The 71,549-nt window shown below is 47.9% G+C and overlaps 2 protein-coding genes across 2 annotated transcripts in view; one reads left to right on the top strand and one right to left on the bottom strand.

Moving 5' to 3' along the window:
* Window positions 1-4,229, top strand: part of POLN (DNA polymerase nu) — a 114,232-nt gene extending 110,003 nt beyond the window's left edge. Inside the window, exons 22-23 of the mRNA XM_087736488.1 lie at window positions 929-990; window positions 3,891-4,229. Of these exons, the coding sequence (XP_087592614.1) occupies window positions 929-990; window positions 3,891-3,959 (131 nt within the window). The 3' untranslated portion in view covers window positions 3,960-4,229. The remainder of the gene's footprint in view (window positions 1-928; window positions 991-3,890) is intronic.
* An 18,695-nt stretch (window positions 4,230-22,924) lies between these two features.
* On the bottom strand, window positions 22,925-59,678 carry ASPNAT (aspartate N-acetyltransferase). Its single transcript, XM_087737505.1, has 3 exons — window positions 59,170-59,678; window positions 57,648-57,812; window positions 22,925-31,365 (listed from the first exon to the last, which is right to left on the bottom strand). Exons 1-3 carry the CDS (start codon window positions 59,501-59,503, stop codon window positions 30,998-31,000), a joined length of 867 nt encoding a protein of 288 aa, XP_087593631.1. The 5' UTR covers window positions 59,504-59,678; the 3' UTR covers window positions 22,925-30,997.
* Between the last annotated feature and the right edge of the window lie 11,871 nt (window positions 59,679-71,549).

Raw genomic sequence — 71,549 nt, 5'->3', positions numbered from 1 at the left:
GCGTATTGCATACCCTGGTATTTCTCAATTCTGTAAGGCACATGACGACATACATTATTTAGTCAGCCATCCCATCAGAGCAATGGAGGTTGCTCAATAACTTTTGTTCTGGGGCTGCCTGGTATTCCTATTTCACTTTCACTAGCCAAAAGTTACTTCTTTTTTAAAAGCTGGTTATCCATTGACTCTCTCTTTGATTTTTATTAGAACCATATTGTGTTGCAGAAGCAATCTTTGTCCAGCAAAACACTAATTGGCATGACCAAGGATGACAAATCTGGTCTTGATTTGGAATAATTATAGATGCATTTTCACAGTAATAGTGAGCATAGTGTTATGACATGATGAGTTGTTAAGTTTTTAAGTTACATAAATCATACTGAACTTTAATTGTTTAGATTCTTCATAGCTCCACTATTCCACAGGGAAGATTTTTTTTAAAATTTGTCTCTGATCTTTTTACTTTGAAGAATAAGATATTTTAGACAGTTCAGACTTCTAGTATTTTTTTTCTGAGCTTTTATTTTAGAATGAGTTCTATGGCTGCACAAGAAAATTAAAATGTATAAAATGTCACCAAGCATATAGTTAAGAGTATTGAACTTGGAAGTTCAGAAATACAGCAGTCGGACATGCTGTACTTCATATAAAATATATTACTGCTGTACTTCTGTATTTATGGGAAATATAAGTTAAATAATTCTCCAAATTTCACCCTAAAATTCAATGTAAAATAAGGAATTGAACCTTCCACAAGAGTTAAAATTTAACTTTAAAAAAAAGCTGGAAAAATTGTAGATGATTAATTTTTTTTATGTAGAAATGCAGGTATTATATAACAGAATACAAAGCACATGATTTTTTTTTTTTCTGTATAACAATTCTGACATGGAAAATAAAGCTGTAGGTTTTCAAATTTACCTTACAGCACTGGTAAAAAGAACAATGGAGTCCCTGCAGCAAACCACAGCCTTGGAAGTGCCACTAAAGGTAGGGACAATTCTGAATTTCCATTACCCTCTCAGGCATACTTAGCTTTGTATGTTAGCGTCATCGTATTAAGAATCTAGAGACAACTATTTTGCCTTTCACTTCAGAAGTTTCATTTTCATATTTGCAGGTAATTGCTTTTTTAAATAATTATAAAAATTCTAAAGGAAAATAACTGAAAGAAACTCAACCTCCATTTTGAAAAGTGTGATTGTCATCTACTCTTTGTCTTAGCAATGCAGTATGGTAATTTCAAAACCTATTTCATTCATTGCCATGAAATTTCTGTTGGGTGTGGTAGAGTGAGAAATATGTGCCTTTAATAGGCTTTCTAAATGTGCCAGGCAGTCATTACTGCTGAAAAATTATTGCAAAAGATCTTTCTTCAGTAATTTTCACCTATAAAATTGGTCTTTTTAAAATTTCTGTGCGGATGGCTAACATCAAGCAGACAAAATCATTGGTCATTGTTTAAAGTATTTTAAATTATCTACCAGAACAACATCTGTAAAAACTGAGTGGATAGCTACACAGCTATTGTATCTATCTATGTATTGGACCTAATTGTAATTATTTTATAAAATAATTATATTTGTCTCTCTACAAGACTGGTACCCTTCACCCTAGCCTACTGCTCAGCTTTTGTTGCTTAACAAAGGGACTATAGTTCCTGGGAATCCCTAAACTGATTAAGTGAGCAACAGCCCAAGGGTTTCCAGTTTCCTGAGGAATGGGGTTCCATGTTGCCAGATCACTCATTCAGCAGTATTACTGAATAAGATTTGGGGACAGAAGATCATTTATTCTATTTATTTCAAAATGGTTACAACATAGAGACTTGCACTAATGGAAACCATTGAAAAAGAAAACTACTAGATCAGTTCTAGCTTGTATTTCTTCCTCCGGATCCTCTATATCTATTTCAGCATCTCAGACACTTTGCGAGGCTTTCTCTGGAGGTCTTGCAGTTACGTATTTCTGGATCCTCATGGAGCCTATCTTTCCTACAAGAGCTGAGAGGAGAGAATGAGGGGCAGCTGAGGTCTAAATTACTCTTTCTCCTTCCCATGCTGGACCCACCCCCCTTGCTGTTCACTTAACCCTTGTAAGAACTTGTACTCCTCTTTACCAGATTTGGTCAAGTGAGACGTTTTGACCATACTGGGATTATACATTTTTTGCGTTGACACTCCCAGGCTTTGTAAACTGCATTTCTATAGGTTGCTTACATTGTACATCTGTGCTTGCCTAGCTTCTTTTGTTACAAATTCCTTGAAAATAGAAGCAAGACTGCTTTTCAAGGAGTACTACATATAAATATTTTTAGTGATGGTATTAGGCACCTCGCACTCATGCTGCTGTAAGGTTCATTAAAATAATGGTATTATTGATGGTGTATAAGGTGAATAGCAATACTATAGTCCTTCCTTTATAGTTTTAGGAGACTCTTTTTGGCGACTTTGCCCGAAACAACATCATTCATACTTTGCCTGAGGAAGTCATTGCCATGAAATAAAATATGAACAATTTAATAGGTTTCTAAGACAGACAAATGTTTACATGGTTAATGAGAGTGTTCACAGTTACATGGGCAGAATATCATTTTAACGTTAGGCATTTCAGACTAACCACTAACCGGCAGAAGGTTTTAATGTCCTTTGGACAAAATGGGACACACTGTCTTAGAACACAGTTTCTTTCATCTCTGTCTAAGATGTCTACTATCACACACCGAGAAATTAATCTCGATGCATTAGCAAATGGATTCAATATGTCGTTCCTATGAGAACAGCAGTTCTCTGTTAAAAAACAACTACATTTTAATAGGTGAAAAGAAACACATTCTTGGACAATAGGTAGTTGTCTGGGGTTCTCAAAGATTAGGACTTTTTAATAGGCAGTAAAAGTATTTGGAGATACATGTTTTATTACCCTTATTTTGGTCTCCTTTTCCTGAGCAGATTACTGCAGGAGTCATGACATTCTTTTAATCCTACTGCACATTAGATTACATGCATCATGAAGACACTTCATCTTCCTCTGAAGCATCACGAATGGATCAATGGCAGAGGCCAGATAGAAAACATAAAGTGACCAACAGCTTGATCTCAGAGGAGAAATTGAGAGTGATTTTTAAAAAAAGATCTGTAGTTTTGTTCATGTTGTTTACCCTTCTATACAGTAAGAATACATATTTTAGGATTAGAGATGTTGAAGATGAAAAGATTTTTGTGAAATGCTCCTGCTCTCCTTCAGCACGCTTGCTTCAACTAAATATGTATTCTGTGCTCTGTTAATATGAATATTATTTTTCAATACAGAGGAAAAATGTCACTAAAGTAGAGCACACATACAGTCTTAATGGGGAGAGATTTCTCTTTCTTCTTTGAGGAAAAGGATGCTTTATCTTTGAAGTAGCTTCTTTTCCAAAATATAGTCCTTGCTAATGAGGCAGCTTTCATGTTAGAAAATCTACTGTGTAACAGAGCACCAGAAACTGCAAAGTAAAGCAACAACAAAAATACCCCAGAACTGGAAAAGTGGATGGTAAAAAAAACCTAGTATCTTTATGCATTACTGACAAAAAGTTGCTGATTATAAACACTCTGATTTTGTAGCTCTTTTCAAAAGCGTAATAAGATGAAATTTGTTTTAGCATGTTCCTTGCAATTCAGTAACATGTATTTGCAACTTCAAAACTGAAGGTTAGTCTTAATTGTTAAGGTATTTTAATCAAAATTGTAGTGACAATTAAGTATTAATAGATACGAGGAACATTTCATATTGGATAGGCATGTAATCTAGAGCAGTATCAACATCCAAAGGGAAAAGCAAAAATAGTAATCTTGCTATATGTGATGTGTTTGTTTGTTTAAATTTTCATTTTTTTTTTCTGACAGGTTCCCTTGAAAGTGATTCTTACCATTGGGAAATCATGGGGGTGTATGACAGAATTGCAGGAGATGTAAAGCAGTCATCGGGGATGTTATTCAGTACCCGTACACCTCATTGGCCTATGCTGATTCCTCGCTGAATCGCTAGGCAACAGCGCTGCTGGATCTTTCATAAGCACCTAATACTCTGCATGTGAATTTTTTTACTTCATTTTGTCTGTAGCCCTAGGCAACAGCAGTGAGATAAAACTGGTTTTTACCAGTTCATTGTGTTTCCTTTAGCCAAGGTAACCAGCAGGGAGCCGCTTTTGTTCAGAGCTAAATTACTACATGTAAGAAATGAAGCAAGACAGTATTAACCCTTTGGGAACATGACAAATATATTTGACTTGGATGGATGTTTAGACTGTAGTGTTAAGTATTTTGTGAAGTGCTTGTGTAAAATGCTTCTGATCTGGCATTAGAAAGACAGTATTTGAACTGTATCAGCCAGTGCTTAACTGTTGTGTTCAGCTTATTTTATAATTTGTGAATAGAAGGCAGCTGCTTGGTTTGCATCACGTATTAAATGTCATGTTCCACAGACTTAGAAAAAGAGTTCTTTGGAAATGAAGAGTCTCCACCTTAATTTGTATTTAGAATTTTGGAGCAAAACAGGTAAACAAAACTGGATGCCTTAATGCATTAAAAATAACCAGATTGTTGTCAGCTCAATTAATTTCAAGCTCAGTTTGTACACTGTAGCCTTAGCATACTTTAGAGGAAGTATTATAGTTTTGCCTAATCTATTATTTTTATTATTGATGTAATGCTAAATATTGTTTAGATAAATTTTAGGATTCAGCCTTATACTTTTTAGGATTCAGGCTTCTACTTTCATGTTTGGATTTGTTATTGATATTTTGGTTTTCTGTAGAGTTTATTCTTTAAATGAGTTTGTTTCATAACATTACTGGTTGCCAAAGTCTGCCTCCGTGCTTGTGGAATGTGCAACTGTCCTCAAAGTCTACCAATTATTTAGAAGTTGAAGTCAAGCACAAAACTTTTAAGAGGTGTTCAGTATCTTTCAGCATTAGAACTCAAATGATCAAAAAGTAATATAATTTAAATTTGGAAAGTGTATAGTTACAGAGATTTTGCAGCAGTTTTAATTTGTGTCATTAAACAATTTTGCATTGTGCTTAAAGGCATTGAACTATTAAATATTGTTTCATTATGTTGCGTATTAAGCATATGTAACCTGTCAGCTGAAGTGAGTCAGTCGTTTCTAAAAATTGGTTATTATAGTTATAAAATTGTCAGTGGTCATGTAAGCAAAGTCAGAACCTTCTACATATTAACTGGGGGTCAGCTCCGTGGCTGGGGGAAAGCCCAGCCTGCATGGCTGTGACACCGCACCGGGTCCTGCGAGCAGAGGGTCTGATTCCACCTTTCCCACAGAGAAGAGGTTGCACGAATTTTCTTCTGCTTTTTGCCATTTTTCAAGCTTTCTGTGTTTGCAATGGCATTGAATAACTGTGAAATGTTCTACTCTCTCATCTGTTTCACTCCTCTTGAAGACCTACTGTTTTCAGGAGGGCTGTGCTAATTAAGCCTTGCTTCTCTAAGGCTACGTTTCTAAGCTTACTGCTATATGAAAGAAGTCAACATTTTTTGTACGTTTCCCAGCTGATTTCCACCTTGTGTATGTTTCTTAGGATGCATACTTTTAAACTGGATAGTGTATTATTTCAAGTCCTGTACAATATTAGGCATACCCTTCAGCCTAGCAAAAAACAAATAAGCACTTAAGAACATAAAGAACCTTGATCCTGTCCTGTGAATTGACATCTGTTCAAATATGAAGCTACAGAAATGCAGAGGTCACCATACAGAACAGATTTGCCGACACAGCCCTTCACAAAAGACTGTCAGTCACAGTTCCCCAGATGCATGCACTTTGTCTAGGTTGTCATGCAGTGGGCAAAGTTAATATTTTGTTCTCCTTGTGTCCCAGACAGGGACTGTGAGCTCCTCTGGGCACCACGTTTGCCCCTTCTGCTTTTACAACTTTTCTTCCTAGTTTTAAATTTCCAAAGAGTAAGCTACCAAAAGGAAGAGAACCAAGCACTGCTTTATCGCACGTGTCTGAGGGCTCATTTTGCATACACTGGTGTGGGGAAAAAGGCAAACTGGCATAAGTTTGGAGGACTGTTGATGACCAAGATCTCAAGACTTGGTGCAGTTTGTGTCCCCACAGCTTGCAGGATGCATACCATGAACTTTATCTTTTCAGTGCTCCAGATTCTCCAGTAAAGACACTGTGTTTTCTTCTAACTGTAGCCTGTGAGCCAACTAGCATGTATAGATTTATGGCATAACTAGGTGGAGACCGGAGCTCTTTAATGTCCATGCAACCAGCGTCTGCTGTACTATTCATTAAAAATACTGGGATGTGTTCTCCAATCTTTTGGTTCTGTTCTCCTTGGATAGCCAGGTGAGTATCTAGTCTTCACTGTCTGCCATGTGCTACTCTGTTAAGGTATAGATTTTGTGGATTATTAGATTTCTCAGACCTCACTGAAGTGCTTTGGCTTCAAAGTTCCTCAGATTTTAACTCATAAGATCCCAGATATTGAGAAGAGTGCTGAGTCTTTGGGACAATTGCTTTTGCTTTGCAATCCATTCGCACTGCCTTCCATCCTGTATAGCAATATAGGTTTTGGAAACAGTTCTATTTTTCAAATTGTGGAATTGCAGAAGTAAATATCTCTTTAGCATGGCAGTCATTTCCTTGAACAAGCTGCCTGAGATAGGGTAATGTTTGCAATCCATTTCCCGACAAGGTCCTCTGGACAAGGCATCAATTTTACCACACTTGTGTGCTGATCTATGTATAACTATAAAATCAGGGGAGTGCAGTTTTTCCAAACTCTAGGCAAGCTACCCTGCAGCATGCCTGAATCTAAAGAGCCATTATAGGGAAGCAAGGCCAGTCCTGACCACAGATTTCCTCCCAAATAAATACAGGTGAAAATATTCTGTATTTCACGACTGCCAGGAATTCCTTTTGGGTGGCACAATAATTTCACACCAGAGAACTCAAGACCCTTATTATAATAAATCACAACCTTTTCAGGTTATTTTGGTTATGCATGAAAGGGACTAAAACATGCTTAGGCTGGAGCAGGAGCAGTCATAAGAGCCCTTTTCAATCCTTAAAACTCTCAGTCTGATCTCTAAAATGATTCCATTTTCCCCACAACCTATGAAGAGATACTGGGAGAGCAAGAAACAAAACTTCTGTTTGAAGTGCAGAACCCTACAAAAGTAGTGATCAATGAGAGTGGGAGATCACAGAATAGATGGGGAGAGGGGAATAGCTGGCTCTGCTTAGCTTCAGTTATCTTTTGTGGGCAGAAACTTCATTAATTGATTCTCTGAACACAGCAATAATGCTTTTGAACTGATTTGTGTCTTTGGGTTTAATTTCAGTTGTGTCTTTGGCAGCCTGAACCTTTGCTTAGATCATCTGTAAATCTTTTCGTTTGCCATGTGGAGCAGTGGGGAAGGAACACTATTCGAAAACACTTTAACCCAGTGTCTGTGAGAAATGGAACAGCACAGCTATGTGCTGGCATTTGCATGGGCATGGCATGACCGATACATATCTGCTCAGGACTTGAATGTTTTAATGTCCACATACCACTGTGGAACAGCGGGACTCTCGTCTTGAATGTTGGTCCAACTTGATAATAACCGTAGTTCAAACACTGGTCTCAGATTTTATGTGAGCAAGACATTTTAAATTGGGGGGGGGAAACAACTTTCTGTTTTTGAAAACTGAGAGTAGATTATGAGAATGAATCTGCTAGAGCATCCAGGGCATCATTTGTTCTTGGTAATGATTAAGAAAAAGCCCTTAAAAGTAAACTCATTTCATTCTGGGGAGTCCACAGAACCTGATATCTCACTTTCTTGTTTAATCTGAAATGAAAACTCCCAAAGAGTGGGTTGAAGGTTGTATTATGCCTTCCTGACATATTTCCTCAATGGCCTAAAGTGTCTCTTCTCGCTTCACCATTAGAAGACCAGACTGGATAAATCCCTGAGTAACCTGGTCTTAACCTCATCGCTCACCCTACTTTGAGCAAGAGGTTGGACTAGAGACCTCCTGAGGTCCCATCTAACCTGAATTTTCCTATGATCTTATGTCATTCTCCAGTTGGACAACAGCAGTCAGCTGGTTGAAAGACAAACCAGAAATTCCCTTCTAATATTCTGCTGTACCACATTAAAGTATGCAGTGCCATACCAGAAGAAGCCCCAGAAATGTTTTGGGATTTCATTCCTCCTTCCCACCTGTGTTGCCTCGTTCTGCGCCAGCATTTACTATATTCCCTGGCTCACGGACTCGCTTTTGGCTGGCATACTTCCTTTTGGTATTAGCAGGTTGTCAGAAACATTCAGGGAGTGGAAAGGAATCAATTCTTATTTCTGCCATTCTGCAATAGTTTTAGTAGGCAGGGTGTCTCTGGGATTTAAAATAAGTTTCAATCATGGCCTGTCTTTGCCTTCCTGGGAAACTTCCCCAGCCTGATCGGCTCATCTCTGCTGAAAACAGCAGCCTACAATCAGCTGGTTCTCTTGAGACATCCTGGAAGTGCACTTCTACCACCCATTTTTGTAAGACCCTCTCATGTTATCAAGTATGTCTATTATCCACTGTAAGTCCAGGCAATTTGTTATCCTCTCTGCTTGTGTTTTGAATTCTGGAGGTCCAACTTCCAGCCAACGTTTACACATTTTTGGTGCATTTTTCCATGTCACCTTCTCCCTTCAAGGCTAATTAGTTGGATAATTTTTAGATTCTTTCTTCCTCATTTTTTGCGATCTACACCGATAATTTAATCCATTGCCAAGCTTTCCACTGCACTTCATAGATACTGTTATTATTGGTAGTAAAACGCTCACTGTTAATTGTCCACAAGTTAAAAAAAAAAGTTGCTTATCTTTGTACCTCTAAGTTTTGTGCTGTCAGCTTGCTTCCCTCTACCATTTGGCATGGAATTGATACATTTATGGCATTTTGGAGACTATTTTCTGGCCAACAATGTTTTTACTGTAGTTGTTCATTTCATGATCCATTTTTCCATGGTATCAAAAATTGACTGTAGAAATTCTCTCTTTTTTTTCCCCCTTCATTTTTTGGCAGATTCATCTGCTGTGCACACTGAATTTCTCACTTCTAATTATTCAAACGTGTCATGCATCAGATTACAATCCCATTTTCCAATTTGTGTGTTAAATAGAGAGCTGTACTTACAGGCTCCTGAGAATCAACCTCCATCCTCCCCACAAGTGGGTGCTGCCTGTTACACTGCATTTCTGTACAGAATTGGCTGAGGCAAAACTAAATATCTCCCTGGCTTACCCTGGCCTCTCTGCACTAAACCATTAGCCCACATCCAGCTGAGTCCAGAAATTAGTTCATCGCTGATTTATCCTAAATGTCTTGTTGGTATCTGGTTAGGTGAAGAAGACAAGTCTCCTCAGGACTTCTGCCAGAAATTTTTTCCTTCTCTTTTTAACTAACTCTAAGCTGTGCCCCAAAGCCAGCTCAGATTGATGACTGACTCCAAACTGCATGTGAAGGACACCTATAAGAACTTCATTTCTTTACAGTGAATAAATTCTGCGGCAGTTTGAAAGCTGGGCCACCCTACTTGCCTGCCAGCAATCCCCATCTCTGTTTATCTTCCTGTCCATTCACTTGAACTGTGATGTTAAATTAAATAAGCTTCTCAGGGAGGTTTTCCTTTAAATATAATGAGCTTTTGTAACACTTGAGCTGGGAGAAGTCAACATCTTCCCTCGGGGCCTCTGTGGGTCACAGATGAGGTTAAAAAAGTGTTGTAAATGTTGTGCTTTAGTCAAATTCTCTGGCCGTGTTGTGCTGCTTCTGATACTATGGCTTGTGATACATTTGATTTTTCTTTTGGAGCTGAATTTTTTTTTTTAGTTTTTTCACTTCTTCTCATATGTGGCCTAAACCTTAACCTTCTCCTAGCATTCTCCATACCCCTTAACACTTCCCATTCCCTGGTAATCAGGTTGGTAGTCACTGCTTTAATTCATCTCACCTCTCCAGTTTGGGACATTCATTGTTCAGACATTTATAATTGCACAACAAAACGAATATTTTCTGATAATGAGTCATCTCTTTCTTTTCTGGGAAGCTTCTGAGTCTTGCTTATATTGCGTTTGTAGAGTTTAAATCTTGCTTTAAATCCTTACAGCCCATAGGTTTATAATTCAAAAGGATTTTAACACAGTGGAATAATAGTATAAAATCAATAAAAAGAAGTGATTCAGTGAGGATGAGTGCAAAGCTTTACACATAAGCAAAACCAGTTAGCTACCCAAATGTAGGCAACATATTTCCCAAAATGTAGGGAACAGCTAGTTAGGTAGAAAAGACCTGGGAATTTGTGGGTGTTTGCATAGCGATCAAGACCGGTATAATCAATCCCTCCACTTGCTTCAGCCCCAACAAGGGCTCAATTGAATGCTCTGCCCAATTTTCAGAACTACATTTCAGAAAAGATGTGGAGCAACAGGAATCCACAGGAGAGCAACAAGAATGCTCAGAGCTATAGACAGTATCATCTGTGAGGAAAGACTGAAAGAATTTAAGTCATTTAACCTTGAGAAGACTGAGGAGAGAGCTGAAAGCAGTCATCCAGTATGAAATGGGCTGTCATAAAGACGGTAATAAACTGCTCTATAGGTCCCCTGGAGATAGAATGAGAAGTCAGGGGCTTAAATTTCAGCAAGGTATAACTAGGGAAGGTGTTAAGCAAGCCTTTCTCAAGAATGCTAGTGATAATTAAGCATTTGAATGGCCTGGAATAGAGCTTTTGGAATCTTTATTAGAATACATTTCTAGAACAAGATAGACAGATATCTGTAAGAATATACTTATGCTTAGTTGATCCTGCTTTGGGACAGGGACAATGATTGAGTAGCCCATTGGGATCCTTTCCAATTCTAGTTCTGGCTTCTGAGGTTCAGGCCTTGAGAACAGTACACATAGCATCAGAAAAAGTGATCCCACTGGCACTTCAATGACACCAGCAAATCAGACCCTCAGTTTACATCTCTAATGCAACATGATGGTGCTTCCAGTACAATGTACGTTACTAGTTCTGGACAGGCTCTGTGCTAAGTAAATGAAATAAAGCTCCCTGCCATACCCATCGTTGAAGTTGGCCTTGCTTTGAGCTGGGGATTGGAGCAGATGACCATCAGAGATCCTCACCAACCTCAATTATTCTGTGAGTCTAAGTAGCCACCAGTAGCAGACCTGAAGCACCCTGCTCTCCTGCTGAGTTATTCCCAGCTAGAAACCCACCCAGTTCAGCTCTGCCCCCTACCTGGATGACAGTGTTGGGGTCTAATTTCCATCAGGGAAAGAGTCCATAGTGATATCTTGTAATCACTGGAGTTTTACTGGAATGCAGAAACTGGAGTTTTCTGATGGAGTCTGTCTCAACTAGTGCAGATGGATTTTTTTCTTCATAGTGAAAAAAATGGTTAAGGGTTTTCTTCTGACCCATCATTGATCTTTAAAGGATCTTGTTCTTTTGATCAAGCAAAAAACAGTGTTCAAGCTCTCCGGGATTCTCTTTGTTGTTAGCCTTTCTCCCTGCACATCTCCCTCCTTGCCACTGACTGTTCATTGCCAGTTCCTTATGGATAATGTCTTACAGGAATGACTGCAGCAATGCCTTGCTAAGCAAGCTTTATCGGGACCCTGGAATGGGGTCGTCGGGCACATCTTGATCAAAAAGCTCTTGGACAGGACGGGTGGTCACTGTCTCAGGGCTGGTGACAGGCGTCCCCTCCACAAGTCTCAAGGAGGCATCTTCAGCTGGGTAAGGTGAAACTCCCACAGACACCTGTACTGGTAATTTTTATCTGTAGCTTTGTATGTGATGCTGTTCAGCTGGTTGAGGTTTTGACACATTCCCTTACCCAGTGTCACTCCTTTTACCTGTAACATCATAAACTATATGATTGTTTAAACACGGCAATTTAGGGTCTTTTCCCCAGAAAGAAGTTACAAGGTCAATAAGTCATAAAGACATAAAACACTGTTCCCAGGTGGATTTGCAGACAGCTTCTTAAGACTGGGCAGGGAGCAAAGTTTGTGTTCATCAGTTTTCCATTAGAAATTGCTGGGTGTCTTTCAATGTTGGGCAACACCTGAATTTCTTGAAATATTATTTCCATGTATCCTAATATGTTTGAAGTACACGATTATGACTTTAGAGATTATTTTTTTTCCCTGCTTCAATTTTGAGAAAAACATGCCTCTGCAACCTGCAAGCTCAAATCACAAAATGGGCATGAAGGCTCACAGTTCCAAATACTACGCGTGGTGCATCTAGTAGAACTCATAACATCACAGTTGATTTTTTTCTCTTTTCAGCCAGAAAAACTGAACTTTTTCTGTCTGAAGACTATATTCAGAACTGTTGCCGTCACTTCATTTGGGAGCATGGAAATAGCAAAACTACACACCCGTGACTTATTCAAAGGTGAGCATGAGGATGGATCCTTTGAAAGCCATCAGGACCTGACAGGCACAATCTGAAATGCATTAGCTTTTGCTTCCTCTGTGTGCAATACAGTGCACCTCACCCTTCCAGTTGGCCATAGACTGCATTTGGGTATCCCCCCATGCCAGACCCGGACCCAGCACTCCAGTCCTGCTCATGCATTTGGTGTGGTCGTCCTTGCCACGCAGGGAGCTATTCCAGTTTGTAAATGACCTACTGAGCTGGGCAATTTATCTTTGCTTATCTAGAAGTCCAGCTTGGGTCAAATGAACTACTGACCTCTCTTTTCATCAGCTGTTAATACAGGATTACTCAGCATTACTCAGCTTGGCAGGAGTAGCAGGAGCTGGCAGACTTAGTGTCACGTAGCATTTTTAGGATCAGATATACACTTAGAACTCCATAAAATGCTTAAGATCTATCCTGTGTTTGCCAGCCCTCTGAATGCCTAAGTAGCCCGCACAAAAACACTGTGCACAGGGCAGTGTGATTGATTCTGCCCCTCTGGGATTTAAGTGCCTTCTTCTGGGATTCACCTCCTTACGACTGATATGCTTTTTGTTCCAACACTGAGAAGGCAGTTCCTTCGTTCAAAAGGCAGCCAGAGCAATGGATGTTGCTGCTGCTCCTGTCCTTTTATCTACAAAGTGTAGGAAATCTCTCTCCCTGAAAGGCTTTCGACATCCATCATCCATGGGAATGCATGAACCACCAGATTACAGGACGTTCTGCTGGCGAGCTTTCTGTGCTCCCTCTTGGGGCTGGCCACTGTACATGAACTAATCAATATTCACTCTGCCAGAGAGCTTTAAAACAAAAAAAAAAGGAAAAAAGAAAAGCGCACGACTGTCCAGCCTGAGTTACCACATCCCACAGAACAGCCTAGAGTCTGGTTCCAACCTCCAGTCTGGGGAATGCTTCACCATTTTAGACATGTTATTGTATGTGAATCAGAACAAAGCAGAATTCACTCTGTGGTGTAACGGCCCATAGGTGCAACCCAGTGAAATGCACATCTTTTGCCCTTGAGATGGAAGACTTTTTTCCCTTTAACCTCACGCCTGCATTATACATCCTCCATGTCCGTCTTCTTCATGCTCCACATTAATGGTACACTGGTGTGCACTTTCTTCTCCCCACTTCCCCTTCATCACCTTTTGACGCAAAAGTGAGCATTTTGGCTATTTTATGTGTGATCTCTTGGCCTTAAAACTCATTTCTAGTTTCCTTATATTTCAGTTCTTTCACAAAATTATCTTGGCAGTAGGTGTTACTCACTCCCTGCCCACTCCACCTCCTGCTCTGTTTTGCTCATTGATACTTCTGTACCTAACAGTTGCCAATGACATTTTTTATTTCTTAGCCCAAGGACATTCTTTCCCCAGCAACAGCAAAGTCTCTTTTCATACTTGTTTTTTTCCAAATCAGCCAGCTTAAAGTATTGTCCTGTTTGTGATGCAGCTAAACACATTAGTAATAGTGGGGAAACTGTGGAATTGAAATCCTTTTACTGCCTACATGAACCTCACATTGTGTTTAATCTCCAGGTATTTCCTTTCCCTGCCTTGAAGAAATGGGGAAGCAAACCATCCTGTTGCCTGGTTCATAAAGCTATTGGACTAAAAGTCAGTTTTGAAAACCCTTCTTGATATACAGCTGAAAAATGTGGGTTCCCTTCCCCAAAGACTAGGGATATGGAAGAATCCAGCAGGTAAAACAGAGGCTAAAGGAAACCTGCGTGGAAAAGACTCAACTCAGAAAGCATGAAGATGCTATAAAGAAGCCTGTGTCTTTCTGCTTCCCACAATTAAGCAACTCAGAGGAACGTTTTGAACCGTTTGGTGCTGACAATTTTGAACTTGGACATCAGTGCAGGGATCTGAAGTCTCAAGCCTCAGCAAGAGGTTTAGAGAAGAACCACAATTTGCAGTAGCCCTTCCAGTGTGTATCTCTGACTGCATCATGATTTCTTTCCTGAGGTTGTTTGAAATTGCATCTGAGCCATCAGGTCTGTATACCACTACTCCTCCAGACACCTTATTGCTTAAAGGCAACTCCTTGTGGAATGAGCAAGTGGTCCTCTTGTTCCATCAGGGTATGGCCCCGGACTGTGAAAGTGCAGCCTCTGGCAATGATGGTAGTTAGGACGCAGGCATGAAGCTATTACCAAGGCAGGCTGTATCAAATAGATTTTATGGGAAATGGTCTTACATTTCTTGTTTTCCTTAGACTCTGACATGCCTTGTCTCTAGAGATGTCACCTGCACGGTACGTGACCTTTGACAGTCCACCCCAAAGGACTCCAGTGCCAGAGCCAAACAAATTCATCGTTTGTTTGCAAACTAAGTGAGGGCTGGAAATCGAACCGACCCATTTGAAGCCTTGGGCGTGTAATAATTGGGATGGATTGTAGGCAGAAGTCATAAATAGGTGTTATTAGACTGAGCAGGATTGACACGGTTTAGTGGTGGACTTAGCAGTGTTAGATTTACGGTTGGACTCAGTGATCTTAAAGGTCTTTTCCAACTTAAATGATTCTATGATTCTATGATTTAGAAGTTAAATGTCTAACCCTGGTAGCACTCCCAGAAATAATAATTCAGTAGGAACTAAATGGCTTGCTTTTTAATTAAAACATTTTACCAGAAAAAAGTAACACCACGATAGGTATCTCACTTCCAAGAACTTCATGTCCCACTAAACCAACCACAAAGTTACTATACTGTATTTCAGCAAGTGCCTCCACGCTCATAACAAGAATTCATTCTTAGTACAGTTTCGGGAGCTCCATGGTGTTGCAACAGCAGGCGGCACAGCATAGGCTGCAAAAGCCGTTTGTGAAGGTAAGTACTCCAGTGAAGATCCTGTAGGAAGCTCTGCGCCATATATACTTCCCGGCCGTAACACCTCCATCGGATTCATAAGACCCAGAGGAATCCCTTTAAAGCCTCATTCCGTGGGTATTCCTGAAGGAAAGGAGGGAAGAGGGGCAAAGATACTCTGGCCCATCTCTTAAAATGCATGCAGCTGGCAGAGTTAACCTCACCACGTGTCAGGGGACTGCACTCTGCAGACCGCATTGCAGCTACAACCACTCTGATTTAGAGCATCTTGTTCAGAGCTAGACGCACTAGAGTGGAAGTGGCTTGAACTGGTCTTCTTCAGCTCTACAACACGTAAATCATGCAACCTTTATTAAACTCATTAGCAGTAAAGTGAATGTAAACAGGTGTGTGTAACATTCTCTAATTTAGTGGAAGGGGAACAAAGAAACAATCTTGAATGTTGTCCCTTACCTTGACCTCGTTCTTCACCTAACACAGATTTTATACAATAATATACAACGCTGCAAGCAATAGCTCTGCAGCCTCTGGCCAGTCACCTGAACACTTACAGAATGAGCTTTATAGCCTGCAATTAAACGTGTAGCTGTTTGCATACAAGGAGTATTAGGCTATTGCACGTCAATGCAAAAATATTTCTTCAGTTTAATATCACACAACTTTTAAAAATAGGTTTCTAGGAATGAGTTTTAGAGTACAGGAAGGAAAATAAGACAAACTTAGATATATTATTCTATATTAGCATGCTTGAAGTATGTTAAATTCGCAGTTCTTACACATCTGACACGGCCTTCGTGGGGCCTGAGCTTCTGTGCTGTTTTCCCTTAAGACTTCTTTACATATGCAAAAAATACTGAAAATCTGTGCAGAAGCGCTGGTGACAAATCCTTTGACACTATGACATGATGAAGGAACAAACCATATCAGTGAATAATTTTGCAGTTTATTAGCATATTGAAGTGTTTTGATTAATTTTGTTTAAGTGAATGACAAAGGAACAGTTTTATCATGTACCCTGCTCATTTCACTATTATTTGTCCTATTGAAGTCTATCTTTATTTTTAATTATGCATAGGCAGGGCAAATTCCTAGGACCAGAGGTGTCATGACACTGATATTAATTAAAAGGCTACTGCAAAAATAGTGGATAATCATGGGATTGAGTTGGGCTTCTCAGACGTTCAGAGTCTAGGAAGACAAACAATCCTTGAGGGGGAAAGGCTATTTATTTTTTTGCCTACATAACTTGCAAGTGCTCAAGCTATCTGTGTGACTTGTTCACATTTGCTATGCAAACATAACATATTATAGACCTAAATGACTCAGCATGAGAGTAAGGGAGAAGACAACACTATTGCTTGCCTCTCCAGCTTATCAGCTCTCCCAAAGCAACGCACGCAGTCTGGTTGGGCTCACTTCAGGTCGCCTAAACACAGGATGTCTCAAATGATGCTAGATCCTTACGTTTAGCCAGCTGAATCATGTCCATTGTATTTCTAGAGAGCATTACTACTCATATCAAAATCTATTGTATTTGCGTTAGAATGAGGGTGAAAAACCAGCATCTGCCTTCACTGAATGCAGTATTTCTGCAAGTCACAGTGAGGGAACTTTGCCAGGATGCCCAAAATCTCGCATGCTGGTTTTGAATACTGCATAGACCTGAAGCACGAAGTGAAATTGAAGTCCTCTTCCCAATGGCCAGACTGAAGGCGTTTGTGTGTGATAATCATAGGTATGATCTCACATTTAGGAGATTAATATTGCAACGATAAAAAGTTCAGATCTAGCATCAGTGAGAAACACCTCAGCCTTGTGAAAATTTAATAGCAGATCAAGGACATTTTTGCTGCAGTTTAATGTGCCCAAGTGCCAGCCATGCAAGTTTTCGCTGCCTGGGAACCAAAATAGCACAACAGCTACTGGAAAGTTTTCACAGTATTGCATTTGTAGAAATTAGTTTTCAGTGTGGTGGTTTTTTTTTTTTCTTCCTTTTTTTTTTTTTTTTTGGTAAGGCTTTTCGTTTGCTCCCCCTTTTTTCAGCTGCCCACCCTTCCCAGGACACTGACATCCTGCTTAACATTATTTGAAATAGAATCTGATGGACAGAGGTAATTTTTTTCTTCTGTGTTTAACACCTACAAAACTTAATGGGAATGGAGGTAGTGGTAGGTCAGTATAATTTTCCCTGTCATTTGAACCCCGTTCACCACACTTTGCAATGCAAAAGGAGAATCTTCAGTTGGGTTCTTTCTTGCAGTGGACTCAATGGGAGAGGTGGATGTATAATATACATCTATACATTTGTGAGGAAAAAATGGTAGCTTTTTTTAATAGACATACACATGTTTTTATGGGTTGCTAGATGAATTGATGTACATACACAGTCTAATAATCATGAAAAGCCTGTTTTAGGCCTCATTCTTACATTAGAGAATATTTTGAACAGAAAGCTAATCTTTGCAATGTGAAGCAGAATTGCAGAATTGCATAAAATGTAATGCTTTATTTTTTTTTCCCCTGTGGTTAACCTCAAAGTTATTTTAGGTGATGTTTTGTTGGATATACTGCACTAAAATGAAAGGAAGAACTGCTTCTCTGTCATGCATTTGCCTGTATGTATATTCATGATGGGATTTACCTACAGTGTCAGCTGGAGAACATTTGACCTAGGGCATTCACAGCAGCAGACATAACCCTGCTCCTCCAGCATATGCCACGCATGCAGCTTTAAGAGGCTTGGCACAAAGTTGCCTGGTTTTGGCTCCGCTCACCCACCTTCTGAGCTGGAGCAAAAATTAAGCTATTTATGCAGTTTTTACATGCAGCATGAGGTCATTTTTCAAGGCAGGGGGCTTTTGTCTGACCAAAGCAGTCCAAACAGGACTAGCTACCCTGCAAGCACCTCTTGGATTGCTCAGCTCCTCTATACCCATGAAAAAAAAAAAAGAAAATCCATATCTGGGGAGAACATCCAATCCTCAGTTCATTTTCTGGTGCGATCCTCTTGGGTTTGAAGGCTTGACCTTCCCCTTCTAATTGGACTGCAGTAGCTCTGAGACCTCCCAGCCTTTAACGCAGGAGGAGGATCTCGTCACTGATGGGACACCCAAATGGAATGCTTCCCCACCTGACACACCAGGCCAAGGCCAAGAACAAGCATTCGTAACCATTTGCTCATCCCTCGCTCAAACACTCTTTGATGCTGCTAGGGAGAACAGCCTTCCCCGGGACCCACTTGGCAGGTCCTGGTTCCGTACTGAACCTTCTTCCTTCTCCTCTTGATGCTCTGCCAAAACATCTTCCTAGTGCACAGTTACTTGAACATTTTCTAATGGTCCACTGGCTCCTAGCTTCTTCTTCCATTCCTTAAAATGTTCCTAAAGAAGTCACAACCTGTAAGACAAAGTATTTACTTTTTTCTTTGTTTTCTTTACCTTTCCACAAAGAAGAGAGCACAAAAGATTAACCTTGGAAGCTCGTCTCATCATACAGACCATTCTCTCCTGTACTTGAGAAACAAGTTCTGTTCAGCTTAGATGGCTGTAGAAGCTTTTGTTCTTACAAATAAGCCCATCGGATGTAAACCAAAGTTGTCTCTAAATAACTGAGTTGAAAGAATGAGCCTCATTTTTAAATGGCTGTTATTCAGGGTTGCTGCAAGATAAAGTATGAGTGATAACATATAACAAATAAAGAAGAGTCAACGGTAATTCAGTTTGCTGTAGTCTTCCTCTTGTCCATCCCACCTACCTCTCTGCAGAGAAACACAAAGCAGCTGATTATTCTTCTTTTCCTACTCTATCAGTTCTTTCCTGTTTAGGGAAAAAAAAAGTCTAAGTAACTAGCTTGTAATATAAATGTTACTGGTGAGCAGCTGATTTTCACACCTCTCTCCAATAGGTGAAACCACAATGCATGTAACCAACGCAGCAGGAGTTGCACCAGACTGTAGACCAATTGAGTTTTTGCAAGTAATTTCTCTTTACTACAGCACCAAACCTTCGATTCTTTAGCAACCATTTCAGATTATTTCTAGGAGCATAGTTCACTGTTAAGGTTTTAAGTTTTGGTGGCTGAATACAATGTTACCTTTAAATCCCCAATGAATACTGGCTGAAAAAAACTATACTGTTTGTCCTTCAGCTTCCCTGAGTTCTCAGGCACAATTAAGCTTTTCTGCAGAGACATCATGTTAGGATTTATCTCACCTTAGGTGTTTATAGGATAGACATCTACTGCTGGGCTGGTCTAGACTCACCTTGGACTGGTCATTAACGGAGAGAAATGAGCACTTCTAGAGCATGATTCATCTGGCCCTGCCTTTGACATCCATGTGAGAAGATTCATCTCTCCCCAATGCTTGTTCCTCTTCTGTTGTAACTGACCTCAGGTGTGAATTTACTTTATTGACTTTGCAAATGCAGTCAAGCACAGAAAAGAACAAAAACATACCTCAAAGAAATTAATAGTTAATTTCTTGGCAAATTTTATAAGAAATGGTATGACCATAAACATGAAACTTTCAAGCTCCGTCTTCCTCCCATACCAATAGTTGACATTCCAGCATTTTACACATGATTGCTGTTAAGTGACAGAGCTGATAGCTCTACAGATTTCACCTCGTAGGAAGAGCAACCTGGAAAACTTTGATGGCAAGAGCTGCCAGGGCCTGAATGTGTCCTGGCAATAACACGTAAGTGCTATGCCAAACTGTGGGCTGTGAGGACTTCAGGGAGCCAAGCAGACAGCCTGCGGTGCCTTAGCCTGCTTGATGAGGAGTCCATTTCAAAAGGAAGATTTCTCCGAGGTCTTTGCTTCCCAGAGGAGCATGGCCATATCTTGAGATGACAGGGCAGTAAAAAGAAGCTGTTTTGCTTTGCTGCTTTGGCCAGTGGTGTTGCAAATAACTGCAATAAAAATAATCTTTGGGATGGGACACATTCACCCTCACTGGAATACATGAGTTTTTCCTATTTATTAAAACAGAAGAGATGGCAATTGTGGCACTTTTACATTTGTGTAACAGAGGCGGGAGGTGGGGTGTTGTGAATCAGGGCAATGCTTAAGGGAGTAGAGAGAGAAATGTAGCAGCAAGCTCGGTGAAAGACTCCAACCAGGAGAAGGAACCGTCAGGCTGAATCCTGCACGCCCTCAGGAGCACTGCAAGCAGATGCTGGCTCTTGCTAGATTTAGCAGTGGCTCCTTTGGCTGAAGCCGAGCAGATGTGTGAGGGCTTTCTGTGAGGTTGGCAGGTGGTGGTGGGATGGCTTGTGAAGGGGAGCTGCTGGCTGGGAGTAGAAACACAGCCTGGAGCAGTGAGGCTGGATGTCCTGCCACGTGACCAGACCACAGGTCCCACCGCGGTGAGCTAGCTCACCATATTCATGGCTACCAGTGCGTCGTGTCCCAAGTATACCTGACTTGACATACGGTGAATACACCTCAGCTTGTACTAAAACACAACCATAATGCATAGGGTCACATAATCCTTGCTGCTCATCAGCCCTTGCTGCTGCGATAAGCATAAGGAGGTCCAGTTTATGGCTCCTGGTGAAGCCTAGATAGGAAATGACCCCAACCCCTGCAGCTGTAGGGACATGGGGAGAACGGGAGGAACCCCAGAGCTTGCACCCTTTACTTGGCCTACGTGATAGAGAGAACATGGCCAGCAGTAGGGAGCTGCCCGGGTGGGCAGTGGGCTTGTGGTGGAGCGTGGCTGGGAACGTAGGGGTGGGGACTTAACAGCTCTGTCTCTTGGCAAAAGGTGGGCCAGCATGGATGGATGGAAGGTAGATAGGTAGGTAGGTAGATGGAACATTTTCATGGCTTTTGGGCCAAGTTAAAAGCAGTTTTGTGGGCTTTATGTGCTCAACTGTGCTAGGCCCAAGGGCTTCAGCCCAGCTCCAGCCTCAGCCTCCCTACTTTTCTTGTGAGAGCACCAAGCCACTGAGGGGAGGCCACAGTTACGGCAGTGGGAACAGCTTGCGGTGGGTTTGCTTTGGCTTTTTAGGAGGCATTAAGGTGTACATAGCTAGCAGGTGTGCTGGAGAGCCTGCAATGGGGGCAGCGATCATGAGGTCCTATCTCATCCAGAGCACGAGGTACACACCTGGGGACATAGGGCATGGGGGCAAAGTCCTTCTCCCCATGAATTTTAGGTTTTTTATCCAAAGCAAGCCACCGTGAAGGGGAAGGAAAGGAGGCCAGGACAGGAATGTGCGGCAAGTGGAGAGTCAGAGCCCAATTACCAGTTAATTGAGGTACTTTAAGGCACACAGCACACCCACAATACAGCTGCTAAAACTAACACAGCTTTCGTTGCCACTTTCCTGTTATTTCATTAAGCAGTTTTGAGGTGGGGTTCTTTTGGTAGCTTTGGTATAAAACAAAGCTTCTGCACGCGAGTGAACTTACAGCTGTTTCCCCCCAGAACCCCCCCAAATCCCACAACACACTGCTATCAGTCCCAGAGGTGTATTACATACCCCTCCGCTGAGTGAGATACTGCTATCGGCTGTCTGCACATCTGGATAAAGCAGGCAAGTGACAGGGGCTGGATCCACACTGCGAAGGCATTAACCTTACGCTCCACGGGGCTGCCTGGCTGCTCAGCCAGATAACCCTGCACGTCCCAAAGCCTCAACCCACGCCACGGGGAAGGGGATGGCACCCAGCGCCCTTGCTGGGGGTGCTGCCTGGGGCATCTCCGGAGCCAGTTCGCCAGGCTGCCCCTTGGCTGCTGGCTGGCAGGGCTCTCCTGGCAGCATTTATAACTGCCACCAGAAACCACTTTTCAGGAATAAACAGCCCCCGAGGCTATTTCAGCAGCAATCCGTTTATTCCAGCTGTACCTAATTGAACTGAAGGCTGGAGCCCCGTCTCCTCTCCCCACACCGGAGGTTAGTCCCTGCCTCACCGAGCTGCTCAAGGGGCGGTCAGAAACAGCCTGGGGCAGGTCTAACACACGAACAGCGGCGAACGGCCCATCTGTGCTGATTTTTACCTAAGGAAATGCAGAGGCGTAGGGAAGAGAAAGGGGCTTGTGTGGCTCGGGGAACCCCCACAGGTGTATCTCCACCATGAAAAGGTCCTCCCTGACACCACACGCTCTATCGCTCCGTGTCCTCGGTGGCAGAAAAAAGACACCGCATGGTTTTATTTGGTTCTCTGCTCCAGTGGGACATTTCTCAGGGTTATCTCCGATCTCAAGGTGGGATTTCGGGTGCAAGGGCTCAACTGGCAAACGGAGGCACGTGGCTTCAGGCAGACCTGTGCCTGGTGGCCAGGGCCGGGCAGGGCCTCATCGCAGGGCAGAGCCAGCAACACAATGCCCAGAGGTGGCTCCCATTTACTATATGCAGCTCCAAGAACACTGATGCTTCCGAGCGTGTTAGCATTAGTCAGTGAGCTGGAACAGCATGGAAATATAATCCAAGGACATGGATGACACACACATAAAGATATTCCTATTTATCAATGAAAACAGGAACGAGCCGTGTTTGCCCGTGCTGGACCGGGAGCTGGACAAGATGGAGGCACCGTCTGCACTGCGGTGTCAGTAACTCGACAGCAATACAGTTTAGGAAAAAACTGACATAAGTTTTAGATTTTATTCATTCGTACATTATTTACAGCAGTTGCTTTCATATTACAATTCTTTCATCTTTTCAGTTTTCACTTATAAAAAATTAACCAAATAAACCTTATATAACCAAATTTATCACAGCAGGTCTGGTTAATTTTCACAGTTACAGCGGCCATCAGGAACAGAACTTAAGTACCTACAAGTCATTCACCCAGAGCACCTTGCCCGGCCCTGCCCGAGGACACCCCGCTGTCCCTCGAGAGCTGGCAGCTCCCGGGGCTCTGCCGACGGAAGACGGAGAGACCGTGCCGCATCGGGATAACGCTGCGTAGGCTGGAGCTCAAACGCCTAAAGCACACCGCGGGCTAACTCGCGCACATCTTAACACGGCCTGCCACGCTAGAAGAACTGGTTGGTATCGATACGCCTTGACAGTATGCAAACGGCTTGCCAACAGAGCCGACTGCTGCTTCCCTCCATCGGAAAATTGTATTAGTTTATTCTGTTTTCTGCTATTGTTGAGCCCCAGTAGTGCAGTAGCAGAGTACACTGGGGTGCGAGAGTGCGGCAATGAGCGTTTACCTCCCTCTGACTCTGACAGCTCGTCCTCGTGCCTGTCTCTCCCACCAGGAATGGTATTTGCAATAATTCACCCTTAAAACTACAGTGAAAAACCTGCACTGCGTAAGGACTTACAACGCCGACGAACGATTCAGGCAGAGGGATCCTACACGGGCAAGTTCTCTGCCGAGGTGAAGTCCAGTCCCAGAGACCGATGGCCTTTCCTCGTACTTAATCCTGCTCCCCAGGTGCAACAGCAGCACTGACGCCAGTGTGTTCCTAACGGTATCATCTTCGTTAACTATCTCCCTGTGCTCTCCCCCACGTGCTCGTTTGCTTTACAGTGGTAATTATTGCTGTTTTAAAATATGCTCGTGTTTCTTTGAGGACTTGTAGCCACTTCCCGTTACAAAGTACAGTACATACTATGCTGAACATAGAAAACACAAGACTAATTTCACATAGGTCTTGTACAACGGTGAAGAGATGCAGAGTAAGAGGCTGTTCAGGGGAATCCGAGTTTCTATTTAGGCATGAGTTTAGCCTGTAACCCATGAACTAAAAAGCCACTGCCTTAGACATGAGCGGTTCTGGTAAGCAATTTAGCCCCAGTTTTGTTTGGTTTTGGTTTTTTTTTTTTTTTTTTTTCAACTGACGTTGGACGTTTTCCAAATGCATACCACACATCTGCTTAACACTACCAAAAAGATATTCTTGTTTTTCTTCCTTTACCTTTACCGCAGTTGTCTCAAGAAGACTTTTGCTTTAATAAAATAACACAAGCACACGAACTGCTTAAAGCTAACAGCCCAGCACAATCATAAGAACAACTCACAAAGCAATGGATGCTTTGTTAAACCTAATTATATTTTTAAAAAAGCAAATATACATATTACAAGTCAAAAGGACTAAGCTTTGGAGGAAAAGAAATTGAAAACAACGTTAGCTATATGTTCATTACGCTTACATAGCAGTAGCTGCTTCTGCATTCAAACGTGTTACTCGTAAATAAATTTACAGTTGCATTATGTATTTGTTATGCTCTTGGTCTCAATAAGTCCTTCTTCTACTATTTAGACGTTCAAAGAATATTCTCTCCCACAGCTGACCATCGTGTAATACAAAGACAGCACTGAACAGCGATTTTAAACAGTGGTCAAACTCCAAATGCTGACTTAGAGCTTGTTGTTTTAAATGATACTGTGTTTTAACTAAACCCTCTGTTGTTCAAATTACTCTCTTTCTTACTTTATTTTCAATGAAAGGTACTGAAAATGACCATTCAGGTAACAGTTTTTCAGTGGGAGATGAGCATAACCTCTGTGCATAGTCTCTATTACTGAGGGATGCAAGAGCACACCATTTTTTTACTCAAGATTCTGTGTGGATCTATTTTGAGGGAGAAAGAAAAGAGAAAATTATCCTTTTGCCTGTTAAAGCTTATTTAACAGTTTGCATCCCTTTGTTTTCTTTACATGATACAGTATATTCCACTGCAAGACTCCAGCTAGCATGGAATTAAAATGCCTTTATTAAGCTTTAAATAGAGTGCATACCAACAGCATCGTACTAGCGCTAATGAAACACAGGCTCCCAGCACATCGAAAATGAGATTGTTAATTCGAGGTAACCGGAGCTGGTTCCTGCCCTTGTGTGTTTGGCAATTCGGAAATCCCTGCAGTCAGTCTCTATCCATTTGCACCTCGGCCAGCAAATCTGGCAAATTAAAAGGCAGCAGACCTGCACCACGGACGGGTACGGTTCAGTGAGCAACGGGCAGCAGCAAGGATCGTGACGAGGTTTTGTAAAACCACAGTTCCCTTGGGAATTCTGACCACGGGACTTTCTGTTCTCACCCTCCAGGGCCTTATCCTGCTCCCCCCGGCGCCGAGGGGCAGTTTGCCACAGCAAGGACAGGGCCTGACCCCCCCCCGCCGGCACCGAGCACTTTCTGCTCCTGCTGCAGGTGTGCGGCTCTGGGACCCCAACAGGCACGTCCGAACCCCAACAGCCACCGGCCGACCCGTAGTCCTGCTTCTCCTACACAGGGACTATTAAATTCAGATGTCATGACATAAAGTATCACCCATATTTCACACGGGGATGAACGCAGAGGGGAAATGACTGTCCAAGTCCCAGCCCCGGGGACAGATGTCCCCAGGGTCGTTTACCCCCTGCATTTGCTGAAGGGCGATGCTGAAACAAGTCAAGATGCAGAGCTGGCCCTTGGGGTTTTAAGGATTTAGGTGCATCCATCCTGCATGTAGCGGAAGAGGAACGACTTGTGCCCTGCGGGCCGTGATGCTGACTTTGGGCATGCAACTACCTCTGCGGCATCGCAAATGCTGGTCCTGCTTCTGCGCCCCACGCCACCCCCATTGCACGCTGCCTGCAACGACCAACCAGCTCAACCCCGCAGCACTACCACACCTCCGACCCGAAGGGCACAGAGCATCCTTACAGTCGCCTCATGATACCGTTAAACTCATCTTGCTTCCAACAAACATCTTTTAAACCAAGCCTGCTTCTCCCTGACAGGGTTGACTATGCTGCCAGCTATCTCCTTCCATGATGGCCAGCCCAAAAAGCCCTGCAGCCAGGGTACCCCACGGCCGTGCATCTCTCCTCCCTGAGAAGGCAGTGCCCTGCAGCAGCCCCGACCTCCCCGGCTGCTCCCTGAGCCGTACGTGCCGCAGAGACAGGAGTGCATGGACCGTGCAGGCAAGAGCCCAGCTCCTGCCCCTCAGTCTCGTGTGTGGGGGCAGCCTGCAGTGCGCTGGGGAGAGGCAAAGGCTGGCTCAGCAACACCGTCCCACATACCGCACGGGAACAGCAAGGTAGGGGAAAAGAACAGCTTTCAGCTGATGGCAGTGCCCCAAACATTTCTGCGGCAAGAAGCGCTGCAAAGGGCATCTCCCAGCAGAGATGAATTATGGCTGCTATCTCTAAGCATCTTGCAGGTGCAGTCTGCTTCACAGAGGGAAAACACGGCGGGATTTTACAGCAAATACCAGTTCAAGGGTTTCGAGTAAGATTAGAAACCACTTTCCTTGTTGCTTTGATTGCTCAGCATTATTGGCCTGGGACCATTCAGGGGCCAAGCTTCCCACAGAGCTTATTGCCAAATACTATGTGTGCTTGAGATGCCACTTTGCTCAGGATGCGCAGGGCATTCCTGCTCACTCCCCAGCGAATTGCCCAGGCTGTGCCGGAGGGCTGGGGCAGCCCCGAGGCTGTGGACCTCAGCCACAGCAATGCGAAGTTTCCCCTTTTGTTTTTTTTCTTCTTTTTTTTCTTCTTTTTTAACTTTTTTAGAGACCTCTACATGGACACCACACCCCGACCTGGTCAGGTGCCTTCCCCAGTGAGCAAGGGCTCTGCCCCAGTCCCCTCCGAGCAGAGGACACTCGAGCAGGGATTAGCAGAAAAAGCCACGATGCTAAGGAGAGAGCTGCCTGGCGAGGAAACCGCATCCTCGGTGCCACCGCACGGCACACCGCGCAAGGGCAGCGGCCTGCGACAACCCACCTGCACAGCACAGTAAAAGCAGACACCTGGCACAGCTGGGGGAAGCTCCTTCACATCTCCAACACATCCTCCACCTAAATTTGAAGCAATCCTCCTAGCCATCGTGTTTACTAGCTAAGACCCAAGAGATGCTCCACTCTTCCCCGTGCTCCAGCTAGAAGTGTCCTTGGAAGCAGAAACCACCAAAATAAATTAGGAGCATCCCCTGCCATCTCATACTGATGGGACTCTCTGGTGGAACTAGACTTGACAACTGGCAATAGGCTTTCGACGGCAGTAGGTCCAGACCACAAGTTCTTCTGCTCAGGACCAGACCCACAACCATCTTGTGCTGCTCTGCACTACTCAGATGCTGAACTGGGATGGAAGCAGTCAGGAGGTGACGCTCAAGCCCGGAGAAAGGGGGATGGTGACGGTCCCAATGCAGGGCTGTGCCGACCACAGCTATCTGGTGCAGGAGAAGCAAGAAGCTCCGCAAGGGGGGGTGCAAAACCAGCACAGGGGGCACGAGTGATGAGCTGTTAGGATCCTACTTTTCCATGCAACGCTGTTTAAACCAGTGCACCCTGAAAGAAGCACCGTGGATGGATGGATCCACCAAAGGCAGTTCAGCCTCAATACGTCACCCCGTGAACTGCACCGTGCTCTACCAGCACGCTGGCCTGGGTGGCGAGGGCAAGGCAGGCTGGACCCTGGGGAGGGCAGCGGGTGAGCCCAGCATGGTCCAGAGCCCAGGGGCCACACAGCAGCGGGAAGAGGCTTTCTGGCTCCAGAGCTTAGCCCAAGCTATCGTATTTAGGGAAACTTCCCATGAATGCAGATGAAACAACAGTATCACTTGACACTTTTAAGCCCAGCCTTGTCTAATCCTATTCAGAGCAGCTCTGGGTGGGAAAGCAGCAGCAACGCCGGAGGTCCTGTACCCCCATCCCGCTGCTGCCACCAGGGATGCAGCTCTGGCAGCCAAGTGGGCTTCCCAATAAAAGCCAGGGCTGGGATCTGCAGTGTTTCACCCACCAGCCCTCTCCATCTTCCAAGGAAAGCAAAACCCAGCCTATTTGGCAGCCAGCCCTTTCCTTCAGAAACGAGCTGTCCCGGCTGGAGAGCTGGGAGCAACCAGCTGGATTTCTTCCAAAGAGCCTGGTCACAAAGCAACTGGCAGAAGCATTAAGGGAAGAAATTTGCTCGGCAGCTACTGGCCAAGTGGCAACAACTCAATCCTTATCGGTGCATCTCCGGCAGCCGGAATGCCCAGGGAGGAACGCAGACAGCACACCAAAAGCTGCACCTTTCCAAAGCACCTCTTTGCCAGGCAACTCAACAGGTATTACGATCAGATACTGTAATATCATCAGTTAAGGTTTACACGTTTTTGAAGAAAATACTGGTAACCTGATGGTACTTCTGCGTCTGTGGGCTCTGGTGGGATTTATTCCAGATTTGGCTTTTCTGACAGGATGTGGAGTTGTATTACAAAGGCACAGGTATCAAATAAAACCAGCAACATTCTTTTAATTAAATATCCCAATAAAAAAATTAACACTCAATTTAGGCTTTACGTATTCCTCCCTTATTAAGAGACTAGTTTTGGTTTTTTTTTTTCCCTCTGGAAAGGTTTTAGTGCAGTGATTATATAGCAACAGAAAAATAAACTAAAAAAGGCACAAACTGTTTTGTATTTTTTTTTTCTTTCAACTTTTGCTAACACTTTATATTTGTCTATTTTACTTCGGTTAATAAATCACTGAATGCAGCAAGAAAATATTCTGCCAATTTCTGTACACTATACAAAAACCCCTACCAACAGTACATTATTTCAGCTTCAGGAGAAATGTACAGCATAGAAAGACTTTTAAAAATATAGTGCCCCATACAGAAATTTTGTTAATTAAACTCACGGTCTCTTGCTACAGTGCCCTTCACCATCCTCATTCTCCCCCCTTATTGCTGGGACACACACTGGGACTCTGCCCCTCCGGCTCCTTACAGGCTGGGCCGAGCCCGAGCCCAGCGCTGGGCGCGCTGCCGGGGTTGTGCCAAATGGCTCCTCCATCCCTGGCGCGGGTGCCCGGTCCAGGGCCGGCGGGGATGGCGCGAGCCCCGTCAGCACGGCCGGCCGCGTCCCAGCGCTGGGAAAGCTTTCGGCTGGAGAGGAAAGGGCAGCTCCCGCTACGAGCGAGACGCGGGCAGCACCCCACGCGTGGGTCCGTGCCGCCCGCCCCCCGCCCGCCCCACGGCTCCTCTCCTCTCCGCACCCCACGCCGCCTCCCCTCCGGGGCTCTCCCGCTGATGCTTCCATTGTGCTTGCAAGTGCAAGCGTGGTTAACACAGGCTCTACCCTTTCATCAAGTTCATCGTGATAGGTGTTGGGTTTGGTTTTGTTTTTTTTTTTTTTTTTTTTTTTTTTTCCCCACACACACACGCATAATACTTCATAAAATAGTAACTTTTTTTTTCCCAGGAACTAAATTAAAGGTGTTTTCCCTTTAAATGTATTAACAGAGCTGAACCCCTCCACCCACCCCAAATTAAGTGCAGCCAGAAATGGTTTTCTTTATACTTCTGATACCACGTTTTAAAAATTAAAACCTACCAATCTTTTTTGTTCCCCCCCAAGACGTAATTCATGCAAAGTTGCTATTTGTTTAAATAAGTTATAAAAGTTGATATCTCAGGCTAGAAGAAGCTGTAGTCTTGGTTATTCTTTAGTTGGCAGGCACTGTACATACATACCAGGTACAGACACATGCCGAATCTGCTTTGCATTGCTTTTTGCATTGTACAATTCACAAATCTGACATCATTAAAGCAGTTAATTACCTTTGATGGAAGGCTGCAGTGAGGCCATCTACATTTATCAAACAAGCAGCTGGTTAAGATAATAAGTATGTTTCCCCCCCCACCCCGGCGCTCCCCAAAATGCTATTATCTGTCACACGTTGCTTCTCTGAAGTGGTTAGATTTGGTGCGCACATTAATGTGCAAATGTGTTGCCATAGGAACTGCAGCCTCCATTACGCCTCAATGACACCATTCAGCAAAAGCCAAAACTAAAAATAATAACAACAACAACAAAGGAAAAAAAAAACCCAACCCTTAAAAACAAAATAAAAACAAACAAACCAAAAAACCCCAAAAGGCAGCAAAGAGAAAGTCCAACGCACATGCGGAGTCTGGCCCAGGACTGCAGGTTACGTGTGGCTACAGAACAGCGCAAGAGATATTTAGGTTTGATCTTAACTTCACGCTATGGTACAACGGGGCTCAGAGTTCAGCCGGTCTGAGTCTGTGCTGGCTTAGGAAGGAGGGGGGAATGGAGCGGAGTCGTGGTTACCAGATGCACCCAGGGTCTCTCAGACATTTGGCAGAATGAGGCACATCCAAAAAAAGTGCAACACCAGTGCCGTGGCGGCAGTGCGATGTGTTTGAGTGCGTGCACGCGCTTTCCTCTTCATGCATTGTAGCAAGCGGGTTCAGGCGAGGGTTTTTTGCCCCCCACCTTTTCTTTGAAAACTATTAACCAGTAAATAACGGTAAGACGAATGCATATTCTACTTACTGGTGCATGAAATACTGAAAACTGCATTCAAGTAATATTTCTGCACTATTACGAATGCATCACTATGTTACTTACATTTGGAAAAGGAGAAGACTATGTACACCAGAGCAGTGGTACGATTTTGCAGTTAAAGTTTCTGTGCTTTATGGAGGTACCTGGGAAGGAGAGGCCGCCGCTCCGCTCCGCTCTGCCCCACCGGCTCGCAGGACTCCCAGCGCCACCACCTACAGCATGCGAGGAAGGAGCGCTGCTCGGCCGGACGATCGAGCTGCACGGAGCAAACCAAAAGATGACATGAGGGAACAAAAACTCAACCTAAAATTGGCAAATCAACAGTGACGAGAAATAGAAGGGCAATTTATTATTTTTGAAGGGGGAGGAGGAGGGAAAAAAAAAAATTTTTTTTTTTCGTTTGGTTGGTTGGGTTTTTTTTATTCTTCCCGCAGCTGCAGGCGGTAGCGGTGGTAGCGGAGCTGGAAAAACATTCTCTCCAGTAAGGAGCGCGTCATCCCTGGCAGGGCGTAATGTTCGACGACACCCACGTGCTTGAACCCCAAGGACTCGTAGAGCTTGTGGGCTGCCATCTTCACGGCCGTGGTTCCCAGCACGACGGAGGAGTAGTTGTTGAGCACGGCAAACTCCAGCACTTTGCGGCCCAGGGCCTTGGCGATCCCTTTGCCGCGGTAGTTGGAGTCGACGGACATGCGGCGCAGCTCCACCGTGTTGTCCTCCTCGTTGCCCCGCGCCGCCACGATCCCCACCACGTTGCCGTCCAGGACGGCGACCCAGAAGCAGGAGCCTGCGGGAGATAAAGCAGCACATGTAGCTGCCGGCCACCTCGGACAGGCAAAACAGACAAGGCACCCGCTTACGAACACACCGACGGGAGCCGGGCTTGGGGTCAGAAATCACCTCTGTCACACATGGGGACTAATGACCCCCGTAAATAAGGAACAAACTTTCTTCTCCCTTGACACTGTGAAGGGAATGTTGTTTTCCAGAGGAAAATGCACAGGAAAGTCACTATGAACCAAAACGTGAGATTCCTAGGGAGCAAGTATTATAAAGTGCCTTTGGCTGCCATCACAGACAGGTCATGATCCTCAGCTCCTGGTGGCACACGATGGGTAACTTCGGACCCGCACACAGCCATGCTCTCCTGCCCCACCATGAACTTCACTGCAATGAGTCCCGGGCCCCTCCCAGCCCAGCACAACCCATCTTAGGCTGCTTGTTGCATCCCACCCTGAGACCTGGCAGTGGCGCCGGCAGCCCCTTGTACGCTTTGTTGCCAAACTCCTCCTCTACTAGGAGCCACGCTTTCCAGAGGATCTCATCTCCAGGCGAACAGCTCACCTGCGGTGCGGGCAGAGCACCACCGGGCTCATCAGCCGAGAGCTGCCGATGTGCTCCGGGCAGACCTGTGGTCTCCAAAGTGAGCAGGACCGGCCGCATGCAGGCAGGGAGGCACGGGGGAGAAGCACAGGGTGGTGCACAAAGCATCCTTGGTGACTGGGGAGGGCAGGACCAGATGCCAATGAGGGGAAGGCAAGGCTGAGCCCCCTTCCCTGGTGCTGTGGCAAGCAGCAGGGAGCCAGCTCGGAGCTGGTCAGGAGCGGGAGCCCCTGTGCCAGGGCACAGCAGGCAGGGCTGGGACACGGGGAGTTGGTGGAGCCTCCCTACGTCTGGGAAACCTGTGCCTGCTGTGGGCCAGACACCCAGCCATGGTCCCAACCTCTTCTTGGGACTCATAAGGATGTTGCTTTTTGGGTGCAATGCAAGAGCAGCCCTGATGGCTCCGGGGTCCCAGGGAAGGGGGCAATGACACCAGCCCTGGGCACCCAGGCACTAGTGCGGCCGTTTCTCCTCCTCAAATCTCAGTACCTTCATGGAAAACACTCTGGAAGAGAAATGCCATGAGACAGGCAATTCACTGCAGAGAAATTGCTGCAAGCCCCAGGAGCAAAGGAAGATTGTCCTTCTTCCTCAGGGACACTTTGCCTTCAGCCAGCACCAAAGTTTGTTCACAGCCACGACCGCAGCCTTGCCAGACGAACAGGGCTGGCTGCTGCACCCTGGAGAGCCATGAGCACTGCTCCGCGCACGCAGGGACAGCACGAGGACCTGGCCTCCCTGCAGCATCCTCCTGCCAGCCCCTTCTCCACCCCATGAGGCCTGGCTTGTTTCTGACCTCCGCCCCACGCACATCTGGATATGTGAGTGCATCCTCCTCTTGAGGACTTCAGGGGCTCAGTGCAGGACTTGCCTAAGACAGTTGCAAATCGAAAATCCAAACTGGGCAGCAAGATGAGAAACCAGGATCACCAAAGCTGGCAAAGCACAAACGGGAAAATGCCATATACACCCCCCAGAAAGAGCATCTCCTGTGCACAGCCAAGATCAGGCTCACCCCCACCCCTTTTGCCCCACAGTCTGGGGTGCTCATGGCTAGACATCCCTTGCTTTGGAGCTGCTGCTCCTCCTCTGCTGGCATGTGCCAGGCGAGAGCATCTCGTGAGCTGGAAACATGGTGCTCAAGCAACTCAGGCCAAAACCACGTAGAGTTTCAGCAAGCAAAAAGCAAAACCAGCCCATCCTTAATTGTGCCCCGGCACCAGTCAGCTGGCAGTGCTGCTCCAGGGACGAGGACGCGGCTTAATGAACAGGCTGCGTTTTTGGGGGTGCAGGGGGTCAGCACTGCCGCTCTGCAATGGGGCTGAAGGCTTGGTAGGGCAGATGCTGCCTTCAAGAGGCCAAAGCAAAACCCATCTAATCAAAGTCCAGAAGCCTAAAGGGCACCCAGTCAGGCTTGGGGCAAGCACCCCAGGGTCCCAAGTGCTCCCACTACAGCCCCAGTTACGAAGCTCAAATAAAACTGGATTTTGATGGAGAGAAGTACCAATATCTTCCCATCCTACTGCTCGTAACAGCCAACAAACATTCAAGCTGATGCAATTAGAAGCTGCTCTAACTCTGGAGTATTACAGCATCACTTGGCCCCATCAGCACGGGGACTTAAAAAAAAAAAAAAAATTAAATTCAAGTAACGAATTACTCAGGTGTTAACTAAAGATCTCCACAGAAAATCCTGGTGAAGGAAAAGTTGAATTGAACTGAAAAGACCAATGTTGTCAGCACAGGGCAACTGTGACCTTAGCTTGGATATTGCTTAATTAACACCCAGGAAAGCCACTATTCAATTCCAGCAGCTAACGAGGGGCACTGACAGGTCTCTTGCCACGAAGGCCTTTCAGTGCTCAGGAGGAACATGGCTTCAACCCAGAAAAAGAGGATCCCATCACAGGAGAAACCCCTGGGGCGCTGCGACCTGCCGCAGGCCTGGCCTTTTCCTTCCCCTGGGCTAAGCAGAAGGAAACCTGACTTGGGCAGCAGCTCCCTCTTTAGCATCAACCCTGCCAACTGCCCCACCCAAACGCGCGGCACACCTCCGTAAGGACCGGTGCTGAACAGCCTGGGAGGGTGCTCAGGGGCACACGGCACCACTCCCCCTGCAAAATGGGGAGGGAAAAATGAGGAAGGCAATGGAGAGTCCTTCGTTACTGGAGGAGAGCAAAGCGCGGGGCGGCGGGAGGTGCCTCCCCAGCTGCTGCCTGCGGGACAAATGCACCTTGCGGCTCGGCGACGCCATCGGAAAGAGACAGCCGAGGTCTTCTGCGCTTCCCCGCGGCACAGCCTCGCTGCCGAGGAAAAGTCGGGAACAAACGAAGCGTGGGGAACCAGCCCAGGTTCAACCCAGCACACCGGGCTCGTCCCCGCCTCCAGAGCGACGTGCAGCTCCAGCGATGCTCATTTTTGTTCCCGCTGCGAGCGAGTCATTACGCTGTCACTATCTAGGTCAACAGCTAATTTTTAAAACACTGGGACCCATCTTGACCCATTTATCACAAGCAGTTAAGATGTCTCTCCTCTGCTGCCGCGTTGACAGTGTGGCTTGTTCCCCTGCATTCACCTGGATCTCAAAACGTAATTTATTCAGACATGACCTCAGACGAAGGCCTACAAGCGCTGAAAACCCAGCAGCCGCCTTCCCTCCGAATACAAATCACAGGGCTGAGAGCTCACTGCTCTCTGCTCTGCAGCCTTGTTTTTAAACCTCTCAACACGTGGCAGCTCTGCCCAACACCCCCAGCCCATCCATCAGGCCTCTGGCCACACGGCAAGCACACCATGAGATCGGGGCCACGGCAATCCTCACCCCTACATGCACAGCCACCAATTTCAGCTCCCGTGGCATAGCCCAAAAAGGGGATTCACGAGTCCCCGTGTCCGGGGAGCAGAGATGAGAAACAACTCCCGGGGATGTCCCCCCGGGGGCACACGGTGCCGTTCCCCGGCACCCATCTGGTCCTGAGGCAGCCCCAAAAAGTGCCATAAAGCGGCCAGTGACTGGTGCCCACCGAGCTGCAGCTGGTGGCAGAGCCACCATGTCCCTGTCACCCAGCCCTGTGTGCAGCAACTCCGCCTGGAGCTGCTTCTTCAGCAAGACTGGCTCGTCTGCCTCAAACCAGAGACACCAACCTAGGCTCCTCATGGCTCGAGGATACACGATTACTTCCCTGATTGCTTCCTGCTTTTATTCCTGATCTTCCCTTCTTAGCAAGCACCTCTCCTCTGTGCCCACCAAGCCTGAGAGGCTGCTAAAGCTCAACCAGTAACACACTTCCCGCCTTTGTAAAACAGCACATTTCCAGTATTTTTTAGGTCTTCTGCCTATTTAAAACCCAAATCTGGCCGTGCCTGCCACAGCAGAGCCCACAAGGCCCTTCACACCCCTGGCCCCCTCTGACCATCCTCCAGGGTGGAGGCTGTACCCTCATACCCGGCCACCCCAGCAGGGACCAGCCCGGTTGCAAGCACCATGACAGCAAACCTGCACTCCTTGTTAGTTTTTACTTACAACTTTAAAGCTTAATTATAATGATTTTGAGTTCAACGTGAAAAGAAATAGTATCTGGCACATCTCCCAGTGTGTGTTGTGCACGCAACACTTATAATTAGCAGCAGACAGGATGCATCTGCTCAAACAATGCGAGTTGTATTCAGCTCTCATTTACACCTGTGCCATTAGTCCCCAAGACTTTTACCCTGCTGCCCACCCCGCGTCCGCGCCTGCTCTGAGGATCACCAGTGGCCAGATCCTTCAGCCTGTTAAACACACCTCAAGTTTCCAAAGGTGGCTACAAGCCCAGGAGCAGCTTTCACCCATGGGGTTGTCAAATGCCTCCTCCAGGGAGCTGCATCCCACTCGGATGGGGATTTGCTACTGAAAGCTGTTTTGGGGTCCCACCATGTGCTGCTGACCTTGGGCTGAGACCTTCTCTCCTCTAGGCAAACCCTCCAGTTTCAGAGCAGGAACCCTGAAGGTCTCCTTCAGTTTGCTTTTTACCTAAACTCAACATGTTTTCAGCAATCCTAGCCAGCTGCAGCTCCTCACCATACCCACTCTGCCAGCAGCACTTGCTCCGGAGCGCGGTGGAAGCAACCTGGGAAAACCACCGCACGCTGCCACTCCCCAGGGCTGAGGGGCTCTCTCCCATCTTTTCTGGACCAAGGGGATTGACTCAGAGCCTGTCTTGTTTCTGCACTTTTTCATGCCTAGGATGAAATAACATTAATTTCATCTCACCTGTCAGTAATGAGCAACAGCCTTATTGCTTGCAGTGCTATTAATAGCAGGAGCCAACGTTTTACTCTCTCACACCACTATCCGAAAATAATCACTGCTGCAAAGATAAACACAAACCCTGACGGCTACAACTCTCCTTGCCCTTCAGATACTCATCTCGTGGCAGAGTCTCTGCCTCTGCCTTCGCTTTCATCTGCCTCCATCTTCTGGGGTTCCCCTGTCAACTCAGCACTACAGACATCCAAAGCCCTTCCAGTTCACCCTGCTCTAAACTCCTCTCTAGATTTTTGAACCTGCAAGAAAATTTACTCCAAGGTCTGTTCTTCATGGATGTCTTGCATTTAACTCCAGCTGCCCTGTGAACTCCACTCTGGCGTACTGGAGGCATTAGCTGTTTCCAGCCAAACACCAAGCCTCTTTGCAGCACTGTCCCTTGCCTCCCCATCCGACTTGGCCCCTCCAGGCTGCCAACAGGCCAAGGTGAGGAGAAGCAGCCATGGAAAGCCCACCACCACCTTGCCTAGCTCTCTCCACTCCCCCAGCCCACTGCATCACCACACAGAGTCTCAACTTCAGGAACTCACAGGCAAAAGCCGTAATAAAAGAAGAAACGTTTTAAGATGAGGGGGGTGAGATGCTGGAACAGGTCTCCCAGAGAAGCTGGGGGTGCCCCATCCCTGAAAGTGTTCAAGGTCAGGTTGGATGGGGCTTTGAGCAACCTGATCTATTGAATGATGTCCCTGCCTATGGCAGGGGATTTGGACTAGATGATCTTTAAAGGTCTCTTCCAACCCAAACCATTCTATGAAAACAAAATCTTGAGATGCACACATCTATGAAAAAGGCACAAAACGGCTGCGACGTGCATACCAAGGAAGATGATTGAGGGTTGCTCATGCTTCACAGCAAGGTCAGACACTGTTCCTCAGCTGACAGCACCCAGGGCCTGAAACCACACGCGATGGCACTGTCTTTCTGCTCAAAATTTAAGGATGATTCCCAGCTTTTGAGGACCAAACGAGAGCATTCTTCTAACCTGCCCACCCCTCTCCCACAGCACAGGCTGCCCTCAGGCTCCACACACCGCCACGTGCCCCACGCCCTGAGGACCTCCCCGGAGCGGTGGCACCACGCTGGCCGCTCATCCTCCACCCGAGCACCTGCCCAAGGAGGACATGCCGTGTGATCCCCTGCCTGTGCTTGCGAGCCTCCCCTCCCGCTCTCCTCCACCGTCATGAGCTGCACAGCTCTCCCCCGTGCAGCCAACGAGGATGGTGGGTGAAAATAAATTCATTTATTTTTGCTGCAAATTCTTTTACACCCTTCGGTGAATAAAAGGCCAGTGGGTGGATGGGTGGAAAGATTGGAGCCAAAAGCACTAGCAGAGAGTACTGCTAAAAAGGAGGGGGAAAATGAGACATCAGCCTTCCCCACCAGTACGAGTGCTGCATGATTGACTATAGCAGGTTCCCACAGCTTTCCTAAGTCCCTTAGCGCTCGAGGACCGCCACCCCACAACCCAGAATTGTAACAGTGTGCATCGCTCTGACAAAGCAAAGCTCTGTCTGCCACGTACTTTTAAAACCCATTGTTTTCTAGTAAATTCTAGTATTTCCACAGGAACAAGCGAAGCTCTGCCACCCCAAAACATCCTGAACTCACACTTGGGTCCTCCCCTGTGCCTGCACCCACACACCAGGGTGGGGAGGGGGTTCGGGGCTGGGCCAGATAAAACCCATCCCTGTTTTCCATAGGGCTGGAGAGAGGACAGAGTGGCTTCTGCGGCCACCACCCACTGCTGGTGCTAATTTTGCATGGGTGGGGTTGCATCCGTGTGGGAAGAAGTTTTCCTTGGAAGCTCAGCACAGGGCAGGTATGGAAACCTTGCCCAGAGGCAGGCCAGTCTTTTCCCTCTTTCTCCAAGGGTGGCACTGCTATCTACTGCAGCCAAGCTCTTATTAACTTATTAAGCATGGACTGTGATTTTCAGTTCTGCTTTAGCATGTCACAGCAATGCAAATGTGAGCAATTCCCCTCACGGCTCAATGCTGTCCTGGGTGACGTCCTCAGAGCATCACCCAGATGAAGGGACCAGCAGAGCCGCTCTGCAGCTACCACCACTGCCGGGAACCCGCCAAGTGAACACCAGCTCCTCTGCGTGCTTACAGCAGAGCCAGGAAAGCATCTGAGGACCGGCCACCGTGAGAAAAGGAAGCTGATGTCAAGAGAACCTCTGGCCAGGCCAGGTGTGAGCTCTGGGAGGGGATGGAGGCTGCCCACAGGCTCGGTGTGTATCTTCAGGGCTTTGCTGGGACGAGCAGCATCCTGCACTGGGCAAACCTCCCTCTCCAGCCTAGATTTTCCTCCAGGCTGCTAGGAAGGGGCAAAAGGAGAAAAAAACCCAAACAAAAAAAACCCCTAAAATCAGCCCTGTGCTTCCCATAGGACAGGACCTGCAATTGCCTGCATCCCTCGCTCTTAATATACCTACGTAAAAGCTTGACAAAACCAACAGGCTTGCTAATCCTAGAGATCCGAATGCCCCCAAACTCCTCTCTGCGACTCGCTGACGTACTGCGGTGCAGGGCGGTGCGACACCGCCACGCGGAAATAGCAGGGCAGAGGAAATGCAACACACCGTCGCATCATGAAGCTTTAAATATTTGCCCTTGGAGTCACGTGTTCAGCATCCAGTGCCATCTTTCGGTGTGATTTTGGCCAGAGCAGCAGCCCTTTCTGCCAAGCAGGGGTGGTCTGAGCAAGGCGGTACGGAGGGAACCAGGGGCTGTCCTGCACTGGACACAGTGCTGTGTAATTATTACTTATTTATAGATAAGAGTAAAAAGCCCCAAAGTTCAGTGTCTCGCCTCTCCTCCTGCCAGCGCTATTTATATACATTGCTTTAAGCAAGACAGGCCATGTGCGGCAGCCAGTGGACAGAGTCCCCAGCCCAAAGCTGGCTATGCCCCGGCCATGCATTGCTGATGCTGTTTAAGTCCTTGCCCTTTTTTCCCCGTCTGGGTTTTGAAGAGGGAGCAGAGGAACTCAGCACTTGAGGCAACTCTCCCTCCTCCTTCCCCTCCACCCTCGGCAAAACGCGGGGCAGACCAGCCGAGTTACATCAGCGTCAAGGGAGAAAGGAGGCTCTTCTGGGGAGAGCGCGGCTGCCGCCAGGTGAATGCTGCCGGCGGGAGGAGTTTGGGGCACAGACGTGGCATCAGCTGCTGCCCGGCCACAGACACAGGCAGTCGGGGTGCAGGGGCTAACCAAGGACAGGCAACCTGCTACGGACTGCAACTGCTCAGCTAGCCGGGTCGGGGAGGGATTTATTTCTGTGTTTATGAGGCACGTTATCTCTCCTTCCCTCCATCTTTCCCATGTCTTGAGTTTCTCTCCCTTTCACCCTTCTAGTTCCCATTGGGTTCAAGCAGGGCTGCATAACAGCTCCAACAACTTCTGCTAATAACTCTACATTTGACTTCAGTTAAAAGGCATTCCTGGAGGGCTCCTACAAAATAATGGCATTTCAGTGTAGTTTATGGCCATGGAAACCGGGTGAGATGTGAGAGACCCTGACTCTGACACTCCTGACACCCATGAGCATCCCTCTACACCAGGCAAGGCGCAGGTGTGGGGGAGCAAAAAACATCAGAGACACACAGGAATTATTCATGCGTGAAATTAGAAATGCTGTGGGACCCCTTCCTTCCCATAAATAACTCCACATAACCTACCACCGCAGGATTCATTGCCCTGTTATAAATAACTCCCTGCTGGAAGAGCACAGGGCAGCATATCTGTATGCCGAGGGTGGGTGACACCCCTTGATTCATGGGGCATCTGGGCAGCAGGCAATGAGATCACCTGCACAGCATGAAAAGAGATGGATGATTTGGTCCCAAGCAACTAGCTCAGCTACTTCTCCATCCACCTTCTTTTCCATCCTTGCTACCTTTCACTTTTGTTGTTACCAAGGGCTGAAGCTACTTGCAACCATCCCTAAGCTCAGGCAAAGTCTGACGGTGACATCCAGCATTTGACCTGTACCATGGCCACAGCACGGTTCCACACACGTTTGCTACCAGAAACACCGTGACCACAACCCACAACAGCAACGGGTCTCAAACTGCCCCAGGAGACAGGAATTCAGAGGTGGCCTCTGCAGCTGATAAACTTGAGCATAAAATGAGACATGGGAGGTGAAGGGGTTTTTGACTGCAGGCAACAGCTGGCCTAAACATCCGTGCAAACCCAAAGGCATATTTGGATTCACACTGGTATATGCCGTAACGTGCCACCGCTGATAAAGCTGGAGCGGCAGCACACGCTGCACAGGAGCTGGTCCCACCGGGAGGTTTTGCTGCAGCCTGGCTTTACCCTCACCTGGGGATGGAAAGGGTGGTGGGGTTGCAATTTAGAGTAACAGTACAAGAACCGACTTTCATCAGTGCCCACTCCATGCTTACTGATGGAGCTTGAGAGCACCCAGCTACTTTATCACAGGTATTCTGTTTTGGGGTGTCAAAGCCCCTGGAAAACCCCTAAGATGTTGACGGCTAGTTGTAGTTCACTTTCACTCTAATATTTTGACTGGAGAAGAGAAAAACACATTCTGCAGCAAACAGGCTTCAGAAAATGGCCAGATTTGGTCCTAAACAGCATCTCCTGCTGTCACCACTGGGGATGTAACCCAGCAGGCATTTCTAATCTTCTTAAAACCTTTGCTTCAAACCTAACCCTGTTCCTTTGAAACACCTGTGTGGCAGCTCCTACACATGCACCTTACTCCTGTAAAGCTTCAGGAGGACCCAGCCTGAATGTCTGGATCAATGCAAGCTGTTAGTGGCCATACCCCATGTCAGCACTTCACAGGTTCATTTTTCAAACAGGCTTCAGTCCTGCGGGGCCTGGAGCATCTCCGTGTGTGACAGCACCGGGGGAGCTCAGCAAAGCCCTGGGAAGCGCTCGGCACATCTCGGGAACAGGCTTTTGATGAGACAGCTAGAAATCCAGGCGATGCCGCAGACAGGGTAAAGACAGCCGTTCCAGCACATTTCAGAGGGTGCTATATTAAGAAGTGCAACAGCAGGACTTTAAAAATCTTGTATCTGGCTCTTTTTGCTGGCCGTGATGCACCTTGAAAAGCAAAGACTGTAATAAAGCTAATGTATAGCAACTGTTCAAGAAAAAGCTGCAGAAGCAGTTATGTGGGATTAGAAATACCCTGGTTATCAGGGCATGTTTAGCCTAGCCCATCGCTCTGCTCTCTGCTATTGAAAAGAAGGACACACTACAGAGAAAGGAGAGACAAAACCACCGATTTAGCAATTGGGGTCTACCTGCTGGGTCATCAAGAGAAAGCACAGTTTGAGAAACCAGGCATTGTCTGTGGTTTTTGCATGTGAGCAATTGTTATCGATAAGCAAAGAATTAAATAGCTTAAAGGAGCGGATAAAGACTAGAATATGCGATTTTGGCCCGGCATTGTCCCCAGGGCTAACTGGATGGTGAGTCCCAGCTCAATGGAGCTGGCTCAGCAGAATGGACTGGTCTGCACAAATGGACAAAGCCAGAAAAAAGTATTTAGAGTACTTTCAGAGTAGATGTTCCCTATGCATCCAAAATCTGCACTAAGCCTATCCACTGCAGAGTCAGGCCTTAAGTAAACCAATGCTTTAGAATTTAGACTGGTTTTTAGTTAGAAGTTTAAAGGAAAAAAGAAATCAAGCCCTTCTGCCAGCTTTGCTAGCCTGCGTCCTCTCAGCGACTGCTCCAAAAAGACTGACGTTACAATTAGCTGCTCGTTAGTTAAATTAGTTTACAAGATAAAATGTGTTGCTGGTTGTGTTTTAAGCCAGCTCCTTAAATGGACATTGTTAAGGCTCACTCTCCATCTTCTACATCAATCTTTCATTATATGGCTTTATTGCTTTCAGAAAGGTAGTGAACTTACGTTACAGCACTTTCCACTTCCAAATACTGAAAAAAACTGGAAAAACCTACAATTATTGGATGTTTTAGAATTCATTATTTTCTGGCTGACTTTTACTTCATATGCATTACTGTAAAAAGGCACTGAGCAATAATCACCAAATGACTTCGTTTTAGCTTAGCAGTTGGACAAGCCATGAATCATACAGGGAAAATGGATAGAATCGATCTTATTTTCGCCATCCATCATTACTCGTCTGATCTAAATTTAGCCAAGACTCCCTTTAGTTCAATAGAAGTGCCTGTATCTACACAGGTGTTGGACCAAATGCTTCACAGCAAAGAGAGAAACTAACGTTATGTTTACTTAAGGTTAAACAATAAATGCAATTCTGAGCTCTACAAGGACTTCCAAGGAGTTTCATGCTGCTCTAACCGAGGTCAACAACCTTTAAGGTGAGTCACCCTCCAGGAGAGCCCCTCCTCTGCAAATGACCCTGGCAAGAGCCTACACAGCTCCCTGGCAAACAACTACTTTTAGCCAGGAACAAGGGAGGCAAGATGAATGGCACCCAAGAGGTAGGTTCGAACTGAGGGTGTGGCATAATGATGCATTAGGACAGAACAACCCATCTATGCCTGCAAGCTCTTTAAATCAAGAGTCAAAAACAAGGCTGAGAGGAGCTTCCCCTACCTTACAGCCAGATCACCTACCTACAGCCAAAAGGAAGGGACTAAAAAGATTTGCATTTTTAAAAAGTGACAGACAAAAAAAAAATCCAAAACACACCCCAAAACAGGACTACATTGCTTACATTACTTCCAGGGGCATCAAGGACAGCAGAGCTGGGAACAGTTCACCCCCGTCAGGTAATCAACTGCATTTTATAGCATATAATCCCAACGCACGGGATGGGGCTCCCCGAGCGCTGCCGCAGATGCTGACTGGTTCTGCAAACACACCCAAATCTATGTCTGTAAGGCAGAGAAGTGACAGAAAAGGGCGATGGCACAACATTCAACTGTAAATCATGTAAAGGATGCAAACATTCAGCCAAAACACGTTGTACGCTCTGCTTCAGTGGTTCTAAACATGTTTTTTTTTTCCCCCCCTTAGCACATTCCTGCTGCCCTCAAAAGACTCTGAATGAAGACTTCACTACCACAGCAGCCGATGAGCAATAATGACGAGTAGCAGTTCGCAATATTTATGGTGCAGAAACACTGACCAGAAAAGTCTCAGACCCCAGGGCAGCTCCTCCGCTTTCCTTCCTGGGGCATACCGGGCATTGATGGACAGGGACTGCAGTTCACCAAACGCTGCACAGCAAAGAGAAACTACCACGATGCTCCCTAAAACTAGCAATAAATACAACTCTGCTGCACTCGAAACGTTTCTTTCTGCAGATGACTTGAGTTTCACAAGAATCCTATCTTGTTGCTAACACAATGAATCAAACCTCCCCGACCTCTAACTTTCCGTTGTGTTAATAATCTACAGGAATGGAACAGCAGTCGTAAGGAGCTATATTTTCTCTGAAACCACAGCAAAGAATTCATTACTCAACATAGAGGGAGATGGGGAAAAAAGAAAAGGTTCAGGGCACAGATTTGGTACAAACTACAGGCTGAAGTCAGTTGGCACATGGCTTGATCTCCTCGAGCCTATTGCAAGCAATAAAAATTTCTTCCTATTTCTAGCACAGCAGCTTGAAATGGTGCTGCCCTTCCCCAAACACACCCTTCCCAGAGCTCAGGCATCCAACAAGGATGCTAATCATAATCAGCTGGGACCAACTCACCCCATCGTATCACAGCGTGTGAATAGTCACCATCTGCCACACCAAGATAAGGCCCCAAAATCCATTGCAATGGACTGGGAAGCGCTTGAGAGGCGAGGAGTGAGGGTGACACCGAAGCACAGCTCACTACCTCTGTCCTCCCCAGCCGCTCACCACGGGTGCTTCTTAGGGCACTTCTCACCAGGACCAATCCTGTCTGACTCGGTAGTATGAGCCCCCCAACCAACGGGCCAAACTTATTCCCCTAACCCCTGGGTAAGGAGTAGATGACTAAATAACAGGGGAACTGAAGTGATAATAAAGCTGGTAAGGAGAATCAGGCTTGGGTCAACCAACCAAACCTACAGCCTCTCTGCCCTGCTGCCATCGAGGCAGCACAGTGTCTCTGGGGAGACACTCACCCTGGCCTGGAAGGTGATAAAAAGCAAACAAACAAAAAAAGCAATCTGCACCTGCAGCATGCCAAGAAACAAGGCCTTTCCCTTGGAAAGGGGATCTGCCATGCCTTTCTGACATTCAAGGCTAGAGGTAGCAACAGGACTGATGCTTCAGTTTGTAGCAAATGCAACTCCTGACCTGTATAAATAAATGAATAAGCTAGCAAACCTCTCTGGAAGCAAACCTTGCTAGTATTCCCTAAATGCTTTTAACACCAACACCTTTTAAACACTAGAGGCTTCCTCCATCAATGACTCTTCCTCTACAGCATATCAACCAGCCTATCCTCTTCTGAAAGAGCAGGGAAACAGGCACTCACCCCACCACATGGGACCAGACCCTGAGGCATTTTGCTATACTGTTGTGGGGCTGAACCTGACCCATTGACAGCTGCAGGCACCTCCTGGTGTTTGCACCTTCCCACACCTCCAACCCAACCCTCAACCAACTGACACAGTGGGTGGTGATGCCGGCGGTCAGGTAGAAACAGCAGACGGAGGTACTGCTGCGTTCCCATCCCGCTGTGCTTGCAAAGCCTGGCTGTAGGAGATGCTGAGCCCCTCCTGAGATGGTGCCTGGGGGTCCTCAGCCCTTCTGAGGCAATGGGCTGTTGTGTCAGCTAGGACTCTCATTACTGCAATGGGCACTCTCTCCTTGAAAATAAACACAAGCTTTTTTCCAGCAGGAAAAGCTTGTGAAGGCAATCTACTGCCCTTCAGGTACCACCTCCCCATGGCCATCCCAGTGCAGGCTCCCACTGTAAATCACCACCTTTCTTGCCTGCAGCCCCCTTTTCTAGATTTACTGTGAATATTTAATCCCTGAAGGGCTATTACAGTTTTACCTAGCTCAGCCAAACTAAGCCCTGGTTGCTCCAGTGTGTCCCACCTGTGCATGCCAACTTCCCCCCACTCACTCTGTTGGAGCCCTGCACAGCAAGGCGGGTAACACTGGGTCAAGACTTCACTTTCTTCTGTCACCCAAGTAACAAAAACGGAAGTCCTCTACAAAGCCTCGGTATTGTCTCCTTCCACCCACCACACTGCAGACCCCACCAAGACCTCCTGAGCAGTGTGAGCCTCCATCACCACACATCGCTTCAATTTTTAACTCTCAGCAAACTGGTGGCAATGTCCCCGGGTAAAGTCAGAGCACTGCCACGGTGCAGAAACACACCTCACTGTTGCTAAAAGCAACGTGTTTCTATCTCTCTTCCAGTATGTCAAGGCCAATGCGCCTTGGGTGTAATTCTATGGAACTCCACTACTCCAGACTGAAACTAGCACGTTTATTTAACGTAGCAGCAAAAGAAAATTCTACATCCATAAATACATGAACATCTGTCAGGCTGGGCACAGATAATGGACCTGTTGTGGATGATGCATTAACAGAAAATGAAAATTACATGTGTAAATCTCTACATCTCTAAAATTAAAAGAGAAAAACCCCCTTTGCCACGTGTTCAGACTACCATGCCAGACCAGTCAGGTCAAAGGGCCCCTACAAAAGCCTAATCCAGTTATTCCCAGATCTCCAGCAATGACCATCTATCAGCATCTTGCATCCTACATCCACATGAGTGGGTTCGTTTGAGCCCCAGCCTCAATACCAGTCATGAGAGCCAGGGATTTGAAAGAGATTTGCAGAACAAATCAATGGAGTGAGTAGGTGATGGGCCATGTCTCACTCCGTTGGGGAGACACGTGGGAAATGAAGGGCAGTCTGCTGAGGGCTTGTGAAAGCAGATACTTTCATGCCCTGTACCATCAGCCTGCGGCACGTTCATTCACCAAGTACCTGCGGAAAGAGGGTCAACTTATAAATACAAACAGCACCTCCAGCAACCAGAGCCAGGAGAGATGCAAATCCACGTGAACCTGGGTAGAAATGCAGTATTTTGAGGACCCGCTGGATTTTCCCAACTACAAAGGCAACACCAAATAACACTAAACCCCCCATACCCGATGCTAAGACAGGGCAGAATGAATCTAAGAGCAGGTTCACAGCTGCAACACCTTCTGATGCACCAGTTTTCCCTAAAACACCATAAATTAATCTTGCAGGCAGCTGATAGCACACACAGAGCAAACTCAATGTTTACGCCATCACCACATTTCCCATTTACGTCACAGGTTTCCTGTAAACATCAAAAGAGCATTTGGACCCTTACTGGAGGATGCCCCTAAGTATAGGCTAAACTCCCAACAAGAGACGAGGGATTTACACACATGAGTAAGTTAAAGCAAATGCTCCACTGAATCTTAAAGCCAAACTGTCCCAGCGTTCAGTCTCAGTGAATGGGGGGGTTATGATTTTGCTGGTGTTTGGGGTTTTTTTGTTGTTGTTGTTTTTTTTTTGTTGTTTTTTTTTTTTTTTTTTAGAATTTCACTGCAATCCTCTTTAGCTGTTTGAGTTATCCATGAAAAATGTTCCCACTTCTCAAGAGTCCTTGCAGATGCTTTGATGCTTTTCAGACTACTGATGGCTCAAAAAAAGCCCTGTAAAACCTGATGATGGCTTATTCCCAAATGAAAATCACTGCCCGAGAGGCATGGCTTGATGTTATCCTCTGAACATTTGCAGGTTCTGAAATCACACCAGATGTGTATTTTCATAGCCATTAAGTGAATCCAATTGACTTCACAGGCAGCAAAAGCTTGAAAAGGTGTTTTACAAATACCCCTTTTAAACAGTTTGGACTTTTTTAAAAAAAAAATCTCTCATTAGCATCCCTTTCATCCAGGAACTTCCCCCCCACTTGCTTTCTCTCTTTTTTAAGAAATCCCACCACTACGATGTAATTCCAATAACAAGGACTTTACCAAGACGCTCACTGCTGTTAAGCGGAGTATCTGTCATGCTTTTATTGCTCTGTCTCTAACTAACCATCATCTAAAATTGCTCAGCGCTTACAAATGGCAGGTGCTCCAAACCAAGCTATTTTCAAAAGCTTCTCTTTGCAGTTCTACTATTTAACATTATTTTAAATTGAAAGACTACAGATTTAGGTCTTCCCTGGATTCCCACTAGAAGTGTTACGCAGTGTTTCTGATGCTGTTATCTAGTTCCAGGGAGGATGAACAGATTTGGCACCTCCAAAAAAAGAACAAAAAGCCCTGATCTCAGCAAATGAAATGGTTCTTTGCTGTACTCTGACTGCAATAACGATTTTATACATCCTCTTAAAATGGGCAGAATGGATTTTATAGGAAAAATCACAGTGAAAAAGATCGATAGGCCGTGCCCAGATACATCTGGGAGTGATGCGGGTCAGATGCTCTAAAGAAGGTGTAAGAAATCTTGTTGTTGGCAGCTCATCTGCCTTTAGGCAAAATGTTCTCTCCCTACCATCGCCGACATGTGGGTTTGTGCACTGACGCACTCTGTTTTCAAGCTTAGCAGATACAATATCCTCGTGCTGCTGACTTCTATTTATTGTCTCATCTTTGTTATTCTGAGTATTCTACCAACAAAAATAAATACTTGCGCTCACCATGCAAAATATCCAAATGACAAACTAAGAAGGAGAAGAAAGTACTTCTAGAGTGAAATTAAGCAAAGGGACATAAATTTAAAAGCGCAATGGGAGGAAGGGGACGATCAGAGAGATACAAAGAGGGATGCTGGGTGTGGGACCACCACGCTCGGGAAATGGCAGAAGTGATGAATGAAGCAAGAACCAGACCAGACAAACCCACCGGAGAATTCAACACTGGGATGGACAAGAGAGCCAAGCGGAATTCAAAGGATAAAAAAAATGCAAATATTGCAGTTTGACACAAGACTGGAAGAGTGGGATACAGAACTGCTCTGGCAGGGGAAGGAAGGGGGGAAAAGTGTAAAAAAAAATAATTCAAGGAACCACTACTGGTTCCCAATAGATGGTATTATCTGATAGCTGTTGAAATGAGCGTTGTACGCGAGATGCACTGAGGATTCATTCATGGCTGGACAGCTGGTCCATCACCCCCCATTTCAATTAGCAGCGTTAGCACAGAGACCAAGAGCTGCAACTGTAAAAAGCAAATAAACTTGCATCTCTGATGCCGGTTTCCAAGTCAGGATTCAAGCACATTGCCAAGAGAGAGTGGGAGCAGCTTGTATAGCAATTACTGGTGACCGAGGATAAATCTAGGCAAGTAGCTTACTTAAAAATGCAGTTTTGTCAATTCAAAACAATTTACACATTGAATTCAAAGATCTTCAGCTGGGACAGAAAACGCAGACGAAGGCCAGGCTGGCACTAATCTTGCGCACAGCTCATGCCCCAGCGCTGCTGGCCAAGACACCTGCGCCAGTTCGGTCCTCCCCGGGGTCGCAGGGGATGTCCCAGCTGCCGGGACTTCGGAGATGGTCCCCCTCGACACCACCTCTTCAACTACTATGCTGGTATAAAATGCCTAAATATATAATTTAAACAGGGCCTGGGATCCAGGCAGTCCCACCACTGGCTCAGCATATATTTAATAGTGCCGTGCAAAGAGGAACAGAGGGACCTGTCCGGGAGGTAACAAACATTAACTGTATCATGGCTCTACCATAATCAGCGTTTTTTAAACATATACTTGGGTCTGACCTTTGCTTAAGGAAGCCTATAACAGAACCAACAATTTTGTTTCAGGCTGAAAAAAGTATTACGTTCACCACTAAACACAGATTTTTGCTTCTTCACAGTGATAAAACAGAGAGGAACTAGTAAATCAGCTTAATTTGGATGAAAACTATCCTCCCTCTTATTTTCCAGTTCCTGAACAGAAAAATAATTTTCTCATAAAACCTCTGGTTTTCAGTTTTGCCACTTGGATAAATCCTAGAAGCAGCACGTGAATTTTAAGTGACAAATATTACTTGCACGTTCTCATTCCAAGCAGTACACGCTAACGTGCGACTAATGTGTTGTATTTTTCTGTTCGTGTTTACACTGTTGTAAATCCAGTTTTAAAGAGCAATATCTCACGTAGCCACTTAAAAATACACCTGTAATACATGTTTCCCATTACCTAATTTTGAAAAGTCTCCTTTCACTCACAGAATCCCATTTTAAAGCAGAAAGCCAGCTTGGCACTAAACTGTGGGAGTCCCATGTTTAAATTTTAGAATTATCCTGTAAAAAATAAAATTTTCAATTCTTGAAAGAAACACTCGTCAAACAGTTATAGAAGACAATAAATGATACTGTATATGCTTTCATAAATAGTTAATTGATTGCTGGGGTCCAACGGGTCAATAGATGACTTAAAAGAATGGCTCAAAGCCATCTGTAACAGATCCCATGGCTTGTACCTGGCTCTAAACAGACCACTACAAACTAATTTTTGATGCACCCTTAATAAAAGACATGAGACTTCATGGTGATTCTACTTGGCCCCTAGCAAAAAAAAAAAAAAAAAAAACAACAACCAAAAAACCCCCAAAACAAATAAAACAACTTATTATTTAGTTACAAATAATAGATTTGTGACTATAACCTAGGTAAGATACGCTGCTATCTTTGGATTCCCTTTAAGACGGCTTTCATTAGCCACCTGTCAGGAAAAAAACCCAATTCCTCAGCTTCCTACAGGGAGGGGAAAAAAATAAAAGGGAAAAAAAAAATTCTAAATATACACTTTGAAGCTCCCTGTTTCACTGATGCAGAAAGCAACAACAAAGGCCCGTACATCCCTCGGCTCCGTGCAGAACCAGATACTGGCAAAACACTCTGCGAAGTCTCTCTTTTTGCTTTAGTCTGGAAGGAAGTAGCATCAAACATGCTATTACTTGTAACAGATCTCCAGCACTGCGTTACCAAAATAAAAGCGTGCGCTCCGCAATACACCGGTAAACAACGCCGCCAGCTCCCGCAGCCCACGAGGGGCTCAGGGCTGCCCCGAGCCCCGCCGGCCGTTCCCATCCCGGGTAATTAACTATAACCTGCCTGAATCAGATGTAAGCCTACAGAAGGAATATGTGATTTTCAGAAATATGCTCTGAAATTTGGAGGCATTTTGAATGGACAGTCTTCTTGAAAATCAGGCCATGCATTTAAGCTTTTACATTAAAAACTGCTTTTTCAACAGATTTAGAGGACTTAAGATAGAGAGCAATACCGACTAATAATTTCTAAAGTACTGGGGCCCCTGGTTGCGCACACTGGGAGGAACGAACCTGACCACAGATGCTCCTGAATAATCCTAAGACGCTAAACATAATATTAAATATAACATAATAATGAGCTTGGGAATAAGATTTTTCAGTTCATGTTCCTACATCCAAAATTCAGCGTCAAGAGGGGCTCAAAGCTTTCTACTTTTAAAACCCTCGCCACTAGTTAGATACCTGACACAGCGCCTACGTTTAGCCTATTATGAAAATCTTAACCTGAAACACACTTTTTGGTAATTGTTTTAAATCTTGGCCATTCCTAAGAAAGCGAGAGAAGGAAGAAGAGCCACTGAAAAACCTTTAAAAAGAGTCATTAATTTGCATTTAAACTTGTGGAGAAAATTCTGCAGTCCTTTTTAGGTTTACTCACCAAGACAGTCATGAGAAATTGCACACAGCCATGCCAGAAAACATTAAAAAAAAAATACTCAAAGCTAGAAAAAAAACACCAGAAGACCTGCTGTTCCTGCCCTCTTCATGTTCCTAAGTCCGGGCATGGCTTGTGTTTGACAGTCTTGAGAAGTTAACTGTGCCTAAAAAACTACTGATCTTCAATTTACACAACTTATTACTTCTTGTATTGAAGATTAATGAACAGCACTTGCATGTACCAGGGTTTTTTGAATACCTGCAGGCAGAGCTTACATTCAGAAGCATCATAACCACCCAGTCATGGCTACAACTTAAATACCGCTGCATTAACCGACAGTCGTGGCAATTAGGGACTACCTTTACAGAGCATTTCTGAACGCATGGGAGAAAAAAAACAGATTATATTGCTCTGCAAAATTTACTATAAAATCTATTTTCATCTAATTTTGACATGGGACCGTGACAAAGCTCATGGATCTGAAATGAGAGCTATTTTTGTCTTACGGATACGCACACTGAGGAATGGGTTTGTGCATATGTTCCTGCTCCAGGAATAAATAAATAGGAGGGGGGGAGCTGACCCGCATGGCTCGGTCCCGCGTGGGCCTCGCACGGTGCCACCTCCAGACCCACCCGGCGCTTATCGGCAGGGGTGCGGGGTTGGGCCAGGGCCAGCAGAGCTGCCTCCAGCTCGCCGGTGCTGCCGGGACCAGGGAGAGCCCTCAGGGTGGTCAGCTCTGGAAGGCAGGGTGGAGGTTAGGAGCTCTGGTGCTGGCCCTGGCAGTGCCGTGCCTTGCTCGCTGTGCCCAGGCTCGGTGCCTGCGGGACGGGGCTGCCTCCAGACACAAAAGCCAAGGCTCCTCCACAGCAATAAAAGGCAGCCACATGTGATGGAGTATCAGAAGACGTGGGTTTTGGGAGAGGCAACCTAACTTTAAAGACATTTTGCATGATTCAAATAATAAAGTATTTCAGTCCATTACTAATGCTGGACAAAGCACATCCCTAACACTTGAAACATGTTGTTTTTCCTATTGCTTCCTAACGAACTCTGCACTGGAGATGTGAAACGCCAAACCAGGCAGTTCCCGTGCTGCTAAGCTGTGGAAACCCAAAAGCAACAATGGGAATTGCTAAGCAGCAGCACCAGCACCCCTGACCGTCCCTCTCACAGGAGGCCAGTCTCAGAAATACTTTCAGACATAATACTTCCCACTATAAAATGTATTAAAGGTCTCTAATCCTAATCTTGTACGATCTCTTTGATGTGCAGATCGCATCCCTTGAAGCACCCCCATTGAATCCCAGAGATGCCAGCATGCGAGATGCTCACCGACAGACCCTCCGCCGCCTGAGGATGAGACCTGACCTCAGTTCCCAGCAGCGGTGGGGAGCAGAGCCGGGAAACGCCGAGGTGGAGATAAGGACGCAGCCTCTCCCCTGGGTTCTCCAGCTCCGAGCCCCACGCCGGGCTCCTCAAGGCCCTATGGGGTGTGTGAGGAGAGGCACGCGCGAAAATCCCGACACAGGACAGCTAGCTCGGGGGTTTGGCAGATACGTGAGGTCAGGGCGCTGCATAAGCCAGCAAGAAATGCTGAAGATAGGGATGCTTCAGATTCCAGCTGCCTCTCGGGCACCAGCGAGCGGGGTAGGGCTCTCCGAAAACACATTCCTCCACCGGGAAGCAGCAGCCCTGAGCCCTCTCCCGGCATCAGGTAACTAAGCCCTTTCTTTGCAAAGCAAGAGCTGCTCTATTCTTTCCAAACAATGTTATCAGTGGGCAGCGGCACTCCTGCTTATCTGGCAGCTTGAGCATTACCCAGAATGTGGAAGAACTGGGCTCCACAGCAGCCCCTCCGCCCGGGGGCTCTGTGGTGGGGAGAACCCCCCCCCCAGCTTGCAAAGGGGCTGGGCATGGCAGAGCAACCGCAGCTCCCAGCCCAAGGATCTCCTCCCAAAGCGGTCCCTGTATTTTCCCTGCACCCCAAAACTCACTGCTGCTCACCCTGCAGCTCAGCACCCACTAAGCGGGGCTAACGGGAACCACACAATTTTCCATCCAGCTGCTCACCTCCTGGCATCAGCTCCGTCCCTCTGGCACCAAACCCACTGTGGAATGGGCCCGATCCAAGAGCACAACTAAAATGCTTGTTACCCAGACAAACATCCCACCGACGGCGAGAAACACCTCAAAAGGAAGGAGAAGCAAACAGGATCTCACCTCCTCACAACCCAGCTCCACTTCAAGTGGTGTCCTTCTGGCAGAAGGATGTGATCCCAAAGCCTTTGCCAAGCAGGGCAGGACATCCCTGCTTTGGGCTCAGCTGCAGAATGTGTCACCCAAGAGCGGCAGGAATTGAACTTTAATGAGCCATCCCCCTGTAGCCCCTCTTCCTCAGGGCCCTGTCCCCCAGGGAGGTTGGGGTATCAGTGCAGGCTCTTCATCCAGACCCTCACGTACCAAGGGACAAAGGGCGGCGGGACAGGGAGGCTCTGCTCACCCCTGGACGGAGGCAGGAGAGCAGAGACGTGCGTCCCCTCCCACCACGAGGCACCCAGAGGCATCCATCGCCCAAAGCGCGAGAGCCGCAGATGCGCAGCCACTGCTGAAAACCGCAGCTCTCAGCGCGGCGTGTTTAATGCGACCTGACACCTCCTGCAGGAACCACTTTGGCTTCATCTGCTGCATTATGCAAGGCAGATGCCCTCAAGACTCCCCCAGGTCCCGCAGCCACAGCTCTCCAGGTTGCCCATCCGTACTGTCTGTCTGTCTTGCCCTGCAGCACTGGGCATTGCAATGCGGCCACCCAGCTTGTCACCGGTGCCCAAAACCACTGGCAAAGGTCAGCTCCCACCACCACCAGGTCTTTGCACCACCACGACACACAGGCATGCCCTTCAGCAGAGCCTGCCAGGACAGCCAGCTGCAGGAGGTAACACTCTAAACCACTGCAGAAAGACGTGCTGGCTCATCAGCCAAAGCCCCGGCTCCACTCGTTTTGGAGAGCAGCAGTTTTGCATTGGAGGCAAGGAGTCCTGGTTTCCATCAGCTCTCCAGCAGAGACCTCAGCCTTGCAAGAATCTCCCTAACACACCAACCACTGCAAAAAATACAGAACGCAACCGACTGGGACAGAAGCTTGAAGAGACACTGTAAAATTGATTAGTCGTCAAAATCATCAGACCATAAAAGAAACTCCAGCTGTGCTCCTCTCTTATTTGCGTAGAGAAATGCAAGAGGCAGGGCTCTATTTAAAATTAATTCCTTTTTTTTTTTTTGTTTACTAGAGCCTAAGTTACTCTGGTTGACAATTAAGCCCATTATCCAACTCCTTTCTTTTCCACCACCCCAGTGCCTTTTTTCATAGCCTATGAAGAAGAAAAAAGAAAAAAAAAAAAAGGAAAATTCCAGTAAGTGCTGTTTTAAAATGAAAAATGCAAGTTTACAAAGAGCTCAGGAAGGTGTTTGAACCATTCAACCTTCTGTTTTAAGACCCCAGCGCAGGACTCAACCCAAACAATTCCTTTAAAATCAACAGCGATTTCAAGTCACCCCACCGCGTACGAGCTCAAAGTAAAGCGCTGGCCCAAAAGTTCTGCCAGATCCTTGGTGTAAGTGTAGGAGGACAAGAGAAAACAAAGATTTAAATTTTGGCTAGTGTACTTCTGCAAAATCACTGTCAGCACATATTTTTCAGTTCATACAAAACCCAGCGGAGGAAATTTAAAACAATAACTAACTTGGAGGCAAGCAGTTCAAAAAACTGCATCAGAAAAATCATAACATGATGTAACTCACCGGATTGTTCAACACTAATCATTAAGCTGGGTGCTTCCAGCATCCCATTGCAAACCAGGTCCTCTTGGTTCAGTTTTAAAACTGACCTACATTTTTTGCAGATGCTTTGGCAAAACTACCAAGAATGACCCATTTTAATAGTTAAAATACTCCCTCACTGTAGACGCCTGCCTTACCAGAGGCTATTTGCTGTAGATGCTCTGGACAACGGTACCCCAACCCCGGGCACCACAAGGAGCCCACTGCAAACAACAGGTTTTCATGCCTGGGTACCACGGATGCCAAGAGCAAAACCTCAGCAAAGCCATGACCCACATCATGATGCAAGACCTTAAGACCATGTCCCAGTTCATCACCCTAAGAAAAAAAAATTTGCAAACCCATTACAGAAATGCTCCCTTGCCCTATTTTCCATGTTGGAAAAAAAAAAACCCCAAACATTCAAGCAGGTAGACAAGGATTCTCCAAAGAAGGAGTGAGAGGTTGCCTGGTCATGCTCCCAGCCAAAGCCAGGCCAACCTGCAGTTACATCAGGTTGGGTTTTTTAACTTGTCTGGCTGAGCTCTGACCCTCTCCAGCCTCTCTGGGCCCCCGCTCCCACGTCCGATTGCCTTTGCTGTGACCATTTCTTCCCTAACACCTCACTGAGAAAGCTTTCACAAATATCTCAGCTGGAGCAAGACACAGGAGAACGAGCCCTTCTCGTTCCCACTGCAATCATTTCTGCCTGCCTGCTAATTTGTAAACTAGCTGAATAAAAGACAAACTTGGGGCTGGAAGCCGTTTCATTGTCATTTTTCTGTCCTTTGGGCGGGATGGGCAGCGCCGATGTGGCATGTCGCTGCCTTCCTCTGTACGTTCAGACAGACGAGGCAGTTCAGACAGACAGCCTCTGAGGCACACAAATCTCTGGGCTTTTCCAAGATAACTGTATTTATACCGCTATCTTAGAGGGAAGAAATCCGGCAACTGTATTTTTGGGGGAAACAGGAGCAAAACACTGGATTCGTGCCCCATGCAAAGCTACACCAAATAGCACCACATGGCTTCATGGCACATGGACAGGCACTGGGCAGACTGGCATCACTGGTGGTGCCAGTCCCGACCCACGGACATCCTTCTCCTCCTTGTTCCCCAAAGCCTCTTCGGTCTTTACCTAATTACGACTCCAGCCAACTTGCTTAACACCACTATCATCAAGGACCTTTAACAAGCACCAACAATCCCATAAATCTGCTTTTTATGGCATGGCAGAAGCCTAATTACACATGATTAAATTCTGTCAAAAATTAAAGCCCACACACTTGCTCTAAAATTGAAATCAGCCCTTTTAGGTACCAAATAAAAGCAATGCTAACATTTCAAAGACATGTTGGCAACACAGCTGAACCAGATTATGTTGCTGACCCTAAACAAATCGAGGGCATTCCTTACGCTTCTTTGAGTCCCCTTCCTTTCTTTTCCATATATGCTAGTGTTATAAATACAGGCATTTTGCTTGCTCCATGCCCTGAATTGTGACCCATGGAAGTCCCAGGCATTAACGAGCAACGCAGCTCAAACACCTCCTAGCTCCATACTACATGTTCTTATTCTACTCGAGTCCCCTGCTACCTTCTCCAGCACAACACGTTGTTGAACCTCACTACAGAGGTTCGGAAATGTTTTGCTATGAGCCCTTTTATTTTTGTGACACCACCTTTAATGAAGATTGAGCTTTTTAAATACAAGTCACACGTTACTTAATTTTTACAAAAACAAGCACTGTAAATGAAACGCAAGCTGTGTGTAAGGTGGGACAACATCTGTATGAGATGCGCACTATGACGGGAAACAAAATCTAAAGCAAGCACATCTAAGATATTTGGTGATTTTTATTAGAGGTGGAGCATCATTTTATCAAAATGTAATATTGCACATTAGAAGCGAAGGCAAGTTTCTGGCTATGGTACTTCCTACGAGTCCTCTAAAAGCACCCGAGACGAGATCTGTCACACCTGGGGAACAGCAATGATACAGCGAAAACACGGTCACACAGAAAAACAACAGAGTAGGTACCCCGGGAAGATGGAACTACGGTGGGGTACTGGCATCGCCTTGCTCTCCCAGCTCACCACTAGTACTCCGCGACCACCAACAGCAAACCTCAAACCCCAAGAGACTGCCCAGACACCCCCTTCCTCTTGTCCTCAGCATGGATGTATGCCTGCAAAAAGGGAAACAGCACCTGCCAACTTCTAAAGGGACTTTTTTTTTTTTTAAATAATCACATAAGAAATCTTTTACAGCTTAACAAGCAAATATTATCATTAGATACTGTATTTTTAATTACAGGCATATACGTAACAAATGGATAAACGCATATTATGTTAAACCCGGGCAGCATCCCTTTACATACCTGATCTGTGCCGCTTCCAAAACACTCGCATTAAGGAAGGTTCTTCTTGCATAATATGGGAAAACGGGCGCAATAACTGAAACGGGTTCCTTTATGCATTTGGCCTAAAAGGCCTTTCGTTTCCCCCTCCTCCCTCTCTCAGAATTAATACCAAGCGTGAGGAGCAAAGAAATACTGAGCTCGAGAAACAAGGGGTGGGGTGGACCTAACCAGCAGCAAATAACCTGCATCATCGGCCCTCAGTGCCCCCGAAAACCCGCGCCCCGGTCCCCGGAGCGGCCACAGGACCCAGAGTGCTGTGCTCCAGGGTGGATGGAGGCTGCCTTGGATGAGTAGACATTTTGGGGGTGGGGTGGGGGGGAACCCAAACCAAAACCCCAGAACAAAACCAGAGATGGCTTTGTGGCTGGCGTGGCTAGAGAGCTGCATTCTGGTGACTTTTGAGCTTGCTCAGTGCTGCTGACAGGAGGAAAAGGCGCCAGCAGCAGGGAGCAGCCATGTTCCCCGAGCAGGGCTGGGGGAAGGCTCCCTCCGGGGAATTCGTACTCACCTGGCGGTTTCATGTAATATTGCTCAATATCGGACATGTCCGTATGCAGCGCACAATCGAGATAGTGGAGGATAACTTTTCTACTGAAGTAGTACCTCATGCCCATCAGAAAGATGGGCAAACAGCAGGTCAGCAGGAAGGACTTGGTCACAACAAAGCATATTACTATGGAGATAAGGAAGAGAAATAAACGATACCTGTCAGAAAAGAGAATTTAGTGTTGATTTCGGAATACAAACTCATTATTAAAAAAAAAAAAAGCACAGACAAAAATTACATTTACAGTACACACACAATTCACACTCTCGAGATTATCGTGTTAAGTGACGGCGCATCACGCCGAGATAACCCCGGAGAAGTTTACGGGGTGTCTGGAGAGAGCCGGCGGGGAGGACGCCACCACGCCACGGCGGGTCCCACCGAACCCCCGGCGCGGGGCTGGTGGGGACGCGGGGGCCAGGCACACCCCAGGCCCCGCTTCGCTTTCCCCGGCGAGGCCGGAACGCGGCCAGGGCGGAAAAGCCACGCTGCGGGCACGCCGCTCCGCAGCCATGGGTTTGTCACTGCGGCATTGCTATTTCCATCACGGGCAGCACCGACTCTCGGGAAGACACCGTGCCCGCCTCGATGCCGGGGGGCTGCTGAAGACCTGGGGGGGCTGCTGCAGACACCCCCGAGCCGGCTGCTCCCCGCAGCACGGCCCCAGCCTCCCAGAGCCGCCGGCTGAGACCCCCTGCGCCCCAGCTGCCTGCTGGGGGGTCCCCCTCCAGCACAGGGCCCCGTCCTCCCCCCTGGCTGGGGACACAGGGGTGCAACCTGCCTGCAACCATCAAGGGCATGAGAAACCGGCCCAAAGCTTGCTGGGGGGGGGGGGCGGGGGCACGTTATTAATAATGTGTGCCCCCCCTCCCGGGGAATTATTTGCACGGGGAGCGCACATTATTATTTGTACGGGGGGGGGGGGGGGGGGGGCACATTGTAGGCGCTATTTTGGGGTTACCCCCCCTCCCCCGCCGGGGGCGGGGGGTCGCTCCGGCGGCGGGCCCGGCCGTCTCCAGGCAACGCCGGCACGCGGCGGCCCCCCCGCCCCGGGCTGCGCGGGGGCGGCGCAGTGCGCGGTGCGAGGCGCGCACCGCTCCCCTTCACCGCACCCCCACGCACCCCCCCCCGGCCTGCAACAAGCCGCAGGACGGCTCTACCCTCACCCCCGCTCAACCTACGCGGCGACACACCCCCCCTTAAAACCCGCGCATCCCGCAGCGGCGCAAGCTCCCGTCCGTCCGTGTGTGTGTGTGTGTGTGTGTGTGTGTGTGTGTGTGTGTCCCAGCCCCCGCCGCAGCGCTGCGGCTCCGCGGCCGCTCCGCACCGCACCGCGCGATGCCGCAGCGCGCCCAGCTCCTCCCGCCTCTCCGACCATTTTGTGCCGATCCAGAAGGTGGGGGGGGGGGGGGGGGGAAGGGAAGAAAAAAAAAAACCCCAAACAACCGCGACCCCCTGCCCCCAAAAGGGAGCAGATACTCACCCGCCAGCAGCCCGTAGAGCAGCTGAGTGAGGGGCTGCTGCTTCAGCCCCCTGAACGCCGTGTTGGGGATCCGCTCCATGATACCCTCGTAAAATATGCGGCGCACCACCTCCTGCTCGGAGGGGTGGAATTCGCGGATATAGACATTATCGCGGCGGGGGTCCTCTTTTGGGGAGCTGAGGGGAGGCGGGGGGGAGGAAGGGGAGCCCGCCAAAGAGGGCCACATCTGGGAGGAAGAAACAATGATCGTGTCTTTTTTGGATCCCGGGATTGATTCATGATCTTCCGCCACAATCTTGGTCTCACAAACCATCTTGGGAGACAGACAATGCATGCAAACCGGCCGCGGGGAAGGGGCGGAGGAGAAAAACGGGAGGGGGGGGTAAAAAAAAATTTAAAAAAAAATAAAATAAAAAAAAAAGGAAAAGGGGAGGGGGAGGGGGAAGGAACGGGGCGCGGAGCAGGGACGGAGACCCGCCGGGCAGCGGCGGCGGCTGCGCGGGGCGCGGAGCGGCGCGGCCGGGCGGGACGGCAGAAAGGAGCTCCGCTGCATTTTGGAGAGGCATTTATAGGGCGGGGGGGGGGGCGCGGGTCCCCGGGGTCCTAGCGCCCCCCGCATTGGCTGCGCGGAGTCGCCATGTGATCGGGGGGGCGGGACGGACACCCCCCCCCCCATCCCTGCACCGCCCCTTGCAAATTACTACGGCGCGTCCGTACGCGGGGCTGCGCGGGCGGCGGCGGCGGCCCGGCTCCCTCCCGGGGGCTGTGCATCCCTGCCCGCATGCACCGGTGCATGGCGGGTGTGCGTGTCTTATTTATTCATTTGCAGCGAGCGCACCGCACGCCCGGCGCTTTCTGGAACAGTCGCTGCGGGTGCGCGGAGCGGTGCGCGGAGCGCGGAGCCGCGGCGGGGGGGGGGGGGGGGGGGGGAAGGCCGGCGCCGCCCGCACCGCACCGCACCGCACCGCACCGCGTCCCCGCGGGCTGCGGCGTGGGCCGCTCCGTGTGAGTCATTCACCGCGGCGGCGCGTCCCTGCGCAGCCCCGCCGCGGCGCTCCGCGGGCGCGGAGGGGCGCCCCCCCCCCCCCCCCAGCTACCCTGCGCGGGAGCCCCAAATAAATCCCCCTCCCCGCAGATCAGCCCCCCGCGGCCGGTAACTTTTCTTCCCGTGGCCGCGGCGGTGCAGGGGAGCGCGGCCGGCCTCGCCGCCTCCGCGCCCCTCCGCGGGGCGGAGAGAAGAAGAGGCGGGGGTTGGGGGGGGGGGGGCGCGCAGGGAGGAGGACGGGCTCCTCCTCTTCGCAGGACCCGAAAACCTTCGGCCTCTCCCGGTTGGAACCGGCCGGCATCTGCCCGAGGCATGCGCCGTGCACGGCCGGTGCAGGGACGGGGCGGAGGCGGGGGGTGCTGGGCGGGGAGCCGGGGATCCCGGGCCCCCCTTCCCGCCGCCGGCCCGCCCTCTCCTGCGAGGGGCATCCCCCACCAGCTTCATCCGTGCCCCCCCGCCAGGTGACGGCCGCGCAGCCCCCCCTGCCGGGCGCAGCTCTGCCGCCCTCAGCAGCCTGACCTGTGCATCCCCCGGGAGGTGCCGCCGCCTGCAAGGTGCACCCATGCACCCCCCGGAAAGTTTCACCTGGGTCTTTTCCTCCCGCAAGGAGCACCCTTGCACCCACCCCTCTTTGAGTTTTACATCCCTGCATCCCCCTGTGAGGGGCACCCATGCACCCCCCTGCAAGCTTCATCCCTGCATCCCCCGTCCATCAGCGGGTGCAGCTGCGGCGCTGGCACCCTGCAGGATTTGCTGCCCTGGCAGCTCGCGGGGTGCGCTTTGGTCCTCGGGAAGACGCACGGTGCCTGGATCTTTGCTTCAAGCTAAAGCTTGGTTTCACTGTGATGATTTCATTGTGGTTTCATTGCTTCACTTTTCTATTAAAAATTGTTCAGGAGTAAGAGAGATGAGAAAGGGGAGAGGGGAAGGATTAGGTAAGGGCTTGGAAACCTTCCCACCCAGCACCCCACGGGCTCGCGCTGCATCGGGCATCCCCGGTGAGAAGCTGCTCCTCGGGCGGCTGCGGGACCTGATGGTGGTCGGACGCTGCAGCGCTGCCAGCCTGCTCGGAGGGGCAGGCACGGCACGGCCTCGCTAGCAGCAGGCTCCAGCGCCCGCAGAGTTCCCGTTTCTAACGAGCATCTTCTGCAACTGCAGCCAGAGCAACCCCCCGCTCCCAAAGCCTGCCACCGGCTGAACCGGAGATCAAAATGTAGGATTATGAAAGACGGCACGGCGCAGGTGCGACGGCGGCCTTGCTGCTCGGTGGATGGGTTAGCCAAAGGAGCAACATCTCCTGCTGGAGAGCGGAGCCTCCCACGGGAAGGAGATCCCCCCACGGGGAGAGGCAAGACATATGGCATCCCTGTGTTCCCCTGTCACGTCTCGCCTCAGCAAGGATCAGTTGGACTCCTGCACTCGGGAGATACCTGGCGGCCCCAAATTCACCAACGCAAAGGCAAAGAGGCTGTGGATGGGAAAAAAAAATAAAAAATCAGGGCAGTGTTTGCCTTTGAATTCTGAAAGCTGCAGGCCAAAGATAGGAGGTTGCCGTTTCAAAAATATAATTAAAATAACGCTTAGTTTCCACATGCCTGGGTTAAGCAGGCATTTATTTTTGTTTGATCCTTTCTAGTCAGATGCGTTGCTTATTTATGAAATAGCTACAGTAATAAAAACAATCCATTCCTTAAAAAAAAACCAAACCCACTGCAGTTATGTAACAGCCAGGGGAGCTCCCAATTCCAGTCCCAGGCTATGGACCTGAGTATTTGCAGATGAGTTATCTTTAGAAAGGCACTAATTACTTGTTTACTATTTATGCTGCCACATTTGAGCATCTTATGAACAGTAATTAATATCCCCTGTTCCCCCGAGGTGAGGGGGTACCGTCATCCTCAGCCACAGCGAGGGAACTGAGGCACAGGGGAACGCAGTGATTTATGCACCATCATGCAGTAACTCGAAGACGACACAGGCACCGGACCAGATTTCCCGAGTCCTTCCTCGCTGTCTGAATGCCAAACTTTGCCTGTCTTATTGCAGAGCCAGGAATTCAGCTTTCTCTGTAAATGGGGGGGAAGGGGAAGCGCTGGGGTTGCTGCTGCGCGGTGGGGAGGAGGGATGGGGAAGGAGCGGGCAGCCGTGACTGACCGAAGCAAATGTCAGTGAAAATCAAGGGCCTCGCTGAAATCAATTGCAAAAGCCAGTCAGGTTCGCAGACGGCAGATTTGGGCCCCTGGAATAAAAAGGATATTGTTAACAGCAGCTTGCTGGCAAGGCAACTGCTCTGCCAGGAGCTTTCAGTCTTTAAGAACGCAGTTGTCATCCCAAGTCACTGAGGATTTTGCTCTTGGGTTTACTCCCGCTCCTCCAGGACCTGAGGGTAAATCTCCCACATGCCATGACCGACCGCTGAACCGCATGGATAGAACTAACGTAATTAAGATGGACAGTTTAGAGTTCGAATTTCATACCAGTGCTCTCAGCAGCTCTCACTGCTCAGCTTAAAGAAGGAGCTTGTATAGATGTTTGATCCATTGGTACGGCCGGGAAAAAAAACTGGGATAGCTAGGGCAGATTGCGCAGCTCGGGGGGGCTGAGGACGTTTGAGTATTTCAGTAAGAAACATGTTTTGCTTTCAGCAGGTCTGCTTTGGGCTGCCTTTGCTTTGGATTAGCACATCAAACCAGTAAGCCTTGGAAATGTCATTATTCATCCTTCCCAAAACTGCAGCTCTCATCTCGGGTCGGGGGGAGTCCCTCCTCTTTATGGGTCATGGGAAGCCCCCAGCAGACATACGACAGAATCACCTCTTTTGCCGCTGGGAAGCTCACACCCTGCTCTCGGTCTGAAATTTTAGGTTTTCTGTCCAACCCTGGGCTTTGAATGACTTGAAACCTCTTCCAACTAGGTTTCGCTGTAACTCTTGAAGCAATGGGATCTGATTGATCTGTGATGTGATTGCAAACGAAGCAAACAATTTGGGACGAGCAGTTACTCTTGCAGAGCGTCTGTACTTAAGGAGTGGGGAACACCAAGGCAGGTCCCTGGCAAACCTTAGCCCACTACTCAGGATCTGCTGGGTGAGGAGAGGGGTGCTGCCGGCACGGGCCCTGGGCCGGAGCACTGCGATATTGGCTCTATATTTCTTCTGCAAAAGCTACAAGCAGCCACAATCCTTTGCTCATCAGGGGCTGTATCAATCAACCTCAGCAATTAACTGGTTGACAGCAAAAACTGCCCCAGGTTATATTAATGCAGCGACTCTGGAACAGCTCTTCCCAGCAGGATGAGGCTGTCTGGCAGGGATGGCTCCCACCCTGTCCTTTGCAACGTCTCCATCAGCGAGCGAGGAAGGAGGGTATCCAGGTTTAAAGCTCTTCTTCTCAGCTACCTCCAGGTTCTCCTCCAGCCTGGACCTTGGTCATTTCAGCTGGTTTTTCCACGCTTGACCTGAGACGCCCGGAGGGGGCTGAGCTCCCCCAGGACGGCCGGCTGTTTGGCCACAGCAGCCTCCCACCCTCCTGCTTTGCTGGGCTGGAAAAAAAGTAAAAGCTTCTCTGTTGACTGCAGATGTGCATATGAATGTGAGGCATTTGCCTAATAAATATCTTCCTAAAGGGGGATTAATTAGCGTCCCAAGATTTGCTCTCACTGCACTCCCTCTGACTGCAGCAGCTCTGCAGCAGCTTCTCTTTGGGGCACTTATTTCCAGCTGAGAGCACGGTGCTGGCCCCTTTCCCGATGCACAGACCCCTGAGGCCGAGGATTGGTAAATCTTTTGCTCAGGAGCCGTCACCAGCAGCAGCACCCATGCCCTGCGAGAGGCTGGCAGTAACCACGCACACATCCCAGTCTCCCCAGTCCTGCCGTATGCCGTGACCCGTTGCAGCGGCGATGCAGGCTCCCTCCTTCCCCAGCTGTCTGGGTGCCACAAATAAGTCGTCACTATAAAACCCGACGTGCCAAATTATTTCCAACTTGTAAAACTCGGTGAATTAGTAACTAGGGGCCAGAGGTGGGATCCGCTGACCAACGTAGACCTCTGCCACGTGGACCTCTGGGCACTACGAAGGGGGAAAACCATCCTCTTCGGAGGCACGGAGCCTCCCATCCCAACGTGGACCTCTAAAATAGATCGGATGAATCATGTGCTAAAAGTGGTTGGGTTTGTCTACAAAGGGAGTGCAGGGTGACTAGCTGGGCTGTGGAAGTCTCCCCAGGGGATATCTGAAGATTAATCTCTTCCTACAACTTTTTTGGGTTGAAAGAATTTTGCGGGTTGTGAATAAAATCCAAATGTTTCCCGAACAGCGTACATACACACAGCTGGCTTCATCCTCTTCCGAACGGGGATTTTGGAGCTTGCATGTACTTTTAATGTACAGTAACATCTATGGCAGATGTTACATCAGAAACTTCACTCTAATGACAGGAACATCAAACTCTGAGCTGGGTTTCAGGCCTATCCAATGATTATTTGGAGATTTATCTAGAGCATCTTGGTGCAACCGTGAGGAATACTTTCAAACAAGGAGAGATTCTGTAGTGATTTAAAACAGCTTCAGTCAAGGAGCAGTAATTCCTGACACCGAGTGCGGTGGCTCGGGGAGACAACACATCTTTCCTCCTGTTAATATTATTGCTGCAAGCTTGGATAAAAAAAAAAATGGAAATTTTTGTCCGGTTTTACCAGAAACCTTCATTTTAATTAGCTGTAGGAGAGAGAGCTGTGCAAGGCTCTGCGACACCTGGGAGAGGCTGCAGGGGGGCTGTGTTGGGAGCACGGTGCCATGAAGGAGGGCCCAGGACTATGTGTGGCCTAAGAAAAGCCGAGAGCAGGAGAGCTCTTACGCACGTGGGAATAACACAGGCGGTGTGAGCCAGGAAACGCTCATTTCTTGGGGCTTTCAGTGCAGGACTTTGCACCTTCTTTGTAAATTAGCAACACCACTTTGGAAAAATACCTGCCTCCACAACCTTTTCTTGCTGTAAATAACCTCCAGCCACCCAAATTTTGGCTACCTGCTTGGGTCAGCAAGGTAATGCTACTACAAAAATTGCTGTATCATGAACAACTCTGTCAATGTGTATCCATCTTTGCTAAGGAAGAAGAGAAGAACAGAAGGTTAGTGACCGTACTTTCGACCAACAGCTATTTTGCTGGCATTTTTAATGGCAATTATTTTAACTAACGATCGCCAAAGTATGGCTGCAGCCTTATGATCCTCTAAGGAGGCTTACAGGACTTGGATGAGCAGCATCTTATTTACCCTGCTACATGGCAGCCGCTGCAGCCTGACAGCAGGCGGGGGGGAAGGATTTGAAAAGGACCCAGGGGAGGTAAAAGGAAGGAAAACAGGCAGAAAATCACAGAAGAGGAGAGATGAGTATATTCTTTAGCAAGAAGAGGGAAATTAGTTGTCAAACCAACCACAGGTGGAAAAACCTCAAAATACGACTAACAAATGCCCTGGCCCAAGATGAGCTCTGTGATGAGAAGGCAGGAAAAGATGTGAAAAGATTATTTGGGGTTTTATTGGCTACATTTGGGAGTCGGTTCTGCTGCTGAGCAAAGGAAAGTGGCATTTTCAGCTTGGCCTGCAAGGCTGCGCTGTAACTGCTTGCAAGGGCCAGCGAGTGCCCCGAACTCCTCCAGCAGCAATGTGCGCGTTGCCTCGGGGGAGGCAATATATATCATCCCCGTATGCGCTGGGCTCCTGTCAGAGCTGATTTTACACTGGTTTTTCCAGCACTTGATCCAGGCTGGGATTTTCCTTTCCTTGTATAATGCCTTTCAGCAAGGAGCTGAAGCAAATTTTCAGGTATTTCCAGTTTTCCTGCTCAGTGGTGCCTCGAGGCCCCGATGCTGCAGGGTGTGGGTCTTGGGTCCCCCTCCCTCTGCACAGGGGTGAGGGGATGGTCGCTCTGGGCACCACAGAGGCCTGGGCTCCTCCTGGAGAAGCAAAACTGATGGCAGAGAGAGGCATCAGCCTGACCCCCCCTTCACTATCTGGGGGGCCTCAAGCTCTTAAAATCCCACTTCCCGCAGCTGTCTGACACTCGCTTTTCTTCTCCACAGGGATCCAGGTGCCGTTGAGCCCAGCATCCTCCTTGGGACCGGTGTAGGCATGGGGAGAGGTGTTGGGCATCATCAGCTGGGGACTGCAAAGGGGTTTTTGGGGAGCTGGGGACAGGCTCTGAGCCAGCCACAGGCAGCAGCACTCAGATGCACTCCCAGCAAAGAGCACGCTGGACATCTGTTGTGGAAGGTTTCACCCCCAAAGCTCACTGCTGCGGCAGGAGGATCAGGGCAGGATCGCACATCATTGTTTTTCTGAGTCAGATGAAGACCTGCCCCGAGAACGAGGCGTCCCCATTTTCCTAGGGTAGACAAAGGTAGAGCAGCTTGAGCCCAGAGTCTGCTGTGAAGCCTGCTTTGGTTTTCTCTGTGTGCTGCTCTGATTTTGCTGGAAACATGGCAAGTGTAGGGCATTTCCTCTTCATAAGCCAAGAACGATGGGGTTCACATTTTCAGGAAAGCCATCCGCGTTTTCTACCACTGCCACTTGAAAAAGCCCATCATTTAATATCTCCTTGTTCTTCCAAGCTGCAATGCTTGCGAAAAACAGCAATGCTCCTCCTTTCCTGGAGCTGGCCATCCTTTTCCCTACGCCATCCTTGCGCCTCCTTCCCCCAGTCCAGCCTGGCATCCTTGTGCACTAAGAAAATGTCCCGTACCTCCGGCCCCTCTCAGCTCCCACAGTGCCTTTGCTGCTGCTTTTCCCTCCCTCCAGAGCACATGGCCCACCATGGCCCAGCTGAATTTCAGTTATTTTTTGCCCAACCTGAACTGAAAGATATTTGGGGGGTGTTTTGTGGGTATGTAACACGGCAGCAGGTTTCCAAAGCTTAGTTAATAAAAAGCCATATTAAGGTTTTGCTTGACCCCTTGCAAAGCAGACAGTGAGTCTCTGATGGCCGTTGCTTACTGCTCTCCCTTCATGGTGAGGTCCACCACCGTCATCTGGAGCTCCTGGCCAGAGCAGGGCGGTGTAGACGATGCAGTTACAGGTAAGGAAAGCCACAGGAGTATGTCCCAAGTAAGACTTTCAGCCCTAAAACATCCAAGCAGAAAAGCTTGGGATCTGAGTGTGGGCCAGGTCGGAAAGGGTCGTGGCAGCGCCCAGGAGCAACAACCTTGGCAGCAGATCATGAGGGATTGATCCTTTTTGGTTTCCTTCTGTTTGGAGCTGAGGAAACCATTTCACTCTCTAAAGCTTTTTTCCTACACTGAATTCTGGGGAAAATCCCCTTTTGTGGTTTCTGCTTGGTTTTTTAAAGTAGGACGTTGTGGGAGGCACTTGGTTCCATAAACTAGAACTTCAAGGAAAACACCAAATATCATGAAAGCTGTAAAGCAGTGGACTGGCAACAGAGGTACTGGGTGGAGAGAGACACAAGCAAATCTTGTATTTTTAAAGAATTGTTTTCAGGAAAGTGTGTGTGACTGGAAAGACAACACTCTTGGAAGTACCTGGTGGATTCTGTTGATCTGATAGCTCTGCAGGATTCACATCGACACAGGTCCTGGTCCAGGAGGATTAACCGTCTACAGGGAGCAGGCACTAGAAACAGAAAGGAGAGGTTTGACTCTCCCCTCTGACCAGGGCCACCACATGGTAGTGGGTGATGCTGTGATCCTGGGGTGCCATATCTCCTTTAATACTGAAGCCCTAACAACTTGTGAAATTTAAAAGATCCAGTGGCATTTTCATGATGCAATATTCATTGCACTGGGCAAATTCACAAAAAGCATAGTGATATCCTGTGGCATCCCAGCCCAGAGCGATGAGCACAGCCTGGCACCCTACAGAGGCCAGGGCAGGGAAGAAGCCATCCTGCAGTCGTGGCTGGGTAAAATTGGGCTGAAACACAGCGGGTGCGAGCCACCCTTGAGCCTCTGCCGTGATCCCACATCCTCGGTGCCGGTGCAGAACTGCCGCCTCCGTGTCAGACAGCTGCTGTGTTGTGCCTGTCTGTTTGTTGAGCTGGGAAAGTGGGAGAGCACCCTCCCAGAATGAAAACTGCTGTGCAAACACACACTCATGCCATTATCCTGTGGCTCAGGCTCAAAGCGTGTTTGAACTCGATTATAAACAAAGTCAGGGCAACCGGTGCAGCAGGAGCCAGGGAGGCAACGATGGGGATACAGGCAAGAGGTGCAGGACCGCAGCTGCAGGAGCTGGATGACAGCAAGCGGCTTTAGAAAGCAGGAACCTGCGACCCTGGAAAAATGAGCCTTATTGTTAAGAACCCCAGCATCGCCCTGTCCTTGAGCCCAGCCCAAGGAAAGGAAGGAGGTTTGCATTGTCCTGAAGGTCGACAGCTTCATGCTGGTCTGGCCTGAGGATGAATTCACTCCAAACTTGGGAGAGCCACAGGCAGCTCCTTGGGAAGCAGAGAGGGGGGATCTCCCGCCGGTGGGATTTCAGCTGCAGGAGGTGCCTCCTGGGTGGAGAGGAGCCAGGCGAGCCATCCTCCTGATTTCCCTGTTTTGCCGTTGGATTTTCACCCTGCCATGGAGCCAAAGGTGGGTCAAGCCCCAGGGCTGCCCTAGGATGCTCAGGTGGGAGCGGAGCTGCCCTGTGGGGCCTGAGGCTGGCCCGGGGAGGGGGATGCGCTGTCCTGCCCGGGCTAGGGGAGGGCGAGCGGGGTTTATCCTGCACTGTGCAGCGCTGTACAGTGAAGAGGAGAAAGCAAATGCACACAGACCTCCAGTGGCCCTCCCGAGTACTACACTGCATCGTCACTGCCACCCCAGGGACGGGGACCTCGCCTGGGGCTCCTCTTCTCCATGCCACTGTACCTGGGTGAACCAGAGCTCATGTACAAAGTGAGGGGTCCCGTAGAAAAGCAGAGATATGGAAGAGATCCTCTTCTCCCTGCTTCAGCGGCCAGTGCCTCAAGCAGGAGGTTGGCTGAGGCTGCAGGCTGTGCTTCAGGTCTCGGGGAGGAGGACAGCCGGCAATGCAGCGAGGCCGTCCCGTGGCAGTGCTGAGCTGCCTTTCCTGTGCTCGGTCTGACTTTTGGGGCCCAGAGTCTGCAGCTTGTGTAGGAGGGTGCTTGTAGCTGCAGGTCCTTGGAAACAGAGATGAGCCTGCACAGTCCTAACGTGGGTCTGGGACCAAGCGTGGGCTCAGCTCAGCTGCTTACAGGCTCCACTGGGCGTTGCAACACGGAGCTCAAGTGCAGGTGAGACACTCAGGGATTTCATTTCCCAAACTTGACCACATGCATTCTCACAACAAGGGACCAACACTCAGGAATGCTCAGTGGAAAACATACTGAAGGGCCAGAAAAGGTCTGGCTTAAGGATTATTACAGTGCATCGCCAGGACAAGCACCACACATAACTTACGGTGCGGTATGGAAACTCTGCACCTGCCTCCTTCCCTCCCTCCCTCCTTCTTTGAGGCACACAAAGCCTTTCCTATGCCATCCTCCCTCCTGGTGTTCTCATCCAGACAGGCACAAGGCTTGAACTCAGCAGCTTCAGGTGATCTCACCAAAACCCTTCTAACAACCAGCACTTCTTCACACACCTCTATTGTAAATACCTCCGTAAGAAATGGTTACTCATTTACAAGGTAGTGCTCTACGTGCCAGTCTGCTGCTCCTGGGGGGAAAAAAACGTAGCAAAATAAACCCCTGGTTTTTGATGATGATTTCCCAGGTTTAACAATGACTGGGGAATTAGGTTTGATGTTTTTTTCTTTTGTGACTCCTTTCCACCGCATGGGAAAGCTGTTTTTCCTTAGCATAGTTTCTCAGCCCCAGTCTCCTGCATTGCATGGCTTCTTCCGACTGCCCCAGTGTCCATCACCTTCCTGTCATGACCTCTGCAAGAGGCAGAGTCATCTCAAAACTCAGGACAAATGTTTTACAGCCTACTTCCCAAGGAGGCATCTTGTGTGTCTTGGACAATCAGGTTTTATAAGGGAAAAACCAAGAACAGTGCTGAATGCAAAAGAGAAGATCAGAGGATTTGAGTTCAAGGCTTAGCGTCTAATTTCAGCACATCTGAGGTGAGGACTGAAGTCTGGTAAGAAAAATCTCCTTCCTGCCGTACCCCATCCACCCGCCGGCGCTCCCTGGGGAATTGCTGCCGACTGCTTTGAAATTCAATTTCTGCACTAGCAGCAGTGCGTTGGGCCTGGCAGTAATTGCTTTGCCACATGACCGGCTGCTCATTGCTGCCAGGGCACTGCGGGGCCAGAGGGGCTGCTCCGTGGTGCTGGGATGGTGTCATAAGTTGTGGGGCTGCAAGAAGCCCCATGCTTTTGGGCCAGCACCCCCCTGCACTCAGCTGTGCCTCCATGAGCAGCACACCAAGACTCAGGGCTTAGTGCCTTGCCCAGAAACAGGGTGGGTTTGCTGAGAGCAGAGCCAGGAGTCTTGAATCAGCAGCACTGAGCCCACCACCTTCCCCATCCCAGCCTATCCCAGCCCATCCCATCCCACATCCTCCTGGTTCCTGCTGTATTCCCCCAGCGTATGCCGGGGTGCCCAGCCTAGCGGGAAAGCTTTTGGGGGACCACAGGCTCCCTGGCTGATGTTCACCTGCTGCTGCTCCCTGTCTACCCCGTGCTATTTCCAGCACATCTCCAGAAAATAGCTCACTCCCCCCGACACAACTGGCTCTCCACAGCGGGGAGCGAACTCAGCAATTTACCAGAGGGATTCTGATTCTTATTTTAGACTCCTATTTTAGCCTTCTTTTTCTTTTTATATTTGTTAAGTTAATCCTTTTTACAGCTCTGGGAGCAAGGTGCTGCCAGTGCAGCATGGCAGTGCCCGCAGGAAGACTCACTGGCTTCACAGCCACACTCCCTGCAAACTGCTTTCCTCACCTTGCCGCCATGTGCCTCCTTTAATTTGGACAATAAAAGATGCTCTGAGCTAGGCAGCTGCTTTTTTTTTTTTTTTTTTTTTTTCCCTCTCCCAGCTGCAAACATCACCGTCTCCTCAATAACAGCAGAGAAGGAGAAATGGCAAATCTGGGTTTTTGGCATACCTGGTCCAGGGTGGCAGCAGTGATGTTGCTGGGCCTGGGACTGAAGACTGCAGAATCCTAACGCAAATTGAAACTGCGGGTTATATCCATCTCCTTGCAATCTGCTCCACCTCCACATCCCTCATTGTAAGTGACCCTTCCCAAGATCACATTTTGCCATGAGATCTGCCTTCTATCTGCCATGTGCAGAAACCTGGTCACTAGAAAATCTGTGTATAACATCTGTGAGCCATCTCAGTTTCAGCGGACGAGAAG

The sequence above is a fragment of the Nipponia nippon genome, unplaced genomic scaffold (genome assembly GCF_047370975.1).
Source record: "Nipponia nippon isolate SJK-2023a ecotype South Korea unplaced genomic scaffold, ASM4737097v1 scaffold_6, whole genome shotgun sequence".
NCBI classification, from domain to species: domain Eukaryota; kingdom Metazoa; phylum Chordata; class Aves; order Pelecaniformes; family Threskiornithidae; genus Nipponia; species Nipponia nippon.
The sequence above is the reverse complement of the archived record's forward strand: the minus strand, read 5'-3'. Positions and strand labels throughout refer to the sequence as shown.

What these genes read in the sequence shown, in the direction of transcription:
- ASPNAT (XM_087737505.1), bottom strand. Translation starts at nt 59,503, where the DNA reads ATGCATTGTCTGTCTCCCAAGATGGTTTGTGAGACCAAGATTGTGGCG. An exon ending in GCTCTACGGGCTGCTGGCGG is followed by an intron (nt 57,813 to 59,169) that starts GTGAGTATCTGC and finishes TTATCTCCATAG; the next exon opens with TAATATGCTTTGTTGTGACC. An exon ending in ATATTACATGAAACCGCCAG is followed by an intron (nt 31,366 to 57,647) that starts GTGAGTACGAAT and finishes TATCTCCCGCAG; the next exon opens with GCTCCTGCTTCTGGGTCGCC.